This window comes from Pygocentrus nattereri, chromosome 6 (genome assembly GCF_015220715.1).
Source record: "Pygocentrus nattereri isolate fPygNat1 chromosome 6, fPygNat1.pri, whole genome shotgun sequence".
NCBI lineage: Eukaryota > Metazoa > Chordata > Actinopteri > Characiformes > Serrasalmidae > Pygocentrus > Pygocentrus nattereri.
The window spans coordinates 43870978-43943066 of record NC_051216.1 but is presented as its reverse complement, the minus strand read 5'-3'; the positions used below and the strand labels follow the sequence as shown (position 1 = coordinate 43943066).

The window sequence follows — 72089 nt, the reverse complement described above, 5'->3', positions numbered from 1 at the left end:
GGGACTGTAGTGCATCTCAGGGTGAAATGGGTTGAATAAGACAGTAGTCGTGCCTAATAATCCATCAATAATCCGACTTATAACTCAATCGGAATAGAATACGTCCATGTAAACACCTCAATCGGGATAGTCCAGTCCAACTGTGTCCATTCGGAAGAGTTTCTATCTGACTGAACGAGGTGGGTAGTCCTGTAAATAGTCCGTTAAATAGAAGAATAATAACTGTGTAACTCCGGTATCCGATTACATTCCCTATCGGAAAGTCCATTCTTGGGTAAGAGGGTCAGAATGTACACTATGCAGCAGTGCATGCTGGGGACTGTAGTGCATCTCAGGGTGAAATGGGCTAATAGGAACAGAAAATGCCAATTTCACAGGCTGAATAGGACAGTAGGCACGTTTTCATGCAGCCTAATAAACCACTAATAATCTGATTAATAGCTCAATCGGAATAGAATACGTCCACGTAAACACCTCAGTCGGAATAGTCTAGTCCGGTTGAGGCCATTCGGAATACAGTTTATCTGAACGAGGCGGGTACTCCTGTAAATAATCCTTTAAATGGAAGACGTAAGTAATGAAGAACTGCGGTGGAACTATCACGCATGAGCGAAATACAAGGCTCGTGGGTCCAGTCAGGCCCGTGACAGTCCTATTCGGCCCGCGGGCCGTGCGTTTGACTCACGGGTGATGGTTCCACCGCGGTTCCTCGGTACTTACGTGTTTTTTTTATTAAAGCTTCTGCTTTTGTACACCAACTCAAGCTGGTGCTGGGCCTGAACGAGGCTGCTCCTCCCGATTCACTGGTACCCAAGTAGTGGAATTTATGTCCCACTGACGCTCGTTTCATTTCTTCTTTTGTTTCGTTCTCTGCAGCTTATTTACTCTCCGGCTGTTATGTCAGGGTTGGGTTACAGCTCACTGATAGTTACAGAAAAAGAAACAGCATCTGTTTCAGTGGCGCAGCCTGCAGCTCCTGACCTTTCCTGACTTCACCTCAGGGTGACTACGAGGGTCTGTAACCAGAAACCCTCACAGAAGTACAAGTACACTGCGACTCTTAAAGCCCTCACACGTTTAAAGACGTACAAACAGCATCGCTCACTTAACGTCGTTTTTAACAGACTTTCCTGTTATTTTGTCGTGAGGAGCTGCAAATTAGACGGGAATAGAGGACAACACACAAGCTAACACAAGGCACTGTTGGTTCCACAGCACTGGATGATCTCCGAAATCGCCCTGAAAGAGCCGAGAGCGCAGCGACACCCGACACGCTCAATCCAGTCTGGGATGAGTTTGACTGTGGGGTTGATGTCTTTACAGCTGGAGGAGGTTCAGACTGAGACCTTGTAAAACTACATAATAAACTTTATGCTCACTTAAACCGTTTACAGTTCACTGCATTGATCTGTGACGACTCACCAGTGAAATAAATCATTTTTAAACTGGATGAATCTTCAACTACACATGTTTTAGGAAACCAAATGCTGCTGGTTTGCAGTAACAAGGGTCTAATGTTAACAGCGGTGCAGCCCTCCTTACTGAACAGCATTCACCACGTCTTCATTCTCCGCTCTGGTTGGCCCCAAGAGCGGCCACTACGGAGGTGCTGACAGAGCTATCTGTACACATAACACCCATGACAACACTACTAATCATCCGTTCTGTAACACCTCTGGAGGTTTTCCGTAGTGAGGTGGGGCAGAGAGAAGCTGCCACAATGGCTTTTCAAGCATTTCCCGTGGTGGGCAAGTCTCCTCTTGATCCGGCCTGCAGCTCAGACTTTATGAGCTGCAGTCCTGATCGTGTCAGGGTCATCACTCAGGAGGACACGGCGTGTTGGTGAGGGAGGGGAGACGTGCTGGCGAGCTGCGCAGCTGGACAGGAAGCCCACTAGATACCTCACTAAGGCCGTTTAGCAAATCTCTAGCTAGTCCAGACGTGACCTCGGACTTGTTGAAATGGTGCTAAATGGTGCAACTGTTCTTTTCCTCCGAAGACGGAAGGACACAAAGACCACTGCAGCCGGCTGAAGGCTATCGCAGCTCTGTGGCCCGGCGACAGAGGGGCTCTGGGGCTGGGCGACAGAAAGTGAAGCTATAGCACATAGAAAAGCACCAATGACCATCAAGGTCATTCGTACTAGACCTATATCGATTTCCATAGACCTAATGGTATAAAATTCTCAACATAATTTAATGAATGTATCAGGTTTGGTACTAAATTCTAAAATTTATTCCGGTTAAAACCTGATGGTAATTCTATATGGCACCAAAAGTGTTGAAGCTTGATATCATAACAGCAGAACCTTTTTGGGTGCTATATTTAAGCAACAGAACCTGAGAGGGAACGCGTCATCGCGAAATAGCGTCACGGCTGCGATTTGGTCGCCGTAGATCATCACAGCCGTGACGTCATTCACAATAACGCATGACCTCACGTGTTCTATTGCTCTTATTCAACGGTTTAATAAATAAAGGAAGAAATTAATAAACTGGCGGTTAATATGTTTTAATGTTCGCAGTTCCTTCCACCAAATTATAGTTACTTAACAAGCAGCTCGTGGCTACGTCAGAGTAACGAACTCCACCCACTCGTTGTGTTGTGGGTGTGAGTCACGCCTTCTGAAGCACAGACCGAGCCTTAAAACTGCCGCAATATCAGGTTCAGCTCAGTTTGGTCAGTTTTTCCAGATCAGTATTAATGTTGTTTTGTTCCAGCTGGTCTGTAAAGCTTCTCACAGCCCGTTTAGTTTGGCGAATGGAGGTTCATTTCTGGCTGATTCCAGGTTCTTCCGTCACAGCTGCCGACTGAAAAGCTGCTCAGTGGTGTCGACAGTTTGGGAATTTAGTGTGGTCTCGTCTTCAGAGTCGGACCAAATCAGCTGTCGATCGAATGTCGTCTTAAAAGTGTCCGTTTTCAGCCGTGCTAGCTTGCGTGGCGCCGACGAGAGGCCGGATGTTGGTGTTGACGGGCGTACAAACCTCCCTCCCTTTCCCGAATGGGAAATCATACCTCATTCTCCGTCCATAACAAACGAGACATTTTGAATTCAGGCTCACTTCAGGCCAAATTCCCCCACCGGTTATCACTAGATGTGCATTCCTGTTACTAAATGACATCTGGCCCCATCAGACTGACCTGCAGCTCTTCTGGATTTGCAGAACAAGCACATTTAAAGTCATGACTTACGCAATATATTGACTTGGCAAACAAAAAAGCCTGCAAGGTCGATCTTATGAACAAAACTCAATCGATTCATAATAAACAGCTGCTGCGTCATCGCAAGACTCATTTCCTTAAGTGTTCTCGCATATATTAAAACTAGTATATTAAAATTAGTTTCTAGAAGCAACGCAAAAGAGAAAAACACAATCTACTTCAGACTGAAAAACTAGTCGATATCCATCCACGAGAACAAACAAATAAAAGTTTAGCCAAGCTCATTTCCGCCCATCACTGTGAGCCAAACTGTGGGAAAGCACAGAAGGAGAAATACTCTGTCCAGCTCTCCTCCTCAGGACTAGTACAGTCTATTAGCACAGGACCTGTTTCTGAAGGTTGATGTCGTCCGTGCGGCTGGAGGAGGTTCATATTGAGCGCTAACTTAAGCTTTATGTTCACGGGTGTATCTTTGCTTTAACATCTAAATTCACGTGACCAAATCCTAAGGCAAACTGTTCAGTAACTACATAAAAATAATGTGCATTTTTATTTATTTATTCATTTTATTTTTTAAGCTCCCCTCAAGGGGGCAGTCATGGGCTGGAGGTCAGGGATCCAGCCTCGTGACCAGAAGGTCGCCGGTTCGATCCCCAGAGCCGACAGCACATCACTGAGGTGTCCTTGAGCAAGACACCTGACCCCCAACTGCTCCCCGGGCGCTGTGGATTGGGCTGCCCACCGCTCCGGGTAAGTGTGCTCACTGCCCCCTAGTGTGTGTGTGTGTGCTCACTAGAGTGTATGTGGTGTTTCACTGCACTGATGGGTTAAATGCGGAGGTGAAATTTCCCCGTTGTGGGACTAATAAGGGTCTCGTAATCTTAATCTCAAATTAACAGAACGCGTTTTATAAGTTTATGATCACACGTATCACTACATGCTTACAATTTACCGCTGAAAGACAAAAATCTTAGTATTATTTTATAAAAGTGAGAGAGTAACAGAGCAGATCACTGAAGAGACGCCGTCTGTTTATAGTTTACAGCCCAGATTTGGGGAAAAACGGGTCGACTTTCAGTAGAAAAACAAAGTTCAGCTTCTTTTATTATAAGGGTTTAAAATGACATCACCTTCTATTAGACTGGAGAGAAGAGCTACAGCCTCACACGACGCCCAGCTTCTGAATGGAGCTTATGGAATATGAACGTTATGAAGAACATGACGATGAACGTTTTGGAACCACCGCTGGTTAAAATGAGTTTAAAAGGTTAAACCATAAGTTTTAAGTGCCACTTAAATTCCACCTCCGCATCCGTGAAGTGAAACACCACATACACACTAGTGAGCACACTTGTCCAGAGCGGTGGGCAGCCCAATCCACAGCGCCCGGGGAGCAGTTGGGGGTTATTAGTTATTAGTCATGGACTGTCGGCTCTGCGGTTCAAACTGGCAACCTTCCGGTCACAGGGCCAGTTCCCTAACATCCAGTCCACGACTGCCCCACCATTACAATGTACTGTATTGCTCTGGGAATGGCACGGTGGCATGGTGGGTAGCACCGTCGGCACACCGCAAGAAGGGCCTGGGTTTGATTCCCTGGCCGGCCGACCAGGGTCCTCTCTGTGTGGAGTCTGCATGTTCTCCCCGTGTCTGCGTGGGTTTCCTCCCACATTCCCAAAACATGCAATCCGGCCAATTGGACATGCTGAATTGCCCCTATGTGTGAGTGAATGTGTGTGTCTGTCTGCCTGCCCTGCAACGGACTGGTGACCTGTCCAGGGTGCATCCCGCCTTCCGTCCAATGACAGCTGGGATAGGTTCCAGCACCCCCGTGACCCTGAGGGAGCAGCTTAGAAAACTGTGTGTGTGTGTGTGTGTGTGTGTGTGTGTATTGTTCTGTAACGATTTACAAGTTTTGAAACTGGATGAATCTCTGAGTCACCCTGTATTGTCATACTGACCAACTCTACCCCGAACAGTCAACAGTTAGCGGTGCAGACCCCTCAGACATGCTGAGACATTTAGGCTTCCAGTCTTAAAGTGGGCAGGTGTTACTCTCCCAACTGTCCAGACACCTGCCTTCATTTACCCTCTCCGCCCCCCCCCTCCAGCCGGCTCTACATGCCTCCGGCTCAGGTGCATGTCAGTGTGCGCCCGGACCCTCACCGCAGGCTATCGTCTTCCAACAGCTGACCCCCCGAAACCGCCGGCAAATGGTCCCGCATAAAATTAACCCCTTCAAAATGGGCTGGGAATGCGCTGTCAGCTCAAACGCAGGAGCATCCTGAATTTCAAAAGCAGCCAAGCTTACCGCTTTCAGTTTTAAAGGGCAGTTCCACCTATTTTTCACAATTTCTGAGCGATCTGATGTGAAGTGCTCTGATCTAAAGAAAAGCCAGGATAGCTCACAGTGGTGGTGATGGGAACCAGACGTCTGAGGAGCTCCCTCACAGAACATCACTACAATAAATCAGAGGCTGGAAATAAGGGAGAAATTTATTTTTAGGACATTCATAATCTGATATATAATAAGCTGAAACAGACAAAGCAGTGCCTCCCTTTAAAAACACGATCAGAAATTAGAGCTGCGATAATTAATCGATTAGATGACACCTATTAAATGAATTGCCAACTATTTCGGTAATCGACTAATCGGTTTGAGTGATTAAGACAGAATAAAGTGCAATTTCTCTGATTCCTGCTTCTTAAATTTTAATATTTTGTGGTTTCTTAACTCCTCTGGGACACCAATCTGAGCATCTTTGGGGTGGGGACCCGAGGACACCATTTAACAGACCAAAACAACGAATCGATTAATCGAGAAAATAATCAACTGACTAACCGACAGGGAAAATAACCATGAGCAGAAGCCCTAACAGAAACTATGACTCCAGTTATTTTGATTTAACATTTCACACTCTGTGCTGCACTGAACCCAGTTAAACAGGTCTAATTATGATCTTTTTAATAAAACATGCAGTCGGGAAGTGTGTTTTTTTTTTTTACTGATGAGGTCGACGACATGCTCAGAAAGGCTTGACGTATCGTGATGTGATTTGCCACAATAATAAAACACTGTCATACAGCTCAGCCGTTCATGAAACGCTATAAATGAGCTGCCTGAGGGTTTTATGACAGTTTAGAGATAAAGTTTCAGCCTAAATGTGTTTTCCTTCAATCCATTCACGGCAGAGGGGCACACGGCAGAGGGGCACACGGCAGAGGGGCACACGTGGGGCACGTTGGGAGGCAAAATAGCCCCCAGAGAACACTTATTTATAATTTACCATCATCAACATCACATAAAAGCTCAGAAGGCACATGTAGGTCCACTGGTGGGTTTGGATGGTAAATAAAAAGACTATATTTGTGTTTGAAAGCATCATGACCCCTGGTTCCCATCACCACCACTGTAAAGAAATCTCACGCCCTATTCGGGCGAGATTAGTTTTACTTGGGGAGGAGGGGTGCCGTAAATTTTACCAGTGATTTTAATCCTGTTTAAATCGCGCTTCAGTAGCAAAGAGCCGTAGAAACAACCTCAGCTGATATTAATCCAGTCTGAATCGACACGCCATTAAAAATGGTGCGATATTCAGTAGAAAAGGCTCTGAGAAGCGTCACGCAGGTTCTCCGCTGCTAAAATCAAGCTGAAGTGTAACGTTAAAATTTACTTTTCGGATCATTTGGATCATTTGGAGCGGAGAAAAATGAGTCAGCCGTTCAATCAGGCAGAACGCAGGAAACACCCTGAACAGGTCGCCAGTCCATCACAGGGCCCGGCACTAACGTTACTGTCGCATCTCATGTCTACAACTACAACATGTAGAGCTCACTTACATCAGCTTTAAAGACATATTACGAATAGATTTTCATGTTTCGTTTAATATAGTCCAAGTGATGAGGTGAGGCTGGGAAAATGGCCTGAATTCTGGCACATAAACCCGGACAAATGTTCTAAGCGGGACAAGAACAGTGAAGGATATGGACCCTTTAAACAGACACATTAGTCAGGCCCTAAATACATCCCAATACAATCCAACCACCAGCAGGTCCAGGCCTCCATTCCTCACTACAGTAACAGCCTGTCAGCACTGCTTTCCATGTAATTGCTCAATAATAAGCTTTGAGATGCATCAAGTCTGGGAAATCAATGGTGTCCAACACCAGCTCTGGAGACCCACCACGCTGCAGGGTTCAGTACCAGCGCTTGGATCAGGGAAACCAGCCGAAGTCTAATATGAAAGTCCACCTGACATAAAAGTTAAGGATGATGTCACCTAAACACAGCCAGGAACTGACTCAATCGATCAATCAATCAAAATCATTGAACCAGCTCTTCCCTATAAATACACCGTCAGCATTTCCCAGGGTCACCGACTGCCGCTGCTCGGGGCGAGCTCTCAACATGGGTTTAAAAAAAGGACATTTTTAGGCCTGTGGCACGTTAAAATAGCCCACTTCCCCAACAAACAAGAAACACAAGGCATAGAAATCCATCACAGTGACTGAGTGCGCGGACAAGCTCAGCATATGTAAGTTTAAAGGATCCATATCTTCAAAAAATGTGTTTTTGATGATTAGATGTGGTATGTAAACACTGGTAAGCGTTTAAAACCCACCGTGCTGCTCAGTCCCCAGTCCATCTATGGAAACTAAGCTGCAAAAACAGCCTTGTTGTTTTTGTGATGTCACAAAAACAAATTTGCTGTTGTTGGATCAAAACCTTGTACCTCCAAAATGGGAACTTTACAGGAGAAGGAAAAAACCTACTTTGCTTTTAATGTAAGACAATGGAACCAGACGTCTTTCCAAGCCAATTTGGGCCGTTTCTTTTGGTCCATTCATCATGAAATTTACTCACAATGTAAAGATCATCAGGCCTTTTCAAAATATGCCCAAAACTGAAAAACGAGGTTTTGTTCCGACAGCAGCGAAATTTATTCACTGCATTTATTCTGTCTATTCAGCCAAAAGCAGTTTAGCCCCACCCACTCATAATGAAGTTACAAGGAGTGTTTCAGCCCGAGCTGCTTCCTGTACGAAGCCCAGTCGTCTCCCACTGACGCATGAGCACGTTCCATCAGATATTCCACTCTGTTAAACTTTTTCAGCTGACAGTCCTTTGCATGCATTATGCTGGGACCTGTCGCCGGTCAAAGCTACATTTTCACTGAAATCAATTACAAGATGTGTTTTGACAGATACAGAAAGCCTAAATCAAGCAGAACAGGGGTCATTTACATATCGCTGCTGTCAGATCAAAACCTCGTATCTCCAAAACGGTAACTTTACAGGAGAAGGGAAAAACCTACTTTACTTCTAATGTAAGTCAATGGAACCAGAATTTTTTCCAAGCCATTTAGGGTCACTTCTTTTGGTCCGCTCATCATGAAATTTACACACAATGTATAGGTCAACGGGTACTTCCAAACGATGTCAAAAACAGAAAAACAGCAAAAATTTTAGATACGAGGTTTTGCTCCGACAACAGCGATATATCAGTCTTAAAGGCACAATAACAAAAACAGATTATTTCACGCCAACAAAGTTAGAAAACGGTCACAGCTCTTTTTCTGGTACACGAACTCGTAAACATCAGAACTCGACTTCTGGAGAGCAAAAATAAATACAAGAAAAATGCCATATGGGCCCTTTAATGAGACCAGCCGCACCGTCTGCCTCTGCCACTAACATACAACTGTTTAAAGGGGAACTCCACTGATATTACAAAAATTCAGTCTAACTTAATGGCAGAGATGTAAACAAAGGCTTTGGATGCAAAGTTGTTTGGATTGAAATGCTCGGTTATAGAGAACCTACAGAGTCAGAACCGTTCACAGTGGTGGTGACAGGAACCAGACGTCCACCTCTAAAGGCTGCCTCACAGAAAGTCACTACATTAAATGGTTATGAACTCACTGCTTGACATCCAGCACATTGTTTTAAAAGCTTGGCTTGAAATGTATTTTAATCCATTCATGCCAGAGGGCGTAAGGGTGTAAGCCAAAGAAAACTAACTTTTTCAGGTTTTCCACTATTTCACCATCATTAGCACTACGTGTAAAGGCTTAGAAGACACGTGTAGGTTGACTGGTGGTTTTGGAGAATAACCTACACAACCTGCTGTAGTGGCTGTGACCCCTGGTTCCCATCCACACCACTGTAAAGAGAGCCGTTTCACACCAAACCACGACTGTTTACACCTAAACACGAAGAGTTGTGCAAGAATTCTGAATTTTTTGGGTGGGGTTCCCCTTTCAAAGCGTGGCTAGTGGCTAACCTGCCCTATATACGTTATAACGCAGCCCCCCAGCCCACCCTGTTGTTATGAGGCAGCTGTCTGTTTTTGTTAAAGGCATAAATGTTGGATTATCGCCCAGACTAACGTTACCGGAGAGCCTTCTCGTTCGAACTGTCCCGGTCCACCTTAAACAGCGGCAGGCGCCAGAATGTAACTGCTGCACCATTTAAGGTGGAACGGGGCAATTCCAACAAGACACTGACTTCAGCTTGGTGTTTCGCCGTGACCCAAAAACTTTATTAACCTACGCATCTTACGAGGTTATGGTTGGCCAGGTTAGGTTAGGTTAGGTTAGCTTAGCTCGGCAGCCGCTTCACCCCCGATACTGACACCGTGAGAAAGGCGAAAAGCCCGAGTTCAGCTTCCCCCCCGAGTTCACTTCATATAAAGGCTTACCGTCATAAACTGCTCCGGAGGTGTCCAGGGTTGGGGAAACTGGTGTTTTATTTCTTTCCGAGGCGAAAAAAATCAATAAATACAAATTCTGGGGGGGGTTCCCGGCTCAAACCGCCCACAGCGAGCACAGCGATCCCCAACGAGACTTCATCCCCGATACGGTCGCCCCGAGGCGGCTACGCGTCGCTTTAATCCGCGGGGCCTCTCGATGGAGAATATGGGAGGAAAATAACACGTAAAAACACACAAAAATAATATCCGGCATCGGCTGAATCACTCAAGCAGCCAGGCAGCGCGAATTTACAATCCACGGCGAGGAGAAAAGCGACGAAAAGAAGCTGGAGGAGGAGGAGGAGAGAGACGCGTCTCAGACCGCTGGCTGTTGTTTCGTGTGTCCGCTCGCCCAGCGCTCTGAGGCGGATAAACGGGGAGCAAATCTCCGCAGCGCCGCCAGCGCACGGGGGTGCAGTCACAGCCCCGGGATGAGTCCCAGTCAGAGGAGGAGGAGGAGGGGGGGGGCGGATTTACGGTTTTAATGGGGAAATCCACCGAATTTTCAAAATTTCGGAATAATTCAGCCGCTGAGACGCGTACGAGGTCTTTCAGAGTGTTTTGGTGTGAAATGCTTCGTTCTAGAGAAATTTAGAGTCATAACTGTTCACAGTGGCGATGATAGGAACCAGACGTCCACCTCTAAAAGCTCCCTCACAGAAATGGCATTTATTCCATGAAATTGTCACATATATGCTGCCCAATGCCTGAGACATAGTTTTATAATGTTTTTGTGATAAATGTTTGACTTAAAATGTATTGCAATCCATTTTTAAAAAATCTATTTATGGTGGAGGGATACATCAAGGGCGTTGTGAGGCAAAATAGTCCCCAAAGAAAACCGAATTGTGTCGGATTTATGACTATTTTACCCTCAACGTTACATATAAAATCTCAGAAGGCACGGGTAGCTTCACTTGTGGTTTTGGACAGTATATTCTCGTGTTGTAGACATTGTGCCGCCTGGTTCCTATCAGCACCACTGTGAAGCATTTCTCACCAAACCGCTTTGCTCACGCCTCAAACGTTCAGTCATGCCGAAAATTCGAAAGATCGGTGGAATTCCCTTTTAATGAAACGCCAGCGTCTTAGCACAGTTTTCCGTTCCACCTTAAATAGTGAAGCAGGTCCATTCAGGAGCACAGGCGCCAGAATGTAACTGCTGCACCATTTAAGGTGGAACGGAAAATTCGACAAGCTCCGTGAAAAGTGAAGACAACACGTCGAGCATTTGTCGAAACCTTCTTGAAAAGAGGAAACCGCTCCAAGCAGTGATGCGAAAACTATAATAACGCACAATAAAAGCATAAAAATACATAAATGAATAAAAATATCTGCTCTAAAACTGAAGGAAGGTGTCCCGAGTGGTCTCTGCGGATAACAGTGCCACCCAGCGGACGGAACTGATTATTACAAGCAGCAACAGCTAGACAAGAGGGGATTTCAGCCTAGTAGGATTTTCCAGCGAGCTGCTGCTTTAAAGGGGAATTCCACTGATTTTTCAAAATTTCTGTATGAGTCTGTCAGATCTAAACAATGCAAATGAGTGGTTTGGTGTGAAATGGCTCATTGCAGAGAAACCTGCAGGCTCTTTTTCCAGTGACGTTGATAGGAACCAGGGGTCACGTCTACAACACAAATGTAGCCGTTCTATATATTATCCAGCAGTGAACCTACACGTGTCTTCCGACCCAAATAACACCTGCTCTGTGGTGGTCCTGCGGGGGCCCTGACTGTTGAAGAACAGAGTGAAAGGGGGCTATGACTGTATACAGTACCGGGCGAAGGTTTTAGGCATCTAAGCAAATTTTGAAAGAATTGACCTCAGCAGTGAGTTTATCACCATATACATTAGAATAAAGTCGTAATCATAATTCAAATAAACAGAAAAACTATAAAAGCAACAAGAAATTCCTGGGTCCATATTTTTCCTGGACACCTTCACAGCCGCCACAGAGACTCGTTAATATCATCAATGACATCATGAGCTCAATTTACTGAAGCACTGATTGGACAAACCAGGAGCTGCTTTTTAACTACATATAATACTGGGCTTCCTCGAGGAGAGGCTTGGAAATGGTTAAACAAACAAACAAACAACATACTATTTAATTTATATATCGCTGTTGTCGGAAGAAAACCTCGTATCTCCAAAATGGTAACTTTACTGGAAAAGGAAAACACCAACATCACTTCTAATGTAAGTCAATGGAACCAGAATTATACATATATATATATATATATATATATAATTATTAATTAATGTTCTATAAAAGTTGTTTATTCAAATATTAACATTTCTCAGCAAATAAACACAAACTACACAAATACACACACACACACACACACACGTATATATATATATATATATATATATATATATATATATCTGTATGTGGAGCGCATGCTAGATTTTGTAGTGCAAGAACATAAATGAACAAAAAAAACATGAAAATGATGTAAAATCATGAACTATTTGCACTGCATTCTATCTTACATAGCAAAACATGTTAAGAGTTATTTAGCCAAAGTGCCTCTTTGGGTCAAAAGAGTGCCCTTGTATCCTGTTGGACAAGCGAAACGTTTGGACTAACCGAGACATTTTTGCTGGACCCTACAGCAGATTTCCCAATCATGGCCTTGCAATCCATCTGCATCAGGCACTTGACTGTTTTCTTGCTGAAATACAACTACAGAAGCATTTCACGGCGTGCTGTGCGCAGAGAAATGACCGAGAGACGGTCCAGGCCTGCCGTGTTCGGGCTGCTCAGGTCTACCCAGCTGCTTTTGTTCTTGTGCGATGAGTTGGTGACCTGGTTGTCTTGGTGCTAAATAAAGTAGCTGTGCTGCAATTTTAAAGTTGTAGTTGTTTATTCATGGGCTGCTGCTACTTTCTGCCATCGACGGCTACGTCTAGACTGCTAGCTGTGACCGCAAGGCCAGACAGTACTGAGCTTCTTGAAGGGGAAAAACGGCGTAGTGCTGGAAACTGTTTACACAAAGGGAAAATTCTGAAATATGTGATAAACTACAACGTGTACACCACTCATTTCCCCGTTTTGTGCTTGAAGACTCTCCCCATTCTACACGGCATGTTCAGAAGTATCCAGACACTGCTTCTAATTGGGTCATTCTACAGAAACGTCCATTTCTGTGTCCACAGCGTTTACAGATGCTTTACACTTTAAAAGCATGTTTGGGTTACAACGATAAGTTATTTTAACAGTTACGCCGTCTTGAGGGTCTGTGGGGCTGCAAAATTTGCCGCTAACGAGGCCACGTCGCCTCTGAAACCCTCCACCAAACCCCACTAGTCTGTGCACGTTTAACGTCAGGAATAATCCGTAAGCAAAACCAGAGAGGTTAAAAAGGAGGAGATATGCCACTGTTTGAAATATGAATGGGAGCTCATAACACTCAACACGGCGTACGTTAGCGGAGAAAGCCCTGCCCTTCAAGACTCCTGGCCAACAACCCAAAACAAACCCAAAATGCACATTTTTTGTGCGTTATTGAGCCAAATACTACAAACTACTCATGAGGCTTTTGTCCAATTTCACTGGTGAGTTCAAACCTTCAGTTTTGAGGATTTTGGTGTCAGAACATCCAAGGAGAGGGGAGTCTGGTGTTGTATGGTGGGAAATAACTGCCCAGCGGCGTTAGATGGCCACCATGTGAACAGACTTTCATTTAAGGACACTCGGGGCAGTCGTGGGCTGGAAGTTAGGGAACTGGCCCTGTGACCGGAAGGTTGCCGGTTCGAGTGCCGATAGTCCATGACTGAGGTGACCTTGAGCAAGACACATAACCCCCAATTGCTCCCCGGGCACCATGGATATGGCTGCCCACCGCTCCGGGCAAGTGTGCTCACTGCCCCCTAGTGTGTGTGTGTGTGCTCACTAGTGTGTATGTGGTGTTTCACTTCATGGATGGGTTAAATGCAGAGGTGGAATTTCCCCATTTGTGGGATTAAAAAAGTTTCACTTAAGGAAACTGCCTAGCTATCAAAATGCTATTCTTTAGGTAACACAATTGGGCGGGGGGATGGGGATGGGGGGATGGGGATGGGGATGGGGGGGGGACTTTTCAGCCTTACCAAATTACGCTACATCCATGGGCGAATGAAAAGCTATGTGTCCATCAGACCATGTTGACAAGCACACCAGCGCCCCCTACTGAGCTCTCCCTTCTTGAGGCGCTGGATTGGTGTCGAAATTTCACACTCAGATCTTTCCCAGCCTAATAAGTCTACATTCACACATATATTTAGCCATAAAACTTCGCGTGGCTGTCCCTGAGATCTCATCAGGCCTGTAGATCAACTCAAAATGTCACAAAGCCACTAATCTCACTCTTAAAACGTCAGCAGGGTGGCGGAGAGATTACATTTTCAACAACAGGCTTTCTCGTGGCCTTCTTTGAGGGCCAATAATGCAAAAAACCAAATGAATAATCTCATATATGCCACCAAGACATTGTAAAGAGAGCGTGAATGTACTCACTCGCGCGCTCTTCTGCTCCCTCTGGCAGCAGAACCTCATTAGTAACCCTGACATTGGCGCTTTTAGTGGCGACTCCGCTGAGCGCCTGACAGTTACTAGGCACCAACTCAGCTAAAACAGAGTTACAGTCTTAATTACTCGGCCCTGTTTCTGGACCACATTCAGGGCAAGGCAGAGGAGAAGAAAGGCGATTAAAGCTACAGGCCTATAAATTAGTCCATTTCAAAACAAGAGAAAATGAACTGGCCCTAAATGAAGTCGTGGTTTGCACTGTAGGCTATGAAAGTGATAATGTATCAATAAGGAAATACAGCAGGGACACAGTTTCTAATGTCCTGAACAAAGTGATTCTTTCGTTTCGCTGTTACACAGGAAATGCAGCCCCGGGTAGAGGTGGGCGATATGACCAAAATTATTTTATCGCGATACTTTTTTCACGAGACACTTTCATGATACGCGATATGCATTAAAATATATATATATATATTTTTATTGAATAAGTTGGAGACAAAATAGAATGTCTAGTGCAACATAATAGTAATAATAATAATAATAATAATCTACAACTACAATGATTTTTATTCAGTGTCTTTTGACAATTTGTACTGTGCTGATTCCATTTGAAACAGGTCTGATTATGCTCACTGTAATGAAGCATGAGGTCAGTCAGTGCTTTTTAAGCACTGAGAAAAGCAGATTGTGAGATAATTCATCACAAAAATGATATTGCCCAGCCCTGGCACTGGGTAGTGACCAATCCACCTGAAGTCCTGGGTTATCAAGGTGAAACGTACGCTACTCCGCTGTGCCTACAAATCAGATAAATGTTAGACAATGTAAAGTTGGGGGGAAAGACTTCTAAAGAAATCTATGGAGAGAATTTTTAGTTCAAAAATTTATTCACAACATTCGACTTGTGTCCAGGATATTCTGACCTTTTGGAACATTCTGGATCTTGCGTCTAAAATGGGAATTTCACTGATTTTTCTAAATATCTGCATAATTCAGTGGCTGAGCTGTGAAGGAAGTCCTTTAGAGTGATTCGACATGAAATTGTTCATTGTAGAAAAGATTAGATGTCTTTACAGTGGTGGTGATGGGAACCAGGCGTTGCCATGTCTACAACACAAATATAGCTTATATCTTATTTACCATCCAAAACCACCAGTGAACCTCTATGTGTCTTCTGAGGTTTTACGTAATGTTGACGATGGTAAAATAGTAATACATTTGAAACATTAGGTTCTCTTTGGGGACTACTTTGCCTTACATGAATGGATCTTTAATAAAATGTTTCACGCCAAAAGCCAAAACTAAAAATACCATAACCACCATGTAAGAACTTTCGGTGAGGGAGCTTCTAGAGCCAAATGACTTAGACGTCTGCTTCCTATCCCACCACTGCGAACGATTCTGAGTGTGTGAGTTTCTCTAGAACGGAGCATTGAACATCCAACCACTCTGAACGTACTTCTTAACGACGTATTATGCATTAAGTCTGAAAAATCGGTGAAATTCCTCTTTAATCTGCATGTATTACTGTTGCGGCATCCTCACGAACATTAACGTCAGGAATAATCCATAAGCGAGACCAGAGACATTACAAAGGAAATATGAATGGGAGCTCATAACACTCAACACGGCGTCTGTTAGTGGAGAAATCTCTGCCCTTCAAGAGTCCTGACCAACGACCCAAAACAAACCCAAAATGCACAATTTCTGCGCAGTAATGAGCCGAATACTACAAACTACTTATGAGGTTTTTGTCTGAATTTATCAGTGATTTCAAGCATGTTTTCTAAACGGTAATTTACCCTTTAGTTTCGAAGATTTTGGTCCCTGCCTATCTGAGGAGAGAGGAGTCTGGTGTCGAACGGCTGGAAATAACTGCCCAGCGGTGTTATTCATGGATTTCAGTAACTGCCCAGTGGTCTCTGCTTCAGTGGTCTCATGACGTCATTCTGTAGTCAGCGCCATGCTCTCATATCCACATAAGGAGCTCCAGGTCTTAAAGGAATTTCTCCATAAGATTAATGAACTGTGTTTTCAAAAATGACCTCCTGTGATCACCAATAAATGCTCCAAAGCTGATACGGAACATTTTTCTCTGGAATATCACTGGATCCTTTGGACTACGAGGCAGTTAAGAAGTCAAAATATGATTATTGCTAATGCTACTGCACAGTGAATTGACATCATTAGACTGGCTGCCTCCTTAAAACCACCTAAACCAGCACACTTTGTTGGTGTGGGAGGCCGACAGGCAGACCTGTGCTCAGGCTACGCTCAGCAAGTCCAGACTCAAAATAGATTTCACCTTCGTTCTTCTGGTCATCCTTGAAAACGGCTGATAACCCACAAATTGAGCAGCTGCATGTCTTCAGTATAGCGCAATGTTTAAACCTTTGATTGTGTTTTAATGTTAAATCAGCAAAGACTCAGCTTAACATTATTACCTAACCCTAAGAAGTTGATTTAAATATTCTGATTATTAGTTTAATGCTGGTAACATTTTCTAATAAGGACACTCACAACAAATGTTCCCGTTCCACCTTAAATGGTGCTGCAGTTACTGCCGCATTATAATAACCACTGAACTATTTAAGGTGGAACGGGAAAATTTTAAGGTGGCTTTGTAGTTTTAATGCTGGTAGTATTTTTTGATAAGGTCATTTAAGCCATCAAAATATCTTACCTAGAGTTTTTAAGTACAGAGCTACCTAGAAATATGTGCTACTTCCACGTTGCTTCGGGAAGTCAAATTGATGTCTGGCAGCTTTAGCTTGCATGTAGCAATATTAGTATTATGACTCTTTAATGACCTTGTAATTCAGGGGGGGTGGCACGGTGGTAAGTAGCGCTGTTGCCTCACAGCGAGGAGGGCCTGGATTCGATTCCCCGGCCGGGTGACCGGAGTCCTCTCTCTGTGGAGGTTGCATGTTCTCCGGGTTCTCCGGGTTTCCTCCCAGTCCAAAGACATGCAGTCAGGCCAATTGGACACGCTAAATTGCCCCTGGGTGTGAGTGACTGTCTGTCTGTCTGCCCTGTGATGGACTGGCAACCTGTCCAGGGTGTATCCTGGCTTCCGCCCGACGACTGCTGGGATAGGCTCCAGCACCCCCCCCCCCCCCCGCGACCCTGACGGAGAAGCGGCTTAGAAAATTGATGGATTGATTCAGGGGACCTATTGATATTTGGGAGAAAAATATACCCAGGACTAAAAGTATCAGGGGGTGAACATTTTTATTTACAGGGCATAAAATGTCAAAAATCCCATTCATTCTATTTGCCATAGAAAATTCAAGCTTAGGCCTGGAGTTCCAAATATGGGCATAACACAGACCGCTGGATGGCGCACGACTACAGTGGTCTATAAGAGTGCTGGGTGTCAATTGGTTTGGATTGTCCACGGTAACTGACAAATGGAAGTGCTTAAATGCTGCAAACACTCAAAATGAACCTAAATCACAGTCCTTTAGGTAAGTCATTTAAGGCCGCCTCCAAACACGTCCTTCATGCCTTCTCCTCCTTCAGCAAATTCAGAATTCCGTCTCGTCTTGACGTGTACGGTGCATGTTTGAGACTGAGCAGATTGGCTGGGAACAGATTTCCGCTGGGCGCGTACATCTCCTCCCCTTTAGGACCCATCAGAACTCGCAGGATTTTGTTCCTAGACAGGATTTTCTCATAGAACTCCACTCCACCTTTAGCGTAATCGCGGGACAGGCTGGCAGCCCGCTTGTCCGAGCGATACTCCAGCCACTGGCTGACGGCATCCGAGGATAAAAAGTATGACACGGCTCCCAGACTCACAGCAACCACATTAACTCCAGCTCTGAAGATGAGGGAACCAGCGAGGAGACCAAAGATCTGTTTGAGGGCCACACTGTAGATCCAGGTCCCGGCCAGACAGGCTGGAGCGACAGCAGCCTGCAGCAGTGGCCCTCCACAGTCCAGGCGAGTCACCTGTTGGATCATAAAGTGGAGAACAAGATCAGAATGAGGTGATCTGGTCACTGGTCAGAACATCTATTTTCTTTATTGTGTCAAAATGAACAGAATACCACTAAAACCACTAAAACCAATTGACATGAACATCAGCTTGAGCTCATACACTAATCAGGCCTAACATCATGACCACCTCCTTGTTTCTACGCTCACTGTCCACTTTATCAGCTCCACTTACTATATAGCTGCACTCTGTAGTTCTACAGTTACAGACTGTAGTCCATCTGTTTCTCTGATACTCTGTTACCCTGTTCTTCAGTGGTCAGGACCCCCATGGGCCCTCACAGAGCAGGTACTATTTGGGTGGTGGATCACTCTCAGCACTGCAGTAACACTGACATGGTGGTGGTGTTTTAGTGTGTGTTGTGCTGGTATGAGTGGATCAGACACAGCAGTGCTGCTGGAGTTTTTAAACACTGTGTCCACTCACTGTCCACTCTATTAGACACTCCTATCTTGTCCGTCCACCTTGTAGATGTAAAGTCAGAGACGACAGCTCATCTGCTGCTGCACAGTTTGTGTTGGTCATCCTCTAGTCCTTCATCAGTGGTCACAGGACGCTGTTGGCTGGTTATTTTTGGTTGGTGGACTGTTCTCAGTCCAGTCCAACACACACAAACACACCACCACCACGTCAGTGTTACTGCAGTCCTGTAAATGATCCACCGCCCAAATAGTACCTGCTCTGTGAGGGTCCATGAGGGTCCTGACCACTGAAGAACAGGGTAACAGAGTATCAGAGAAACAGATGGACTACAGTCTGTAACTGTAGAACAACAAAGTGCAGCTATACAGTAAGTGGAGCTGATAAGATGGACAATGAGCGTAGAAACAAGGAGGCGGTCATGATGTTACGCCTGATTGGTGCCGGCGAATGAGAAGCGACTTCAGCTTTGTGACTTTTTAGTGTTTGACTGTTTCTCGTTGCAGACTAAACATATCAGTAAATCATCTAAGAGCTTATAAATGCAAATAAGTCCATTCGTCTCCAAATGATCATCGTCTTAAATCTCTCTCTTTGCTGTTTCGCTACTAGCTAAGCGACGTTGTCAGCGTTGCCATGGTGACCAGCCGTCTGCGCTGATCTTCAGGGTTAAAGGGTGAATCAGCAGTTCTACATTAACTCCAGCGTTGGAGTCCATTTACTGTTAAACTGTGTTGAACGATCAGCAGAGCTTTACTTTACTGTAAAGGTGGATTATTTCATGATTACCTACGAACCTGATTCTGCTGCGGAGCCGCAACAGGGCAGTGATGTTGTCGACCCCTGACCTAGAATGTTCATCCTCTGTTTGAGATATGAGAACAACTCAGCCCAGTTTAGACTTGTGGTTTCAGTGCAAACCTTATGAAGCACAGTTCAAACACCAAACATGTCTCGGCTGATCGTCTATGTATGGAGGGACGGGAAAACCGCGTGCGAATTATCGCCACTATCCATATTCCCGGCAGAACTGCAGTCAGACCCCCAGCACCCTGCTGACCCTACTTTCTGAAATTTGAATGGGCGTAACCGTAAAGAAAACACGTCTAGGGTGAGAAGACTGAACCCATCAGACCTCGCGCGCCACGGCGAACTTCTGAGCATCCCGGGACAACAGCAGGGCGTCTTTCAGAGCCGTGCCCACCTCGCTGTCCCACTCCACCTCCTTGCCGTTGATGAGGATGGTTCGGTTAGTGATTCCCGACGGGTCGTCCGCCGTGCCGTTGAAGTTGGCGGGGATGCCGATCTGTGCGCCCGAGGGGAGCCACGGGACCCCTGCCCCGACAGGATGGAAACCGTAGGCGGCGAAAGCGCTGTATTTGCCGGGGGCGCCCACAGACGAGTCCTTCAGCACCTGCTGAAACACATCCTCCAGCGCGTCTGACAGCACGGCCGGCTCTCCCTTGCTCCAGGCCTGGTACAGTTTCCTGTAAGTGTTTTCAGGAAAGACGTGGTAGAAAATGTTGGCAGCAAAGACGCCACCGCAGCCAGTGAGGAGGAGAGGGGTCCGGTACTTCTGCACCAGCACCGAGAATTTCAGGAAACCGGACGCCATCGCCTTCTCTAGCTGGTGGACTCTCTGTGAAGTTATTAGGTTAGTAAAAACAATCAAAATGAAACGGGAAATTCAGAAGAACGCGAGACATCGTTATTAACGACATTGTATAATTCCATCACGGAGCTGTAAATGAGGTCATCCAAAGCGGTTTGATGTGAAATTCTTCACGGAAACACTTACAACCTCAGGTTTCTTCACAGTGGTGGTGGTGGGAACCAGGGGCAGTGATATCTACAACACAGATATAGCCACTTTATTTACTATCCCAAATGACCAGTGAACCGACACACGTCTTCTGAGCGTTTATTTGTAACGTTGAAGATGATAAAATAGTCATAAATCTGAAAAAATACGTTTTCTTATTTGTGGGGAATATTTTGACTCACAGCACTGTGCCTGTACCTCTGTGACTAGAGGAGGATTTTATATGATGTTGTCATATAACGATCATAAAACAGCGCATCGGGCGACAGGCTGCAGGTTTGTTATCATTTCTGCGTCATAGCTTCCTGTGAGGCAGCATTCAGACGCTCTTCAGACGTCTGGTTCCTATCACCACCACTGTGAACAATTCTGACTCTGCATGTTTGTCTAAAACCGTGCCCCTCACACCGAACCGCTCTGACCCACTTTGTTTACACCTTAATCGTTGCGTTATGCCTACGTTTTCAAATATCGGCGGGATTCTCCTTTAAGTCCGTGTGACGGTGTATTACACTGATTAATCAGCCGGAACAAGAAGATCGAGCTTCCCCGGCGCTGCGAGGCTGCGCGTCCACAGCCCACAGAGCGGACACGCGGTTAAAGACGAGCTACAGAGTCTTAACAGACACGGACAGTCGGAGAGTCGGAGAGTCGGACAGCCGCGTCTCCACAAGGACGGCATCAAGTCCTCCGCCAAAGCGCGCTCGTCGCGGAGGTTTTACGTCGACACCGCACAGCAGCGACTGTCCGTTCTATTCCGTTTACAAGTGAATATGCCTGTGCCCTACACCCTACACCCTACACCCTATATCATACACCCTACACCCTACATCACACACCCTACATCACACACCCTACATCATACACCCTACACCCTACATCATACACCCTACACCCTACATCATACACCTTACATCATACACCCTACACCCTACATCATACACTATATTCCCTACACCCTACACTATATTCCCTATACACTACACCATAGTCCCTACACACTACACCATACACTATATTCCCTACACCCTACACCATACACTATATTCCCTACACACTACACCCTACACTATATTCCCTACACACTACACCATACACTATATTCCCTACACCCTACACTATATTCACTACACACTACACCCCACACCATAGACTATATTCCCTACACCCTACCGTATATTCCCTACACACTACACCATACTCTCTACACACTACACCATATACTATATTCCCTACACACTACACCCTACACTATATTCCCTACACACTACACCCTACACCATACTCCCTACACACTACACCATACAGTATATTCCCTACACCCTACACCATGCACTATATTCCCTACACACTACACCCTACACTATATTCCCTACACACTACACCCTATACCATACTCCCTACACACTACACCATACAGTATATTCCCTACACCCTACACCATGCACTTTATTCCCTACACACTACACCCTACACTATATTCCCTACACACTACACCCTACACCATACACTATATTCCCAACACCCTACCGTATATTCCCTACACACTACACCATACTCCCTACACCCTACACCATACACTATATTCCCTACACACTACACCCTACACTATATTCCCTACACACTACACCCTATACCATACTCCCTACACACTACACCATACAGTATATTCCCTACACCCTACACCATGCACTATATTCCCTACACTATATTCCCTACACACTACACCCTACACTATATTCACAACACCCTACCGTATATTCCCTACACACTACACCATACTCCCTACACACTACACCATACACTATATTCCCTACACACTACACCCTACACTATATTCCCTACACACTACACTATATTCCCTACACACTACACCCCACACCATAGACTATATTCCCTACACCCTACACTATATTCCCTACACACTACACCATACTCCCTACACACTACACCATATACTATATTCCTTACACACTACACCCTACACTATATTCCCTACACACTACACCCTACACCATACACTATATTCCCTCCAGACTACACCCTACTGTAAATTCCCTACACACTACACCCTACACCATACTCCCTACACGCTACACCCTACTCTCTACACTATATTCACTACACACTACACCATACTCCCTACACACTACACCCTACACTATATTCCGTACACACTACACCCTACACCATATTCCCTACACCCTACACCCGACTCCCCACACACTACTCCCTACACCCTACTCACTATACTCTGCTCCCTACCCCTACAACCTGTTCCCTACTCCTTACTCCCCACTCACTACTCCCTACTCCCTACTGTTCACTCAGTTCTCCCTACACCCTACTCAGTTCTCCCTACACCCAACTCCCTACACCTTACTACCTATTCCCTTCTCACTACTACCTACACTCTACTCCCTACACCATACACTCTACTCCCCACTCACTACTCCCTACAGTCTACACCAGGCATGTCAAGCTGGGGACTCTCTGAGGCAAAGCCCTGCGGATATTAACGTTTACCCTCATCTAACGCTTTGAATTCAGTTCATGAAGGCCTTGCTGATCAGCTGATGAGCTGAATCAGGTATGTATAATAAGGCAGCATGCTAAAGTCTGCAGTGTTTCGGTCCACAAGGACTGGACCCTGACACACTTGACTTAAACAGTGGAGAGAATGGAAAATGCATTCAAATGAAGGGTCTGTCTAACATTTAGTGCACTATTTGGGTGTAGAAGCCACACGTTCAGGCCCTATGCAGTGCGCTATGTAAGGAGTGGCAAGATGTTTGAGACTGAGCCAGAGCTGAGAACACCATTCTGACTTTTAGAGTAGAGAATTCCCAGTTGAGAGAGTGGTTTCTTTTATTTTTTGCCTAGCCCGAAATTCCTAGTCAGAAATTCCAAGTTCCCAAGTGGAAGGCAGCCTATGTATACAAGAAGCAGAGAACAGGAAAAGGAGGAAGAAAAAGTAGTTCCTACCCTGCACAGGACCCATTTACTACTTATTTTTTTCACCTTTTCAGCATTAAAAAGGCACGTTTGGTTTAATAAAATTATAAATATTAGGATTTTGCCTTAATCAAAGCGGCTAGAATCGATATTTTCATGAGAAGATAGAGCCTAGCCGAGGTATCGAAGTATCGTTATCGTTGGTATCAATCCGCCTACCCTCAGTGTTCCGTTATAGCATATAACGTTAACACAGACGACGGTATAGCACTATAACCTCGTAATAGACTGAAATTATGTATTATTTGTATAAAATAAATGGCTTGCAAACAACCACATGTATATGTATACATTAACAATTTATCTTTATTGCCTCCACTGAAGTAAATGATTTGTATTAGCCTTTGTTTTCTCTGAGGCATCTCCAGTGCAAGCAGGAGCCACGTTAAAGGGGAATTCCACCGGCTTTTCAAAATTTCTGCAAACTTAAACGGTTAAGATGTAAACAAAGCCATTCAGAGTGGTTTGATATGAAATGATTCATTGCAGAGAAACGTACAGGCTTAGATTTCTTTACAGCTGTGTTGATAAGAGGGGTCCCAGTGCCAACAACGCAATCATGGCCATTCTATTTTCTCTTCCCAACCCCCAGTGGACCTACACGTGTCTTCTGAGTTTTTATCTGTAATGCTGATGATGGTAAAAGAGTCCTAAATATGAAAACTAACTTTTCTTTCGGGTCTATTTTGCCTTACAACGCCCAACAAGCACCCGTCACACCGAATGGGTTCAAATAAATGGATTAAAATACAATTTAAGCCAAAATCTTATCACAAATATGTCTTAGACATCAGGCGGCGTATTTGTAACCATTTCATGTAATAACTTTATACGAGGGAGCTTTTAGAGGTGGACGTCTGGTTCCTATCACTACCACTGTGAGAAATTCTTACCCAGCAAGTTTATCTAGAACAAAGCATTTCACACCAAACCACTCTTACTGACTTTGTTTACATCTTAACAACGTCCTTATGTGGAATTTTAAAAAATCGGTGGAGTTCTCCCTTGAACTTGAACGCTTTGGTGTGGCGGAACAGTCCACTTTCACAAGCGGGGGAAACGATGGTGCACTTTTTTTTTCTTTTTTTTAAAGGCTGCCCAGGCTATGATTTCCAATAACAGAAACGAGCTGAAACAGCTCTTACTTAACTCTATAGCTTACAGTACAGTCTGTAAATTAAATCAACCTCGGGTAAAAAAGACTCTCATGATTCAGGCGAAAGACACCCCTCCACCAGGCTCGTCTATTCTATTTATAGCTGCAGCAACAGCAGCAGCAGCGGCGATGTAAAGATTGTCCGTTATAGTGTTTTATGGCGGGGGTACTAGAGGAGAAAGAGAGCACAACGATGTTTTGACTCACTTCATGAGGAAAACCTGTTGACTACCTTCTCCCTGCTGCTGTTAAAGGGATGTGGGGAAGGTTTTGGGAGATATTCTCTCCAAGCAAGGCTCCAAACCCTTCAGCGGTAAGCTGCTGCTTCTTCCTTCGTCCTAATCTGATGACAAATGTCGTTGCTACGCGAGCCGTTTAGGAGATAAACTCCACGACTAAAGGGTTTTTTTCTGTTTGCAGAGACAGAAAATGCGACCGTCTGTGCTTTTTTTTTGTTTAAAAGGCTTTGAATAAACGAAGCAGAAGTCCGCTTCTTTTTCGCCAGCTTCTTATTCGCAGTTTCCCGTTCCACCTTAAATGGAGCAGCTGTTACGTCCTGGCGCCTCGGGCGTTATAACGGTGTCTACGGCAATATTTAAGGTGGAACGGGGAAATTCGAACAAGGAGCTGAATAGGAAGGCAACTTCAGCCCCGCTCTGAATAATCAGTCAGGTATGCTGGACACCAGGGACCAGTCCATATGGCTAAAAACAGCTTTAAACGGAGCTTTTTATGCGTGTCACTTGTCACTGGAGCGTGGATGAGCGTCTCAGTGCTGGCTGGTTGTTTGGCATTAAAGGGGAATGTCACCAATTTTTCAAAATTTCTGCAGGAAGCAGGTCTTTGTCTCAAATATCTCAGTGCAAAATCACTATCAAAAACATCTCAATATTGCACTGATGAAGGATCACTGATTACTGAATTCTTTCCCATAACCCCCTCTTTATGAGAAAAGATTAGATTAACATAAGCATTTCATTGAAAGACGTTCTGGTGATTGAGGAAAGACTGAGTTCTCACTCTGAGTTCTGGGAATAGGGCTATATAAGAAAACGATGATGATCTTATGCTTTTCCTATGGAAATATTGTTCAGCTAAGACTGGTGTGAATGGTGCGATGAGTCAGACACTAAACATTTATTCCATATGTGTAACAATAATTTAATCAAAGTGAGGAAATATGAGGACTATTTCTCTGAAGCCAAAATGCAGAAACAGGAGAAGACACTCTGATTTTAAAACAGGACTTAACCACATGTTGGAGAAGGGCCTGAGATTAAGGCTCAAACCCCCTTTCTTATTTTTACCCCTACCCCTCGTGACACCTTGCAGCTTAGAACCGAGATACAGGGCAGTGGTTGAAATCTTCTCCTCTGAAATGGGGCCCTCAGATAAAAAGAGCATCACTTCATTAACAGCTACTGCCGCCGCTCTGTAGGCGACCCTGCCCGTCTGCAGTGCCAGCAGAGGAGGGGGAAGTTCAGCTCCTCACTGCTGGGCTTTAGTTACATTTAGGGATCATACGCCTTCAAAGAGGGGGGCAATTATTTATTACCACCCACCACTAATTCTTCAGTGATATGAAGCTGAAGTCAGATATTCACCAGCTTCTTGTTGGTATTTTCCCGTTCCACCTTAAATGATGCAGCGTTTCTGGTGCCTGTGACGCCAGAATGTAACTGCTGCACCATTTAAGGTGGAACTGGGAAATTTAGCCAGATTGCTGCCGAGACGTCAGCACTAATACCACTTTTTTATGCTTGTTGTTAAAAAAAGGACCATAATGCTTTGAAATGACATTGAAACTAAGATAACACAATGGCTATCTTCATTTTTTACAGAGAAAATTCTCACATTTGTGTGGTTTTTTGCTCTCTTGTGCTCCGTCTTGCTGTTTTTTTTCTCATAGCACGCTGTTTGGAGACTCTGAAGAACCTCCGTTTGGAGGGCCATGTAGGCCTAACACTTCACCCCACCCCTCTATCTCAACAAGAATAGGGACACCCTACCCCTAGACGTGAACATGCAAAAAGGAGGGGTAAGGGCTGAGCGGTAGGGGCGAGGGGTGAAATGGGACTGGGCCTAAGATCTCATTTAGAATATTTCTTTTCTCTGGGCTGTTCAGTCGTTCACGGTTCTTCACAGAGAAACCAGGGGTCTCAGTGTCTGCGCAAATATAGCTGTCAGAAAAACAGTGGGTGTGTTTACATGCACTAAATAATCCGACAACTGCAGAAAACCTGATTTTGTCAGTGATTGGTGAAACACGATTAAATGCACTTGGGTAATCAGATAATGGGAAAACTCTGGTTCCGCATTAGTCGGGCAGGAAACATATTTTTCCTTCCATAACCAGTCAGCAAGGTTCAGGCGCGTGCGGATAAAACCTAGAAGAGTGGCTTTATTAACACGAGGCAGAGTCGTAGTCCAAGTGTGTGATGACAGATGATCACAAATGTGATCATGACGCTATAAACACACAGGTGAAACCGTTCAATATTCTGGTGACCGAGAGCGCCGATAGGTACGAGGCTGATCGTCACTGATCACATGATCACCGCTTGCCTCCTGGGTAATGGAGTCCTTGAGGGACCCGGAAGGGACTTCTACAGGGAAGTCCGCCGTCACGTGATTTCCCAAGGTGTCTTGGGAAATGTAGTCCGTAACACTGGGAGAGTCCATACAAGGCGTGACACCTTTGCAAACAGCCAGTAGACGCACAGAATAACGTGTGACGTAAACGTAACCCACTGCTTTATTTTAAACACCGAGCCACTTTCGCTGAAAATATGAACGTACATAAAGCTCCCTCAGAAAAAACGGCTGTAAATACGCTGCCTGATGTCTGAAACGCTCTTTCTCGATAGATTTACGACAACAGGGGGATATATTTATGTAGACGATGAATATATTTAAATTCTTCCTTTCATCAAGCATCTGATTGGCTTCAGCGTCGCTCCAAAAGCATTTGAACGTCATCTTATAGGTGCTTATATGTGTTCAACGTTGCTTGCTGTTTCTGGGACAGCGCTCTGTTTTTTACACATGCACAGACTGAGACGAATGAAAGAAATCAGCGTAAGGGTCGACGTGCACTGAGGAATCTGATTACTAAGCAAAAGGTTTGTTTCTGAAGCGGATTTCTAGGTCTTAATCTGACCGCTTCAGTCATCAGATAACCGCCTGAATCTGATAACGATGGTATTATTAAGTGCACGTAAACACACTCAGGCGTCAGGCAGCGTATCCGTGACTATTTCATGTGATAACTTTGAGTAAAGTAGGTCGGACGCCTGGTTCCCATCACCACCACTGGGAACAGTTTTGGCTCTGGAGTTTCTCTGGAGCAGAGCACTTAATATGAACATGAAGAGAATGACTTTGCCTACATCTCAACCATTTGATTAAGCAGAAATTGTGGAAAATCAATTACCTTTTAGTTTTAGTTTTACTTGGATTCATGATTTATGATGGAAGCTATCACGTGGTTCACTTCTTGATTTGCCTGATTTATACATTTGAATAATAAAAAGTAAAAGTATAATTTGTTGTTCTTATTTTTTGTTTTGGTTTCAGGGGCTTCAAGGGGGATTTCCACCAATTTTTCAGAATTTCTGTGTAAGTAAAGTTAAGATGTAAGCAGAGTCATTGATTGATGTGATGTGATTTAAAGAGAAATGATTTATTCACAGTGGTGGTGATGGGAACCAGACGTCTGAAGAGTTTAATGCCTCTAAAATCTCCCTCACAGAAAGTTATTACAGGAAATGGTTACGAATGAGCTGCCTGTTGTCTGAGCTGTTGTTTTGTGATAGTTTTGAGACCAAAATTTGGTGGAAAATGTGTTTTTTTTTTTTTTTTTTAATGGTGCATGCTGAGCATTGCAAGGCAAAAAGTTTCAGATCTGTCACTGTTTTACCATCATCAACATTACGTATAAAAACTCAGAAGACGTGTAGGTTCAGTGGTGGTTTTGGAAGGTAAATAAAATGGCTCTGTTTGTGTTGTAGACATTGTGCCATATTACAGAAAATTCTTAAGCCTGAGATCATATCTTATCTGCTTTGATGTCACGGCAGCTTCAGTTAAGACAGAAGCCTTTACAGAACGACGGTTCTTCAGTCTATAGTCTTCTCTTATTTCCCGATAAGAAAACAGGATTACAGAAACAAAATATCCAAAATATTTCCTTGACTTTAACATAAACTCAGAGCGTCTTAACTTCTGTTTGAATCTCCTGCGTCTCATGTTTTATGCAGTGAGAGGCAGCTCAGTTCACTATAACCAGCATAATGACGCTACATTTATCTACACTGAAAACGGTGCTTTGAGTCAAGAGTCTAGAAAAATGTAGCGTCATTAAAAACAGCAGTTTTCTCCACCGTCCCTCTTATTACCTTCAGGTGTTAATGTTTGATAAAAAAAACTCGTCAGATATAAAATTACAGTGATGGTGGTGAATAATGAGGAGACGGAGCTGAACGTGTATGTTTATTAGGAGGGATATCGTTGGTGCGCTCGGCTAAAGCATTTAGGAAACTGAAACTGAAACTGCTGATCAGCGACGCTCTAATAAAAGCGCTGACACGATATTCTTAGCTTTCAGTTTATCACGCTTTAGTTCTGTTTTACAGTTTTTTACATCAGTAACGGTAGCTGACCTTAGCTGTCTGGCTAGCTTGATTACATGTTTACATTTCCGCTGTGCGCATATGGTCGGTTGCTAGGTAACAGACATAACAGCTGATTGTCGACTTCAATCGAGAAAGTTAAGATTTCCTAACTTTAGATAGGAAAAGATGCTGTAAGATAAGATAAGATATGATTCCTTCAATTAAGATCAGATTTGCTTCTGTAAAATCGTATCTTGACCTCAGATCATAAGGAAAACAGGGAGTTTCTGTAATCCGGCCCCTGGTTTCTCTCACCACCGCTGTAAAGAAATCAGAGACGGTAAGTTTCTCTACAAGGAACAGTTTCAACTCCAGACCACTCGGAACGACTTACGGCTGAATTATTAAAAAATCAGTGGAATTCTCGTTTAAATATTGACACTGTGAATATCGCGATGTTGGATTTCATCAGCATCGCTGAGCCCTGCTAATGTGAAGCATGTTTGAGTTATTTCTGTGTCAGTGGTCACTGAAATGTGGAACAGCTGCTCTCCAAGGCCAGAGTGAAGCCCCCCTCGCTCGCACTTCTGAAAGGCAGCGGCCTGTTTCGAATGCCACCCAATGGAGCCAATAAAACAGCCTGTCAGCGATGGTATCTTCACGCACGATGACGACGGAGCTGGATTCAAACGAAAAGCACAATACAGCATTCAGGTCCAGCAGCTCCCAGTTCAGCTGCTCCAAACAGAGAACGCGCACTGGGACGCAGTTGTGCTGTACAATGGCCACGTTGTTCGGTGGAAGTGTAGTGACTCACTGTGACACATTCGGGCTGTTAATGAAGTCACTGTACGGCTCTATAACATACACCATATAGAGAGAAAGGCCCTCGGAAAACAGTGCTTTGAATGTTCTTGGTCTGCATGACGAGACCTTTTGCCATTGTCTTATTTATTTATTTATTTGTTTGCTTATTTGACATCTAATACCCCTTTCCGATGCTGTTCTTGAGTGTTAAATTTGAAGCTTATTATAATTTTTTTTTTCCATTTATTAATCTTTACATCTGACTATTATATGTAACTACTATGAATTATTTGGTAGCTACTCGGAAACCAATATATATATATATATATATATATAGTACTGTGCAAAAGTCAGAGACCACCCTTCGTTCATTTAATTTCCAGTCCTGTTCGGGAGGCTTGTTTTTTTCTACACTCATTGTCCAGTTTATCAGCTCCACTTACTGTATAGCTGCACTCTGTAGTTCTACAGTTACAGACTGTAGTCCATCTGTTTCTCTGATACTCTGTTACCCTGTCCTTCAGTGGTCAGGACCCCCATGGACCCCCACAGAGCAGGTACTATTTGGGTGGTGGATCATTCTCAGCACTGCAGTAACACTGACGTGGTGGTGGTGTGTTAGTGTGTGTTGTGCTGGTGCGAGTGGATCAGACACAGCAGTGCTGCTGGAGTTTTTAAACACTGCGTCCACTCACTGTCCACTCTATTAGACACTCCTACCTTGTCAGTCCACCTTGTAGATGTAAAGGCAGAGACGACAGCTCATCTGCTGCTGCACAGTTTGTGTTGGTCGTCCTCTAGTCCTTCATCAGTGGTCACAGGACCCTGTTGGCTGGTTATTTTTGGTTGGTGGACTGTTCTCAGTCCAGCAGCGACACTGAGGCATTTAAAACCTCCAGTAGCACTGCTCTCTGATCCACTCAGACCAGCGCAACACACACTTACTCACCACCACCACGTCAGTGTTACTGCAGTGCTGAGAATGATCCACCAACCAAATAGTACCTGCTCTGTGAGGGTCCATGGGGGTCCTGACCACTGAAGAACAGGGAAAAAAAGGGGCTAATAAAGTATCAGAGAAACAGATGGACCACAGTCTGGACTTTATTTCTATGTTTTATTTGACACAGATTACAGTTTTTAGCAAAATATTTAAGTCGAACTGCAAATATCAGGATTTATAGTCTAGTAAAGTTAGAGCTCGTATCAGTCAGTACGTAAGGGTTATGGTATCAGCATCAGTATCAGATGGGAAAAAGTGGTATTGGTGCAGCCCTAGTTTAAGATATGAACTGCGGTTATAAATTTACAAAATGCTCGTAGAAATAAAAAATTAGACCGTAGAGACTGGGGACCTCAGACTCCCCGAGTCTACGATTGGTCCAAGGAATTTTAGCCAGTCATTTAGCTTATTGCTTGACTGTCTCTTATCTCGTTTGCTTAAAGTTGAGAAAATCTTAACTTGATTTGGCGCCTCAAGCCCTGCCAGCGTTGCTAAGCACTTGTCACGTTCGGATGTGTTCGAATCCCGGACGGGCCGTGACCCGTGATGAGTCTGGGCCTAAGTGGACAGGTTGACGTTGCTGTGCTGGATGTGTAAGAGTGAGGCGTGATCGGGTTCCCTCGTGAACGGGGGTGCTCTGATACGACGTGGATGGAATTAGGAAGGAAACTCGCTCCTTCCTCGTATTGTGGACCGCAGGAAGGGGACGGCCGTCTCCCTGCTGACGGTCGTTTCCTCCCAGAGCGGCACAGGCAGGGCCTCCATTCACAGCCTGCCACGGCCGCTGTGCTGCTGGCCTCACTGGTGTCAAGACAGTGTCAGTGGGTCATCTCCAGCACTTAGAAGAAAGAAAGAAAGAAAGAAAGGTAGGAGTGAATTTTGTTGAAGCCTTTTCACGAAAAAGAGAATAGAAGTGGACCAATAGAAGTGGCCTGAAATGGTACTATTTCGGCGATATGAGGTTTTGTTATGATGGCGAGATACGGTTATGATTTCTTCTCACTACATTGCAAGAAATGATGTCTTAACAGGCTAAATTGTTTTAAAGGTAGTCTACATTTCTAATATTCCTCATTCTGAGATTAGTGTAAGCTTATAAGTATTTCACTTATGTTTAGATGTCTTACTTGCTTTAAGTAATTTTATTAAGTAGAAAATCATCTCCCTATATTGACAGATAACTTTGCAGGTTTCAAGCGAATTTCTTGAAATAAGCAAACTTATTTACTTATTATCTTGTACTTATTTCAAGTACAAGATGTCAAGAAATAAGTGAAATAATCTGATAATAAGTGTAAAGTGTCAGTATAGGGTGGACAGTAAGTGGGCACAACACACACTAACACACCACCACCACATGCTGCAGTGCTGAGAATGATCCACCACCCAAATAGTACCTGCTCTGTGAGGGTCCATGGGGGTCCTGACCACTGAAGAACAGGGTAACAGAGTATCAGAGAAACAGATGGACTACAGTCTGTAACTGTAGAACTACAGAGTGCAGCTATACAGTAAGTGGAGCTGATAAAGTGGACAATGAGTGTAGAAACAAGGAGGTGGTCAGAATGTTATGCCGGTGTACAGATCACTGCAGCTGGGCTTCAGTACTACGGATGGTTTGAAGGGTTAAACTCGAAAACTTTGTTGTGTTAATATTATTCACCGCATTAACACGTCATTAACTGCTTAAAAACCTCTAATGTTTAATGATTTAAACTGTCTTTTAATTCTGGCTCTGACTTGTTGGCACATAACAGCAGAAAATGCTAGACGGGAAATGGGATGGAAAAAAGGATTTAATGCTGTTACAAATCTCCCCTGTAGTAGCATTCACTCACTCTCTCACTCACTCTTTCACTCACTCACTCTCTCACTCACTCTTTCACTCACTCACTCTCTCACTCACTCTTTCACTCACTCACTCTCTCACTCACTCTCTCACTCACTCTCTCACTCACTCTTTCACTCACTCTCTCACTCAGTCTTTCACTCACTCTCTCACTCACTCTTTCACTCACTCACTCACTCTTTCACTCACTCTCTCACTCAGTCTTTCACTCACTCTCTCACTCACTCTTTCACTCACTCACTCACTCTTTCACTCACTCTCTCACTCAGTCTTTCACTCACTCTCTCACTCACTCTTTCACTCACTCACTCACTTTCATACTCTCACTTACTCACTCTCACACTCACTCTAATACGCACTCTCATACTCTCTCTTGCTCACTCACTCTCATACTCTCACTCACTCTCACACTCACTCTCTCATTCACTCACTTTCATACTCACTCACTCATACTCACTCACTGTCATACTCTCTCACTCACTCAGTCTCTCACTCACTCACTCTCATTCTCTCTCACTCACTCACTCATACTCAGTCACTCACTGTCATACTCACTCTCACTCACTTGGTCTCTCACTCACTCACTCACTCTCATACTCACTCTCATACTCACTGTCATACTCTCTCACTCACTGACTCTCTCACTCACTCACTCTCTTACTCTCACCCACTCTCACTCACCCACCTATCAACTCTCTCTCTGTCACTCTGTGGTGTTGTCAGCTGTGGGGTTGATGGTGTTGAGTAGTTTCAGTGTGATGGGTCTACTTTTAGATGCTTATCTTAATTAAAGATCTTCAGTTGAAAAAAAGCTGATTTTAAAGCTTACTAGTTTCTGAAAGAATAAAATACTGGATGGGATCGGTATCGGCCGATACTCAGGATTCTGGTATCGGTATTAGTATCGGAACAGAAAGAGTGGTATTGTACCATCCCTATGCCCTCTGGTCTAATGAAGTTACAGTGATGATTTCACTACTACCTCAGCAACATAGGTCATTTAGGGAAGTTTTGATCCAAAACCTACACGTTTTCCATCTCTATTACTAGAGAAAGATGCAGGAAGCTCCACAGTGACAATCGTTTGAGCTTCTGCAGTTTTTCCCAGTATAGAAACCTGTTTTTTTTGCTCTATCTGGCATAAGAGGGTTGTGAAAACCCCAACAATGAAGAGAGAGTTTTGTAAGTATTATTGCGTCCCACTGTGGGAAAACCCCTTTAGAGCTTGTCTTATACGCTGTGCAATAAAAGGCTTCAGACTTGTGGCTTGGTTAGAAATGTGAAATACTTGTGAAGTGAACCACACCACTGCTAGAACTCCCACCCTGACATCCGCAGTTCATTAACCCCTTACACTCTAGGCCTGTTACTCAGTTTTTAGTCTTAAGATGTATTATGTAGTAACTACTGTGGAGCTGATACTGAATTTATGTAATTATGACAGTGAGGAATTGAACTGTGTGCAACACATTTTGTCTTTTAATGTAGGTTTTTGTAACAAGTGATTTTGGATCATTTCTTTTGGGTTGTTTATTATGAAATTGCAACACAAGGCAAAGTGTAACTGGGATGGACTGGAGCCCCTCTTTTGTTAGTTTGCTGCTTGTTGATTTGTCTGTAGTTCTCCCACGAACACGGTCCAGCGTAGTGCTGAGAGCGCTGAGGGTATCGCTTTAAAAGACAATTAAAAGCTGTTTAGGAGAGCCGAGAGGGACACAATCGTGGAATCTGTATGGCATCGATCCAGTTTAAAATTCGCAAGCGAGGAAAACGACTCTTGCACGTGAGGAAGATTAGCCTGACTCTCGACTGTTGTCTCAGCTCGATATTAAGCTTCTGCTCATGCAAGAGTTCATTTCATTGTTGACAGCTGTGGGCGGGTCCTGACGTATGATTGGTTACTATTGGCTGGCTGCCAGTGGTCGTCAGAAGAAAAACAGGAATTTCACTCTAGAAGACGACTTTGAGTCCGCCAGTACAGCGGCGTTAGCCGAAACGTTGCCTGTCATTACTGACTTCTGTCTTTGTGAATCCACAATAGGGTCAGACAAGAGGTTTTATACAAAATATCATGGCCATTTTAAAGGTAGAGATCATGTTGTATTTTTTAGAAAGTCCTATTCTACTCTAGCAGAAGCTTAATAGTGAACAGAAAGAGTCAAGTGCTGGGCAAATTTTTCTCGAGAGCGGTCTCTCTGTCTCTGTCGCTCTCTCTGTCCATATCTCTCTGTCGCTCTCTCTGTCTGTATCTCTATTTCTCAATCTTTCTCTCCATCTCTCTCTCTGACTCTCTCTCTCTCTGCCTGTATGTCTGTATCTCTCTCTATCTCTATCTCTGTCTCTATCTCTGTATCTCTCTCTATCTGTTTCTCTGTCTCTCTCTCTCTGTCTCTCTGTCTCTATCTCTCTCTCTCTGTATCTCTCTATCTCTCTCTCTGTCTCTCTCTCTCTCTCTGTCTGTATCTCTCTCTCTCTCTCTCTCTCTCTCTGTCCGTATCTCTCTCTCTTTCTCTCTCTCTCTCTCTCTCTCTCTCTGTGTCTCTCTCTATCTCTCTCTCTGTCTCTCTATCTCTGTCTGTATCTCTCTCTCTGTCTCTCTCTGTCTCTTTGTCTCTCTCTGTCTCTCTCTCTCTCTCTGTCTCTCTCTCTGTCTGTATCTCTCTCTGTCTCTCTCTGTCTCCCTCTCTCCGTCTGTATCTCTCTCTGTCTCTATCTCTCTCTGTCTCTCTCTATCTCTATCTCTCTGTCTGTATCTCTCTCTCTCTATCTCTCTGTCTCTCTCTGTCTCTCTCTCTCTATCTATCTCTCTGTCTCTCTGTCTCTCTCTATCTGTATCTCTGTATCTCTAAATAAATGCTGAAGAAAATCTACGAAGGTTGAAAAACCAGCATCTGTTCCACGTCTGGTGCCTTGCAGGAAACCGACATAATTAAAGCGAACCTCAGTGTGAGAGTCTAGAGAAGACCACACTTCCTCTGTGGTTCTTTGGCTCATTTTAGCTTTTGCTCAAGTAGATGTCGCTCTCAAACCTCAGCGTCTCCGCAGAAAGCGCGTAGCATCCCCTCATTTAAACCTTAGACGCTTCAGTCTTCATGCTGAGCCTGGTTCTCATATGACCTCCTGCTTTTTAGATGCTAGAGGAAGCAGTCAGCTGCAGCAGCAGGTTACCAACAAGCTCTCCTTCCCTGTCTTGCAGGTATAGCTGTTGTCATGGCGACCAGCGCAGTGCCTAGCGACAATCTCCCCACGTATAAGCTGGTGGTGGTGGGGGACGGTGGCGTGGGCAAGAGCGCTCTCACCATCCAGTTTTTCCAGAAGATTTTCGTGCCCGATTATGATCCGACCATTGAGGACTCCTACCTGAAGCACACGGAGATCGACGGACAGTGGGCTATTTTGGATGGTAGTGTCTCCGGCATCACGCTAATGATCTTTTTCTCTATATTTATCCCTCATTTTTAGAGCAGATATCTGCTTAATGGCAGGTATTAATAGTATATTAATCCTTTAATGCTGTGGCAACAGTCATAACTTGATTTCTCTAAATCTTTACTTTGTGTAAAGGAAACTACCGTTTTGAGCAACTAAACATAAATGTGAATATATTTTAATATATTTGCCCCGATGAGACAAATCAAATAGCAATGTGAATTCCAGTCTAAATGTGTGCAGATTCTGAAGTTATCAGTTCTTTTTAGTGATGGACACAACATACAGTGTGTCCCATGTATAGTGTATCCCAGTGTATAGCGATGCATATTGAGGAATGACAATAAAGACCACTTGACCACTATTTGAATTGATGTGGCTTTTTAGCCTTACACACTCCACAAGCACTACAGCAGCATACAATAAGTTTATTTTCACTTCAATTTAGTGGAGCAGGATGATTGTTTGGTGGTGTATTGACCCCCATAAATGACCCCTTGATGCTGTGCTCACTAGAATGGCAATTTGTGTTTGATAAAATGCTGGGTCACTGATAATGTGCAGTTGGTGAGGCACCCATGCGAATAAATAGTAGTGGAAGTTTAATGTTTGGTTATATAATCTTATGTTATTGTCTCTAAACCCCAAACCAAATGTTGTTCCAGTGCTGGACACAGCAGGACAGGAGGAGTTCAGTGCCATGCGAGAGCAGTACATGAGGACAGGCGACGGCTTCCTCATCGTGTTCTCCGTCACAGACAAGGCCAGCTTTGAGCACGTGGACCGCTTTCACCAGCTCATCCTCAGGGTGAAAGACCGGTGAGAGCCTCACTGCTGTGATGTGTCTGCACCAGATAGTTTTTTACTGATATTATTATCGTTCCTGTGCTTATTATTAATATTCCATTCTGTCTTGTTTGCTTTCCAACAGAGAATCCTTCCCCATGATCCTGGTGGCTAACAAAGTGGACTTGGTGCATTTGAGGAAGGTGACGAGTGACCAGGGTTGCGAGATGGCGGCCAAACACAATGTGAGTCTTCCAGTCAGATAGACATGCATGCAATTCCCATTGGTCTTGTTTGGCTCTGAAAATAAAGGCAACTTATAAAATGGAAAACATTTGAAGGAAATTTTTCAAAATTTCTACATAATTCAGTCTTTGGGATGTAAACAAAGTACACAAAAAACTGCTCCATTCCAACTTACCGGCTGAACTACTTCCAACGTAGCAACTTTTTTTTAGCAAATTTATTTACATTAGTGGTGATAGGAACCATGGGTCACATGCTATGTGTGTATATATATCATACCATGATAAAAAGCCTTTCTGTAAGCTGTCATCTCTTCAGACGTCTGGTTCTTACCCTTCTGTCCCTCTTTAGTGGGTCTGATGTGTGAGCTTAGAATATTTCATCACTGTTGTTGTATTTTTTGTTGCTGAGATGGATTTAATAGCCAATATAAAGCCTTAGGTGAAAATATAGCACCGCTCTCTCATTAGTATGCAGAGACATTAACGTCAAGACTCTACAGGTTTCATGAGGGTTTTTTTTTTTTTTTAACACTTTGGCTTCGCCTAAAACAGCAGACCCGCCCACAACTCAGATGCTGAAGCTTTTGTCGACTCTCTGCACCGTCTTTAATTAGAAAGTGATGAACAAGCCCAAAATTAAGGCTCCCTTCTTTGGCAAATGTGAAACCAGCACAGGAAGACGTCTGTCTGGAGAGACTGAAAAGCTTTCACTCTGAGGCCGGACACCAGTGGGATTGGCAGCCATTGAGACCATGTGTTATTTTGGTGTGTGTGTTTGTCTTTGCACATTTTCAGGACAGAAATATCCTGACTAGGACAAAAACAGGGCTAATATAAAAGCCCAATAAACTCCAGAGTTTGTAGCTTCATGTTGCATTTATTTAACACTGTAAATGCAGAACCATTTTTGGTTTGTAGGGTACATACATCACTGTGCAAAGGTTAAGATTTAAAAAGATAATTCTAATGTAACGATAGATATAATGTTGATAAAACAAGTGATTTTAGGTATCAATGGTATTTTTAAAAGCAAAAACTCACCTATTGCCAAGATAAATGTCTTTAAGTAATGTGTTTAAGTGCCTAAGACATTTACACAGCACTATACATGTAATAATATGGGGAATATTATTATTATATCATAGATAATTACTTACAGGAATATGCAAAAGTCAGAGACCACCCTTATTTTTTTTAAATAAGTCAAAGTAGCCATTAAGTACAAGTTGGTCATTTTCCAGGAGATATTTCTAAGGATATTAGATTTAAAATTTGACAGAGAGTTTCCAAAACTGGAGCTGAAACTGTGATTAAAAGCTATAGAGAAAATGAGTTTCCTAACAGCCACCTGGAAGACCTTTCAGACACTAAAACTACCACCATCAGATAAACTTTCGTCTTTGAGAGAGAGGAGAAAATCAAGCTCATTGAATGTGTTTGGGATTATTTGGATCTTGAGAAGCAGAAAATGCAACCAAACTTCTAAAAGCCTTATTCGGATTGGATTAGTTTCTCAGTGGGGCGTCTGTAAAAACGGGCTACACATTACCAGGTTAAAGTGGCACAAATCTGATTTTTTTGCCCTGATGTGACTCAGATCTGGTGTTTTCAGGGCCGTGTGGACACAAATCTGATCTTTTCAAATCCGACCTGAGCCACTTTCATATGTGGTCCTAGATCGGATGCGTGTCCGGTTTGTGGCCATACGACCTGGACGTGACGCTCAGATCGGAATTCATGTGTTTATTTTCCACAGTGTGTGCACCGTCATTCATCGTTACCATGGCAACAGCGCCAAACAGTAGTTAAACCCTGTAAACGCTGGAAAAGCAGCTCATCTCACCTTTTCCTCCTTCGTCTGGCTCTAATAATGAAGCTGAGAGCTGATCAGTTAACTGATGAGTAACTGATGAGTTAATGATCTTCTCAGCGAAGCTCGTTCTGCTCGTTAGTTTGTGCTGATGATGTCACGTGACGTTACTGAGTAGGAGGAGCTCATGAGGGTCAGTTCAGGACGCCGGTTCATCACATTAATGACGGATTTGATTAACTTACCTAAACGAGTGTGAATCATCGAGTCACAGTGATCGGATTTGAGCAGTAAGGCTTGTAATGCGAACGTAGCCTCAGTGATAATTCATGCATCCAAACGGCAATAAAATAATTACAGGATGCTTGAAAAAGCGTCACACATAACCACATTTCTATTTGCATGAAAAGTTGATGATATTGTGCATATAAAGGAATGCTTTAATGAGAGGTATGAGAATATAAAGTACTGTATGTAAACATGCCGCTGTCATTATAATTGCTCCTATAATCAGCCTGAGGAATCTCGTTTCTGTGATAGACTTTTTTGTGTTTCCTCTCTTGCTGATTCTGCCCAAGTTCTATTCCCCAGATCAAGTAAATGGCTGAAAGACTTGCAAAACATTCACTGTTTTGTGATTTGGAAACTGTTTAACATGGATACGTGCGCTAGAAGAGTAAATACGATGAGTAACAGTGGTCAAACATTCATTTTTCCAGCGCAATACAACATCTGTCTGGAAAACACACCACAATCACACAGATTTGTATCCAGACAGGACTAAATTTATCAGACAACCGCTGAGTTTGGTGAAAAAGCAGCAGCCAACACCGCCTGTAATTTTCTTAGGAGAGGAGGGAGAAAAACACCGACATGGACGATCTGGACAGAAATAAAATCAAAGGGGAGCGTCTCTTAACGAGGAAATGACCACAGGACATGCGAATTGAATCCAGTTTACTTGAAAAAACTGAAAGCAGGTCTCCTGAATAAAGTAAAAGCTGTAATAACGATAAAAAGTTAAATTTTTTGTTAAATGCTTTTTTTTTCCTGATGCCAAAAAATGACTTGACTGGAAATGAATTAAATGAAGGGTGGCCTCTAGTGACCCTCAGTTCTGTAGACGTTCACATGCATATAGTACATATGGGACGTATGTCCTGACATTGTATGAAAACCTGTGTGTCTGTGTTTGTGTTTGTGTGGTGGGTTGCGGGCTCTAGTGTTGACTCACCCCTAGAAACAGGCTGTGATTAAAGCCCGCTTTAGCCACGTGATGAGCCAATCAAAGATGGCTGTGGTATTTTGGGGTGTCCTATTTAAAGATGCTGTGAGTCACAAAGTTTGAGGCCTGCATACATGATTTATTTTTTTTTTCCTCATCCACAAAACAGATTACTTACATTGAGACAAGTGCCAAGGACCCTCCGATGAATGTGGACAAAGCCTTTCATGAGCTGGTCAGGGTGATTAGGTAAGTAAAATGATTAAACCACACAAATCCATAACCGATGCTGTTATTACTGTATTCCTACTACGTATCACGTGAAATACAGGGCAGTCACACTGTGTCACTGTTGTAATAAAACCTTGCATAGAGGCCTGTCACAATTATTACATAATCATGCAACTTTTCCTAGGTCTGCAAGTTTGCGGTTCAAAGTAAACCAAGCAGAACCCCTGATCTACAGGGAACGCAGTTCATTTCCTAATTTTAGTGCACAGTTTCTGTTTATTTGCTGAGTTTAACATACACAAAGTAATAATAAATATAAAACAAACAAAGTAAACAGTAACATGCATATGCATTCTGAGTAGAAGAGGTCGTGCCCAAACTCTTACATACGACTATTTGTGCAACAGTTAGTTCCGGCCTATTGGTTGAGAAGCGCTGTTATTTCACAGGTTTTCCCACAAACACTGTATCACTCCACTGAGACGCTGTTGCTAAGCAACGACTTTGACAGCTGTAGGAGACGCTCAAGCCATTTGAACGTTTTTACTTCTTACTCTGCCGCAAACACAAAACGGGACACTTTTAAGATCGCATTTGATCGACAGCCGATTTGGTCCGACTCTGAAGACGAGACGACACTAAATTCCCAAACTGTCGTCACCACTGAGCAGCTTTTCAGTCGGCAGCTGTGACAAAAGAACAGCTGAACAACCTGGAATCAGCCAGAAATGAACCCAACACCATTCGCCAGACGTGTCTGATCTTCAGAGTCGGACCAAATCGGACTGAGCCGTAAAACTGACCCAATAAAAAACAAAACTGCTGCTCAGTGGTGACGACAGTTTGGGAATTTAGAGTAAGGAGCAGGAGAACGAACTGCTGGCTGTGCAGCGAGTGGGCGGAGCTCGTTGTTCACGGCCCGGTTTATTCGTTTCTTACTTTATTAATTTAGCTGTTGTATGAAAGCAGTAGAACACTGGAGGTCGTGAGTTATAACAGCGCGGCTGTGATGATCTACTATTTCGCGATTGCGCACTCCCTCTCGTGTTCTATCGCATACGTGTAACCTTACTTATGTAAACGTTTAAAGATTTTACTCTGAGTGATTTTGGACTATTTCTATTTGTCCTTTTATCTGAATGTTTTACAGAATGTAAGGAGCAGCTGCTGCTTTTGAATTAAGAACGACAACGTTGCATTAGAGGGTTTTGATGTGACAGTGAAGGTTTGAAATGCTGGGTAGTCTGACGGGAAGTTATTTCCTGAGTGAACCCACACCGTCAGTGGTGTGGAATGCAGAGTGCGGTAGGAAGTGAAGTCACATCCCGTTTAGAGGAGTGTTTAGCCGCAGTAGGAGCTCTTTAAGGACTGAAAGGGAAAGCTGCTTATCTCACTGTCACCATTTCCTCTCTCAGCCTCTCTCACTCACTTATCTCTGTCCCCCTCTTCCTATTCCTTATCCCACATCTCCTCTTCTCCTCCTGTACTTTCTCTCAGTTTCTCCTCTTCTTCTCCTGTACTTTCTCTCAGTTTCTCCTCTTCTCCTGTACTTTCTCTGTTTCTCCTCTTCTCCTGTACTTTCTCTCAGTTTCTCCTCTTCTCCTGTACTTTCTCTGTTTCTCCTCTTCTCCTGTACTTTCTCTGTTTCTCCTCTTCTCCTGTACTTTCTCTCAGTTTCTCCTCTCCTCCTGTACTTTCTCTCAGTTTCTCCTCTTCTCCTCCTGTACTTTCTCTCAGTTTCTCCTCTTCTTCTCCTGTACTTTCTCTCAGTTTCTCCTCTTCTTCTCCTGTACTTTCTCTCAGTTTCTCCTCTTCTCCTGTACTTTCTCTGTTTCTCCTCTTCTCCTGTACTTTCTCTCAGTTTCTCCTCTCCTCCTGTACTTTCTCTGTTTCTCCTCTTCTCCTGTACTTTCTCTCAGTTTCTCCTCTCCTCCTGTACTTTCTCTCAGTTTCTCCTCTTCTTCTCCTGTACTTTCTCTCAGTTTCTCCTCTTCTCCTGTACTTTCTCTGTTTCTCCTCTTCTCCTGTACTTTCTCTCAGTTTCTCCTCTTCTCCTGTACTTTCTCTGTTTCTCCTCTTCTCCTGTACTTTCTCTCAGTTTCTCCTCTCCTCCTGTACTTTCTCTCAGTTTCTCCTCTTCTTCTCCTGTACTTTCTCTCAGTTTCTCCTCTTCTCCTGTACTTTCTCTGTTTCTCCTCTTCTCCTGTACTTTCTCTCAGTTTCTCCTCTTCTCCTGTACTTTCTCTGTTTCTCCTCTTCTCCTGTACTTTCTCTCAGTTTCTCCTCTCCTCCTGTACTTTCTCTCAGTTTCTCCTCTTCTTCTCCTGTACTTTCTCTCAGTTTCTCCTCTTCTCTGCCTGTACTTTCTCTCAGTTTCTCCTCTTCTTCTCCTGTACTTTCTCTCAGTTTCTCCTCTTCTCCTGTACTTTCTCTGTTTCTCCTCTTCTCCTGTACTTTCTCTCAGTTTCTCCTCTCCTCCTGTACTTTCTCTCAGTTTCTCCTCTTCTTCTCCTGTACTTTCTCTCAGTTTCTCCTCTTCTCCTGTACTTTCTCTGTTTCTCCTCTTCTCCTGTACTTTCTCTCAGGTTCTCCTCTTCTCCTGTACTTTCTCTCAGTTTCTCCTCTTCTCCTGTACTTTCTCTCAGTTTCTCCTCTTCTCCTCCTGTATTTTCTCTCAGTTTCTCCTCTTCTCCTGTACTTTCTCTCAGTTGCTCCTCTCCTCCTGTACTTTCTCTCAGTTTCTCCTCTCCTCCTGTACTTTCTCTCAGTTTCTCCTCTTCTCCTCCTGTACTTTCTCTCAGTTGCTCCTCTCCTCCTGTACTTTCTCTCAGTTTCTCCTCTTCTCTGCCTGTACTTTCTCTCAGTTTCTCCTCTTCTTCTCCTGTACTTTCTCTCAGTTTCTCCTCTTCTCCTGTACTTTCTCTGTTTCTCCTCTTCTCCTGTACTTTCTCTGTTTCTCCTCTTCTCCTGTACTTTCTCTGTTTCTCCTCTTCTCCTGTACTTTCTCTGTTTCTCCTCTTCTCCTGTACTTTCTCTCAGTTTCTCCTCTTCTCCTCCTGTACTTTCTCTCAGTTTCTCCTCTTCTTCTCCTGTACTTTCTCTCAGTTTCTCCTCTTCTCCTGTACTTTCTCTCAGTTGCTCCTCTCCTCCTGTACTTTCTCTCAGTTTCTCCTCTCCTCCTGTACTTTCTCTCAGTTTCTCCTCTTCTCCTCCTGTACTTTCTCTCAGTTGCTCCTCTCCTCCTGTACTTTCTCTCAGTTTCTCCTCTTCTCTGCCTGTACTTTCTCTCAGTTTCTCCTCTTCTCCTGTACTTTCTCTGTTTCTCCTCTTCTCCTGTACTTTCTCTGTTTCTCCTCTTCTCCTGTACTTTCTCTCAGTTTCTCCTCTTCTCCTGTACTTTCTCTCAGTTTCTCCTCTTCTCCTCCAGTACTTTCTGTTTCTCCTTTTTTCCTCCTGTACTTTGTCGCAGTTTCTCCTTTTCTTTTACTGTATTTCAGTACTCAGTTACTAATTTCTTCTCCTGTTCTCTGTCTAAATTTCTCATTTTCTTCTCATATATTTTTTCTCCATCTCGTTTTCTTCTCCTATTTTCTCTCAATTTCTCATTTTCTTTTTCTGCACCTTCCTTTCTTTTCTCTTCCTTTGTTTTTCCCTGATTCTTCTTTTCCTCCTGCATTTTTCTCCCCATTACTCTTTTTCCCCTGGTTTCCTTTCCTTCTTTTTCTTTTCTCCTTTGTAACCCTCTCTTTTTCAACTCCTGATTTTGTCGTCCTTTATATTTCCTTCTCCCTCCTCCATTTTTCTTGCTGTACTTCTTATTGTTTCTTTTCTTTCTCCTCTTGTTTTTTCTATATTTCTGTACTTTTTCTTTCTTTTCCTCCTTCTGATTTTTCTCTTCTTGTCTTCTCACACAGGCAGCAGGTTCCAGAGAGGAGTTTAAAGAAGAAGAAGAAGATGAAGTGGCGTGGAGATCGAGCCGCTGCCTCTCCTAAACCCCACTGCAGTATTTTGTGATGATTTCCTCTGTTGGAGTCCGGTGAAGTCCAGGACAGGACAGTTCCTTCAGTCTGACCCAAAAGCTCTCCCTCTGTCCCAGAACGCTGCAGTCGACAGGGGAACGAATCAGAACCAGCCGGGCCCGACAGGAGCTGCAGCAAGAGCTAAAGAAACTAACAGAGATGCTACAGTTTTGCACACACGCAAAGACGACCAGTCGGCATCATCCAGAGATCCAGAAGCTTTTCTGGCTGTGTGGCTCTGCTGGTTGTCACAAGCGTAATTGATGTAGGTTAACTTCCAAGGGCTGAGTGGTAGTGGACAATATTGCCTTATCGGTTCGTGTCTTTGGGCACAATTTGAAGTATTGTAGCTCGGCCAAAGTAGAGCCAGTCGTTAGCACCGTCGTATTCAAGCTTTTTTTGGTGCGTTGGGAATTTTAATACCTCTCGAAATGGCCTTTACTGTTAAGCACAAAAGCACAGGCGTTACAGAAACAGAAGTTGTCCGTTTGCACTAGGAAACAAATCCTGAAGACTTTTTTTGCACTTTTACGTTGCGTCAAATATGAAAAAATAGGGTCTGAGTGTTAAAATGATATATCTGCCTTACCGGAAGGCTTCGGTTGTAAAAGGGTTAAAAGTATTTTTTTTATTATTATTACTTGTTGCACTTGTAAGTTGCACTCATATAGGCTGCTCCATTTTTATTCACTTCTGTCTTTTCTCCTTTCTCTCATTCTCTATAGACCAACTTTCATTTGCTACACCAGCAGCTTTCAAGGTCCTTCTCTTAAGTGTGCAGTGCTTTCAGTTGTGCTGACCTAAATATCTGCATTGCTGTTCAGCATATTCACTTTCCAGCCTATATCAGTCAAACTTGAAACTTTGTGGGCCGAAAATAAACTATAAAATGTCCTTTTCTTGGAACTTTCAGTACAGATAGACGTCGTTCACGCGCCAACACACCTTCATGGCCTAACACAGTGCAGTACTATGCAAAAGTCAGAGACCACCCTTCATTTATTTATCTTCTTGCACATTTTCCAAAGCTAGGGTTGAAAAAATGATTAAAAGCTACAGAGTAAAGTGGACTCCTAACAATCACCTGCAAGACCTGGTAGCCCACCAGGACTTTCACCATCAGAGCAGACAAAGAAGCTGCTGGTGTTCCCAGAACAATGGGCTGACCGCCCCAGAGCCCAGACCTCAACATCACAGAATGTGTTTGGGTTTACTTGTATAGCGAGAAGAAGAAAGCACAGCCAACCTCTAAAGCCAGGCATTTTCAAGTCTTGTTCTTTGGTGACTCACACTGTATGTAGCCTGCGATTCATGAGCTCACACTATACGAAAACACTCGGCCTGACTGACATGACGCGACATGGGTGCTCACACTGCATGTGAATCGAGGCCCCTACAGACGATCTATAGTAAAGCTGTTTCATTCAAAACAACAAGCGGCGCCACCGATGTCCTAATTAAAACACTGTCTGAATCTCGAAAGGCTCCCTGCTCTCTACATAGTGCCCAACTTATTAAAATAGTCCCTCCTTCATCCATAAAGTGCATCACATGTCTAATAAACAGCCTTCCGAGATTCAGACGTGTGTGCACAGTTCCATACTGGACAAGCAGTGCACTGTATTGATATAGAAGCCAAATTCAGCCATTGACAAAGTGCTAAACCAGCTTGGGTAACTTGTGCCACACTGTGCACTGAAGCTGAAGAGCAGGCGGCTCTACAAAGACAAAAAAACCCACTGAATTTATTTATACCTCGCAATTCAGCTCAGTCAGACGGAGGAAACTCGTCATATACAGACGCCGATGCCACAATCATTGCCTCCACGCAGGAGCTGTGGCTGTGATTGTGTGTGGTGTTGGGTGCGAGAAATGGGTTCGTGAGGCTGATCACACTGTGAGACAAGCGACCAAAATTCCTGACATGTCAGAAATCCATCCGATCATCCGACTCAAAACTCATTTGGACAGTTAATCAGGCACCGTTTCCCCCTCCTGCTGCACAGCAATGACGGCCGATGAAGCTGAAATTCGGCTCTGACCAAATCGGGCTTAAAAAGGGGCTAAAAAATCGGGCTGAACTTTGGAGGCGTGAAAAAATAGCCTTTGAAAAGTTTGAAATTAGTGGAAGCTGTAATGGATAAAGAGCGGATGCCCCAAATACTGAAAACTTTGTGTATTTATATTTAGCCGTTGAGACTTCTGCGTGATTTAAATATTCACATTTTTCTTGGTTATATTTTTTGCTAGAAATTCGATAAATGAAGGGTGGCCTCTGACTTGTACAGAGTACGGTAAATTTAGTATCTCATTGCTTTTGTCTGTAACCGCTGGTGTCTGTATAACTCTGATAAGAGTTCCCCTTCTCCACCCTGTAGGCAGTCAATTTGAAGGGAAAACCGCCCTCCGTTTTAATGTTAACAAGCCTTCACCCACCACATGCGACTTTGTGGTCACATGGAAGGTGATGAGACAATTTTAAGTACTTTTTTAGTTTTTTCACCGCCCCTTCCTTCCTTTTTTGTAGTTTCTTGCTGGGAGGTGCTCAGCTTGCTAACTAGCAACCTGACAGACAGGAGACCTGAGTTTAAGTTAAGTGATACTTTTTAATCCCACAAACGGAAAAATTCCACCTCCGCATTTAACCCGTCCGTGAAGTGAAACACCACATACACTCTAGTGAATACACACACTCTAGGGGGCAGTGAGCACACTTGCCTGGAGCGGTGGGCAGCCCTATCCACGGCGCCCAGGAGCAGTTGGGGGTTAGGTGTCTTGCTTAAGGACACCTCAGTCATGTACTGTCAACGCTGGGGATCGAACCGGCAACCTTCCGGTTCCTCCAGCCCATGACTGCCCCCCAAGTTTTTAATCTGTACAGCCTAGTTTGAACATCCATCCATCCATCCATTACAGCCGCTTTTCCCTCAGGGTCACGGGGGGGTGCTGGAGCCTATCCCAGTGGTCATCGGGCGGAAGGCAAGATACACTCTGGACAGGTTGCCAGTCCATCGCATTGCAGACAGACAGACACACACATTTAGCAATTTAGCATGTCCAGTTGGCCCGACTGCATGTCTTTGGACAGTGGGAGGAAACCCACGCAGACACGGGGAGAGCATGCCAACTCCGGGCCGGGGAATCAAACCCAGACCCTCGCTGTGAGGCGACAGCGCTACCCACCGCGCCATCGTGCCGCCCCTAGTTTGAACACTCTCCCTCTATCAAACAGTGCTACCGATGCTAGGAAGGTGAAGGCATCTGAGACACGGGAATCTTTTCAAACTGCCCTAATGTAGTGTCACTGGACAGTTAACCATGTTTAGAGGAGAATGCTAACGGCTAATTCTGTTACATCAGCTACTAGATGCCTGCGTTGGCTAGCGCTGCGCAATGCTAAATATTTTGAAGTATTTATTGCTCTGGCTTTGCCTTTTTTGCCATTTTTCAGGCTAGTAAAGGGAATTTGTGTCAGATCAAATGTCAGATCGCCTCTTTTCCACTGTATAGCTGAATGGTTCGGAACATGGACAGTAACTGTACCAATAGCATTTCCACACAGATACAGTTCCTCTTGGAAGGCTTACAAACCATCCTCAACACGGTGAGCTAACCATGCTTAAGACCGCAGAACCCCTTGTTGCTGTGACTTGATGACACGGCTATCGGTTCTACGCTCGCTTCAGTATTGTGCCATCACATCCTGCAAAACCAAAAACAAGCAAATAAGATCAGTTTACGTACACGATCGGGAAACAGTACAATTTTAATCCAGTTAGCTAGAGAGCTCCAGATCTAGATCCAAACCGTTCCGTAACTCACAGTACATGATTGACTGCAGAAGTACGTCCGGTGAAGAAGAAATCCAATTTTTCTGTGGCAAGTGTAGCTGTTAACCTGCTAGCTGTTGCCGAGCCACTGTCTTGCATAGTTTTTCTTCTGTCACAAGTTCTCAGTCATAATTTGGACAGCGGATTGAATAACAGCCTTGGGAACCATTTGGCTCTACAGTGGAAAAGATCTGTGCCTGTTTTGATACTGAAGTCCACATTTCTGTTGACTAGATCCCTCAACCCTCCATCCAACAAATTTCACTTGAGTTAATACAGTAACGGCAAGGCGGTGAAGACACCATGGGGCATTCTCACAAGAGGAAAGGGCAAGGGCTGGTCTCAGCTCAACACATAAGGGTTATATCCAGTGGCTGCCCCAAAAATATAAAAAAGAAAGGTTATATTTTGTCAGTGTATTCCAAAATAGAGTATATGGTAATATATTTTCTGTATTTTACCTTTTTGTATACAGGCTGGGGTCCTATAACTTCGCTCAGGCCACAAAAAGGCCATAATACTGCCATAGGCTCCTCTGATATGGGAATACAACAGGTGCAAACGGTCCATAACCTGAAGGATCAGTTTCAATGCGTATGTAATAACCTCCAATACATGTGGATGTTCATATCAACCATCAGGTCTAAATATGGAAAAGTGAAATGTATGGAAATGTATGCCTGGCAGATACATTTGTTTGCTCAATCAGTTTACTTTTGCACATTTTATGAAAGCCAGGCCGTTTAAAAAGCAGCTCGACAAGTGTAGCGGCTTTAAGTTATGAGTCAAACGTGGACCTGCGCGACCCTAAGCTCCCCTTATCAGCGGACAGATCAGTAGAATTGTGTAGGAAGCCTTTACCACCTGCTGCAAGTCCCTGATCTCAGCTACGTTACTGGCGCAGACCCAAAGACAATGCCTTACACAGAAGCAAACATATTAACGTCCAGTGTTTACATCTCGCATTCGTACACGGAACAGTGAAGTGCATTATTACATAAATACTACATGCCAGTCTATGATGTAATCACGTACGTTTCAGCTCATTGGTTAACTCAAACGTCTTTCTTTGTTGTGAATGTTTGCTCAAGACTGAATTATGATGTTCGCTTTATTTGCAGGGGTTCACATCAGTTTCTTTTTGGATTGAGACGTGTTATTTGTTTTGATACAGTCATGTTTATTTAATAAATCCTCATGTATTAAACATCTGAATCATTGTTTCCCAATCAATCAATAGCAGCATGTACATTTACATTTATGGCATTTGGCTGACGCTCTTATCCAGAGCGACTTACAAGTTGATCATTTTACACAAGTAGGCGAAGGTGGTGTTAGGAGTCTTGCCCAAGGACTCTTATTGGTATAGTATAGGGTATTTGCCCAGGTGGGGATTGAACCCCAGTCTACAGCGTAGAAGGCAGAGGTGTTGACCACTACAGTGTCAGTCAGAGCACAGGTACGATGTACGTCTACTCTAAAAGATGAGAAGGATCTAGCTAATAGCTCTTGCTATTGTTTTTATCGTTACTTGTAGGAAATTATCATAATTTGGATCCTCTACATCTTTCAGAATATGAAGCTTTAAATTTTAAAATATTGCTATAGTTTTTAAATACTAACCCAGTTCCAAAAAAGTTGGGACAGTGTGAAGTGCTAATGAAAACGGAAGCAGCGATTAGTCTGTTTTGGCCTGTATTCAATAGAAATTGGAATAAAAACGGTGATGTTTTACCTCAAGAACGTCGTTGTTTTTGTAACTATGTCGTTGTCGGACAAAAACCTGCTTTACTTTTAGTGTAAGTCAATGGAACCAGATGTTTATCCAGGCATTTTGGGTCATTTATTTTGGTCCATTCATCATGAAATTTACACACAATCTAAAGGGCAACAGGCTTTTTCAAATGATGCCAAAAACTGAAAAACGACAAAAATAGAGTTACAAGATTTTTTTTCCGACACCAGCGATATGCTCGTTCCAAATTTGATGCCTGGGTCCATGTTCCAAAGATGTTGTGACAGGAGCTTGTTTACCGCTGTGTTACATCCCCTCTCCCAATAATCCTTTAGGGACTGAAAACACAAACGAATCCAATTTCTAAAGCGTAATTTTTTTGCCAATCTTATTTTTTATTTATTTATTTTTCTGCATGTCTTCTGCTGTGTAACTGTACAGGTTCGCACAGGTTAAACTCATACGCTGGTAACAATCTGGATGTTTTTCTTTTTTGGCGTGGAGAACACGCTGTCCATTACTTACACAAAAAATCTGACCAGTTGACTCATCAGACCACAAAACACGTTTCCACTGAGCATAAGTCAATTTTATGTGAGCCCAGAGAAGTCGGCAGTGTTTCTGGACATTGCTCACACGTGACCTCCACTGCACATGACACAGTTTGTATTTTTGGATTTGGATTTGTGCAGCGATGGCCGAGTTTATTGACGATGGTTTGTAAAATCATGCCCGAGCCCATGAGGTGATCGAAGGTCACAGTCATTTAGTAGTGGTTTTCTACTATTGGCAGAACTTTCTGTAGATTTCCTGGATCTGCTGATCATATTAACTGCAGAGGGTAAAATACCTAAAATCCTTGCAATTCCTCACAACTTTATTTTTAACCTGGATATTTTGCTCCTGTCCCAACTCTATTGGAACATGTTTTTGGGATGAGCGTTTATTTACAAAGAACAATGAAGTTGAAGTGAGAAGGCATGCGTCTCGTCTTTGTACTGTTTTTCAAATACAGGTCAAAGTCGGTTTATAAGTCACTGTTTTCTGTTGCATTCCAACTTTTTTGGAGTTGGCTTTGTATTCAGTACTTTATTTGCCGTTGTTCTCCATTTACCTCACGTTAGAAAAGGGAATTAGGTCAGATTGCAATGATTTCTGGGTAAGTTCTTCTACTGAGGTCTACAGTCCCTCATTGCTCCCTAGTGCCATCTGACCAACTTCACTTGCGCTCATCTAGTAAAGGTGTCAGTTATTCCCACAAGGGGGAAATGCCAACAAGGGAGGGCATGTTATTGAAATGCTGGCCTCAACTCTGATTGGCTAGCTTATTCCTGTGCTCTGATTGGCTGTCTGAATTCTGAGCTCCCCACTGCCTGATGAATCTTGCAGTCTAATTGGCTGGCTGAATGCTATTCTCTGATTGGCTTTCTGAATCTTGCACTCTAATTGGCTATTTTAATCCTGATTGGCCATCTTAATCATGTCATTTAATTGGCCATCTTAATCCTGATTGGCCATCGCAATCCTGCAGTTTAACTGGTTATCCTAACCCTGCATTATGATTGGCTGCCTTAATCCTTCACTCCAAATGACAAGTTGAATCCTGCAGTCTGATTGGCCATCTTAATGCTGCAGTTTAATTAGTTATCTTAATCCTGCACTCTGATTGGCTGCCTAAATCCTTCACTCCAATTGACAAGTTGAATCCTGCAGTCTGATTGGCTATCTGAAAGTTCTCTGGTTGGTTATCTGAACCCTGCACTCTAACTGGCCAACTTAATCCTGCACTCTGATTAGCCAGTGCTATGATTGGCTGCATGAATACTGCGTTCAAATTGGCTAGTTGAATCCTGCAATCTGATTGGCTGCGGGGTCACATCTCCTGTGGACGTTTTCTCCAAATGCACTCACAATCCTAAGTAAGGTAACCAGATGAATTTGCTTTTGGGAGTCACCTGTAAATTGGACACCCCATTCATGTGTCATAATCTTATGTTTTAGGAGGATCTTTTCACTGTTTATGGCATTTAACAACATCAATAACAACAATAATAATAATAATAATAATAATAATAATGACACTGTGTAACCAAAGAATGCTTAAAATGGTTTTAAAAAGTCAGTATTACTGTTATGGCAACAAGCTCAGCTGCATGACTGGTTGTGACCACTAGAGGGCAGCAGTGTATTAGCGTTCCTGTTCAGCCTGGTGCAAGTCACTAGAATATTTCCAGGATGGAAGTGCTGGACGTGTTCCACAAGGCTGGATTCCTCAGTTAGCCAGATAACTGAGCCCAAAAAAGCCCAAAGATGAGGACAGTCAAGCATGACTTTGGGCTTAAATTATTGTCCTAAAACTGAGAAATCCCACTTTGTGAAAAAAAAGAAAACTCTTTATAAGTTTTGAACACCTGAGCGCATAAAGTACTCTAGAAACGCAACAAGAATTGCTTTTTTTGATCCACTCGTACCAGCACAACACACACTAACATACCACCACCACCATAGTACCTGCTCTGTGAGGGTCCATGGGGGTCCTGACCACTGAAGAACAGGGTAACAGAGTATCAGAGAAACAGATGGACTACAGTCTGTAACTGTAGAACTACAAAGTGCAGCTATACAGTAAGTGGAGCTGATAAGATGGACAGTGAGTGTAGAAACAAGGAGGTGGTCAGAATGTTATGCCTGACCATTGTAAGCATGAGCTGTCCTGTTGGGGCTGGTTAGCATTTGGAACATTTTTCGGGCACAAAGTGTCTGTTTGTCTTGTCTTTGTTTTTTTTGTTTTTTTAGCTAATATGTTTGGCTTTTATTTTCTATTACTTGTGTTATTCTAAGGTTTTGCCATTAATAAGGTCCTGTATCGCCATTCTTCCGTCTTTTATGCTGTGTATTTATATACATCTATACGTTGTTAATGCCAATGGCAAAATGCCAGAAAATGAGCAGCACATTAAAAAACACATTACCTTTACAACTGATGTCACTTCCAGGACTCTTAACATACGTTTTAATGGTAAATTGGCTTGTTGATATGATTCTGCTATGAAACTGTCACAATAATAGTCATCAGATTCTTTGGCGTTCAACAGTCTTCATCACTGTAATCAATGTAACAGCATTAAATGTATTCATGTTGAATTCAATTTTGCAGAATCCAGTTTACACCATGCAGCGTTAAGCTGGACTGCAGTTCATTCATTCATTTTATCTTGAAGACATCCTTTATTTATAATGGAAGTCAATGGAACCAGACATTTTTCCAAGCAATTTAGGGACATTTCTTTTGGTCCCTTCATCATGAAATTTGCAGACAATGTAAAGGACAACAGGCTTTTTCAAATTATGTCAAAAACTGCAAAACAACAAAAATAAAACATCTCCTTTTCTACTTTCAAGCACAAATGTGGCCTAGATTTAAAGTTTGGAATCTGCATTTTCCGTAAAAATTTGACGGAATGTTTCACTGAGAAATAATTCGTATAAAACTACGACACGGTTTTGTCATCGTGGGCAACAACTGCACATTTTCAAGCTTAAAGCTTCTCTCTACAATGGTAATTGGCGTTGTAGCGTCATTAGAACATTTTTATTTTTACGGCATTTGGCTGAGGCTCTTATCCAGAGCGACTTACAATTTGATCATTTTACACAGGGAGGCCAAGGTGGTGTTAGGAGTCTTGCCCAAGGACCCTTATTGGTATAGTGTAGGGTGCCTGCCCTGGGATTGAACCCCAGTCTACAGCGTAGAAGGCAAAGGTGTTAACCTCTACACTAACCAACCACCACAACATAACCAAAACATCACTGTTCATAAATTCATATGCTAATTCTGAGACGTGTTTCATTAGAAGCACGAGCGAATGCAAATGAATCATCTTCTCATCGGTGTTGGGTGTCTTAAATTCTGACCAGCTGCAGCAAACAACTGGGCCTAAACTTTAGGACTGATTCTCTAAAAATGATCTCTATAAAACTCATATAAGTTGGTTTATTGCATCTTATGGCATTCAGATCAGATCAGCCCACCAGGACCTCCTGGCCTATTCTCGTGAATTTTGCGGACTGAAGTGATTGATTTCTGAGGGACTTTGCTCATTGTTTGCTGCAATATTTGCGCAGTGGGGATTTCCATGTACTGCAGCCTTACAGCTTATTAATGTCATGGAATAATCCCTTGTTTTCCCACATCTCTGGTCCCACCATTGTACTTCACAGTGGGTGTTTTTTGGGATCATATGCACTATTCTTCTATCTCCGAACATGATGAGCTGAATTGTTGCCAAAGACAGGGCCACTGGAACCACAGGGGGTAAGGGGGCTTTCAACCCACCACATTTTTCAAAGTACTGGAGCGACACCCCACCACTATTAGATTTGAGTTCAAATAGTGAATTTTAGTTTTGTATGTGTGAAATCTATAAAACTACACCTCTGCATATTAAAAGTGGAGGACAGTAACTGAGTAACTGAGTAAATGTAATTAGTTTCTGTACTTTAGTATTTTTTGGTGTATCTGTACTGAAGTTTTTTCATTCTGGGCGACTTTTTCCTTTCACTCCACTACATTTCAGAGTCTAATGTCCGACTTTTTCCTCCTACATTTTGAGAAATCTGTCGTTCCTTTTGGTTTCTGTGTGTATAAAAACGTAACATGTCAAAAACTAAAGAAGCGCAAAGCCAGAGCACCAATCAGGGCCCAGCGGTCACTTTGTTTAGAGCTGGTTTTGACCTGTTGGTCATACCGACCCAGTGCAGCACGCGGTTCAACGTCAGCGCAGCAGCGTAAAACTTTGGGAGAGTCTGTTCAACATAAATGATGAACTAACCTAACTTTGTGTAAATAGAGCTCAATATAGAAATATGTCCACATATGCAGTCGAGACTGACGCGGCTTTTTTCTGAATTTCTACAAACACCATTTCATTTTATAGTAAATGAGTTTGGGCTGGTTTATGTTTATGAACAGACGCCTACAGATCAACATAGTAAAGGAGCTCATCTGTGATCCTGAGTTTAAAGCCAGTTTTTATTCAACTTAAACTTGGAACTAAGTTGTAAATAAATCTGAAACTGAAACTTTGCTTGTGTGTAAAAAGTGATTTCAGAGCCACTCGGTTCTCCCTGATGGAAACTGTTTACCTTCAGTGTTTTGTGCTTCTGATCATTTTAATAGACGTCAGCGTCACTAATTAATGACGTTCTATTAAAAGACTGGTTTACCAAGAGAGACGCTGGAGGACTTTCACCTGAAATGAGTTCATGAAGCCAGTCTGGTTATAAAAATGATAACAGGACCAGATCAGAGCCAGAATTCCTCTTTTAGTACTTTTACTTTATACTTAAGTACATTTGAAGGTAAATACTTTAGTACTTTTACTCAAGTGGAGGTCTAAAGGGAGGAACTTTTACTTTTACTGCAGTACTTTTTACTTTTACATTGGGTGTCTCTACTTTAACTCATGGTTTGTGTACTTCGTCCACCACTGCATATCAATGTTTTAAAGCACATGTGTACTGTATGCACAACCTGTTAGTAACAACTTTGTGGACGTCTGCAATCTGATTGGTTGCTTTAATCTGGCTGTGGTGTCACATATCCTGCTGATTAGACTCAGTCTCTGTTCCTGTTCTTCCAGATGTAACCAGGTAACCAGATGTTGTTGCCTTTGGGAGTCAGCTGTAAATCAGATGTAGATTTCTATGTTTTAGGAGGATAGTTTGACTGATTATGGCACTGAATCTTAGCTTTGTATGTGTGAAATCTAGAAAACTACACCTCTAGATATCATTGTTTCAAAGCACATATATACTGTATACACAACCAGCCTTGCAGCAGCACTCGAGACGGTTAATATGCACGTCTCGTCTAGTACCTGGACCCCTGTCCGCTCCCATTCAGCTGCAGGTAGACATGAGGGGAATGAGATGACGAGGGTCTACAGGTGAAAAGGAAGCGCTGAAGGACCTGTATTTGTCTCACTACAGAGTAATTGCACTTGGAAGAGTGTGGGCATGAAACGCTGCAGCTTCACGAGGACCTGAAGCCGTTTCCATAAGCGCACATGCCAGCATCCCACTTAGGTTTACACTCGGCTTCCTGCTCGAATAAAATGCAAGCAAGCAAGCCATGCTGAACTACTACTTCTATTAAAACGGTGAATTTAATGAGTTAGAGGTTATATGTTGTCCCTAGCTCTGCTTATGCTCTTCCAAATGATTGCTCTGTCTTTATATCGCTGTTGTCGGAAGAAAACCTTGTATCTCCATTTTTGACATTTTTCCGTTTTTGACATAGTTTGAAAATACCTGTCACCCTTTACATTGTGTGGAAATTTCGTTCAGAATGGACCAAAAGAAAGCATCCAAAAGGACTTGGAAAAAAGTCTGGTTCCATTGACTTACATTAAAAGTAACGTAGGTTTTTTCCTTCTCCTGTAAAGTTAGCGTTTTGGAGATACCAGGTTTTCTTCCAACGACGACGATATGCAGGGGTGGGGGAGTAGCGAAGTAGCATGCTACTTTTTGTAGTTAGCTACAAATTGTAGTATCTAGTACCTGTAGCGTCTACAAATTTTTATGTAGCTATAGTATGAGCTATAGTATCTTGATGTACAGTATGAGCTAATCGTCCTCTAGTCCTTCATCAGTGGTCACAGGACGCTGTTTGCTGGATGTTTTTGGTTAGCTAGTAGCTAAAGTAGCTAAAAAGTAGCCACTACTTTTCAAAAAGTAGCTAAAAAGTAGCCGTTACTCTTTCTGGAAAAGTAACTAAATTGTTGCAGCTACAAATTTAGAGAAAGTAGCTACAAAGTAGCTAACTACTGATTTTTTAGTAGCTATCCCAACCCTATATATAAGCAGGGAAGACTGGACAAAGAGGGAGGAATTCATTTTAACTATAGGGCCACGGAGCCATATTCATAAAACGCAGTGCCAGATTTACTGTCATTAAGAGCAAAAAAAGATGAGCAAAAGAAGAACTTTACTCATCCATAACTGAGAATAACAGGCAAGTTTTACAGCTAGCGTGAAGTGAGGCGTGGCAGCGTCTTTCCTTCATTTAAAAGTCACAGCTGTGATGCATAACGTGAAAAAATTAACGCCTGAACTGCTTTGACGGTATATTTCCCTTTAAAAGACGGATGTGGGTTAAATGATATTTTCTAGACCTGTTTGGCCACACATACAAGTTCAGCAAGTTACACACCTTCACCTGCTCAGCTGATTAACCAACCACAGTTTGAATTGTTTGAGATTTCAGACTGGCAGATTTAACTGGCACTGAACTTAAAACAGCCTCTTCTTCCTGCATCAAATTCCATGTTTGCCCAATCCCCCTGTTTTGTGTGGAAAGGTTTCATTTGTAATCCAAATAAATGAAAAGTACTTTGACAAGCTGAGATTCTAATTTCACGTTGCAGTTGATTTTATTGCAAGCAGTTTTACTTTTAATACTGTTTTCCTATTTGCAATGAAATTTATGAAGAATTCAATTTACACATGTGAAAATGACATTTTATTAATAAAAGTCATTACTTGAAAATAAAAACTGGATTTGTACTAGTTGAAATGTAATATTTGCTAAAGAAATTTTACATGTTCTAAATAAATTCTTGAAATCAAGAATGAAGTATTAACTAGTTCAAATTGAATTTTCACATGCAAATTGAATTCCTGAAATCAAGAAAAAAAGGAACTGACATGCTGAAATTCGAATTTTATGGAAAGCTGGTTTAGCTTCGATATTTTCTTGATTTCAGGAATTCAATTTACAATCATTTGGAAATTATACTGTACTAGTAAAAAGTCATTATTTAAAAGTAAAAAAAAATGGATTTCTGCTAGTTGAAATGAAACATTTACTAAGGAAATTGTTCATTTTAAATGTGCTGGATACATTTTTGAATTCAAGAATTAAGGTTTTACTAGATCAAATAAAATATTTATGTGTAAGTTTTACACTTTACTTCATGTTAGTAAAAATTCACCAGGATTTTAATGAACTGCATTCTTACTAATGAAAAATGAAATCTTACATGCTAAAATATAAATCCTAAAATTAAAGGTAGAATTTTAAAATGTCTTTATATATATATATATATATATATATATATATATAATTTTTTTTTTCTACAGTAAATAACATTTGCTGATAAATATTTGTTTTTTTAATTAAAAATTGTAAATTTTTATTTATAAAAAAAACTTATCAAAACTTCTTCCCTTGAATTTCATAGCTCTGTTTCTGAAAACTTGGGTTTTTTTTTGTTTCTTTGTTTTCATTTTTTTAGGCAGAGAACTGGAGCTTCACTTGACAAGTCTTAAATATGTATGACTTCATTTACATGCGAGTTTTGATTGGCTAGCCTGTTTTCACTGAGCATTGAGAATCTGGCCAGCATGTTGGTGGTATGTGCTTGCGTAAAAGTCGGAGGAGTTCATCCATTTTGCTTCCTCTCCACAGAGCTGCTTTAAAGGGGAATTTTCAGAAAATTCTGCGAAAAAGAATCTCAGGTAGTAATAAAAACGTACAAACTGAGCAGTGTGATTAGAATGCATTAGCTGAGGCTCAGATGATGAATAGATGGCCAATTCCTTTGGGCTGTGTTCATGTGCTGTGGCTGTTCCGCTATCCATACATATAATAATATTGTTATTCCTCTTGCAGCTGTGAGCAAACACTGCCAAGCCATTACGGTGCCAAAGAGCATGATTAATGCAGTCAACAAATGCTGTACGGCAACAGGCCAAACAGACATTTACGCTCTCCCGGGGGTGAAAGTGCAGATGTAGAGCAATACTTCTTCATTTCCATGGGCATGTGTGTTGTGGTTCTAGATGTGCTACTTGCAAACTTGAATTTTCCTCTTCCAACAGGCCACACTGTATATTTTTTGGAATAAATTGCTCTAATTTACATGCTCAACCCATTCATTTGAAGCTGAAAGACATCCACAGGGCTGTATGTAAGCTTTTTGAGGAAGATGTAATAATACTTGTCATTTTAACTATTTTATATCTGCTAAATAGGGAAAATTTGGGTATCTAAAAAAACAGTCAAAAGGTTTTGATTTATGAAAATGAATCCTCATCATCACTGCATGGCCACATCTATTGTATTTGACCAACCCAACCTAAGAAACAGCCTCAAAACTCCCAATAAAGTTCCACTCACAGTCCCGAATGGCTGTGTTTTGGAGTGGTGGGCCACCTACTACTTCCTTTCCTTCCTTCATTTTCCGAAGTAATCAAACACATTCAGTGGTGTTGAGGTCTGGACTCTGGGGTGGTCTGGACTCTGGGGTGGTCAGTCCATTGTTCAGCTTCTTTGTTTGATGTATCCTTTTCTCAGTGAGGTTCTTCTTGAACAGCTACACGTCCTTTCAGCCCCACAGCGCTGAGTGGTCTTCTCACAGTGGAAGGATGGACAGAAACACCTGTGGGTGTTTTCAGATCTGAAGTAGCTTGATCTTCTCCTCTCTCTCAGAGAGCTTTCAGTGCTGTTGATCTGATGGGGGCAGTTTAAGTCTACCAGGTCTTCCAGGTGGTTGTTAGGAGTCCCATTTTCTCTGTAGCTTTCAATCATTTTCTGAATCTTTTTTTTTCACTTATTTACCTTTGACTTCCATTTCCGTGCAAGTCTATATGTAACCCCTCTGCACCAGTCTGTGACCACTTTGTGCGAGTAACGATTCTTCACCAAAGCTTTGGGTTCAGGCGTAGTACTGAGTTTATTAGCTGACATTAGCTGGGTCATTAAAAGGCACAGACTACAGCTCTCAGCTCCGTCTCACCACACATAACACAGTGACCATCAAAAGTGTGATCGTATAGGTTAGTTTAGAATAGATCAGTTTGTTTTGATTTGATATGATCTACTGTGCAGCCCATTTTTGGTTATGTTACTATGGCAACAATAATAGACAGATAATTTGACCCCAAGAATTCCATTCATAATGCAATCATGTACAACACCAATTACTTCAAATGAACATTTAATGTAATATTTTGATGAAATTGGTACAGATTAAAACTGCTTCTGCTACATATCTGTTCATGAGTAGATACATCATATTTAATATTATTTCTAAATATAGTGGTGGGTAGTGTTATAGCCTCTGAGGTGTCTTTACACTCATCTTGTATTTGTTATATTCATGTTTTTCTTTAGATTTTTATATCTGTTATCTTTACGTACTGTTAAGCTCTCTTTTCCTCTGTTAACGCGTGTGTGTTCTGTTGGGGGCCTCTCTCGCCCCCTCCTTCAAGAGAGGGAGCTAATGTATAGAATAGCATTCAGCATATAAGACCAGAGGCAGCTTGGACGAGAGAGATCCCACATTTGGCCTTTGGGACTCTCATAGGGCTTTAACACTATCTTATTAATTTGAAATAAAGTTGTTCAAGTTTAAATCCAGATAGTGTCTACAGAGCCTTCATCTCCCCACCTACACAACTGAGAATAAACAACGCCTCACAGCGAGGAGGGCCTGGGTTTGATTCCCCAGCCGGGTGGCCGGTGGTCCTCTCTGTGTGGAGTTTGTATGTTCTCCACGTGTCTGTGTGGGTTTCCTCCCACAGTGCAAAGACACGCAGTCAGGCCAATTGGACATGCTGAATTGCCCCTAGGTGTGAATGTGTGAGTCATTGTGTATGTCTGTCTGTCTGTCTTCCCTGCGATGGACTGGTGATGGACCGATGGACTCCAGGTATCTTGCCTTCCAATAACAGCTGGGATAGGCTCCAGCACCCCTGTTGACCCTGAGGTAGAAGCAGCTTATAAGATGTTTGTGTGTGTGTGTGTGTGTGTGTGTGTGTGTGGATGCATAGTTAACATAGCACTTTCAATTAAGCAGTAATGGGCAACTGTAAATGAATGCAGCAGTTTATTCCCAGACAAAGCCTTTCCTTTAAAAGGTCAGATAAATCATACGCATAATTACGGCTGTCTACGTATTGAGCACAATCATTGTAATGTGCCTTGTCACGCGGCTCATATTTATGGTTATGTGTCTTATGATTGCAGCACCTGAACAAGTTCAAATAAAATAAATCATGTGGTTTAGCAAAGGGTCATTATTAACACATGTACACTATGGAGCAGTGATATGAGCCTTAGATCACCATGCCATGCACCAATCATCAGCCAAAGAGGTATTAAGACACCACTGTAGTCCATCTGTTTCTCTGATACTTTGTTACCCCCTTTTACCCTGTTCTTCAGTGGTCAGGACCCCATGGACCCTCACAGAGCAGGTACTATTTGGGTGGTGGATCATTCTCAGCACTGCAGTAACACTGACATGGTGGTGGTGTGTTAGTGTGTGTTGCGCTGGTCTGAGTGGATCAGACAGCAGTGCAGCTGGAGTTTTTAAGCAGCTCAGTGTCACTGCTGGACTGAGAATAGCCCACCAACCAAAAATATCCAGCCGACAGCGTCCTGTGTCCACTGATGAAGGACTAGAGGACGACCAACACAAACTGTGCAGCAGCAGATGAGCTGTCGTCTCTGACTTTACATCTACAAGGTGGACTGACAAGGTAGGAGTGTCTAATAGAGTGGACAGAGAGTGGACACAGTGTTTAAAAACTCCAGCAGAACTGCTGTGTCTGATCCACTTGTACAAGCACAACACACCACCACCACCACGTCAGTGTTACTGCTGTGCTGAGAATGATCCACCACCCAAATAGTACCTGCTCTCTGAGGGTCCATGGGGGTCCTGACCACTGAAGAACAGGGTAACAGAGTATGAGAGAAACAGATGGACTACAGTCTGTAACTGTAGAACTACAGAGTGCAGCTATACAGTAAGTGGAGCTGATAAAGTGGACAATGAGTGTAGAAACAAGGAGGTTATAATGTTATGTCTGTTTGGTGTACACATAAGTCAGTTTAAAAAGATTTAATAAAATCATTACCGACGTTTTCCTCCGTCGACAGCGATGACGCATCATCCCTTAAGTGCTGTCTGTTCAGTTTGCTGAATTCTAAATTAAAGAAACAACTTAAATGATTTATTTTGCATACAAGTGCTGTTTTAACCCACAGCGCTGCGCCAGGCGTTCTCTCATTACTCATTCCTTTAGCATCTGCTCTGGCAAAGATTAACTCCACATTCCCATCTTTCATGTTCACTTCAGAAGATCTGAGCTACGTACACACCAGATAACGTGTAAACTGATATATGTGTACGTCTATCAGAAATATTAGATTAAACATGACTCGTTTGGTGAATTCCCCTTGGTGGATGGCTAGCAAGGTCATGCTAGCACATTCAGAAAACTACATAATTTGCAGAGTGCAGTGGTGAACCACGACTGCTAGAGCACAGCCATCAGTTTGGGCCATAAAAGCAAGAACTCTACCAAAAACAAGGAAAAAGCACCTCTACGATGTAGCTAGTTTCATGTCACACCCCTGTGGGATTCCAGTAGTATGTTAGCACTAAGCTAATCCAGAGCTAGGCCTCAAGTTTGTGCCATAAATGTCAGAAATCTACCAAAAACAAGGAAAAAGCACTTCCAGCAGTATATTAGCACTAAGCTAACTCAGAACTAGGCCTCCATAAACTTCCGAAATCTACCAAAAACAAGGAAAAAGCACCTCTACGATAAAGCTAGTTTCTGCTAACGCCCCTGTGGTAATTTCTTAGTATGGTAGCACTAAGCTAACTTTATTAGAGCTAGCCCTTCAGTTTGTACCGCGTCAAACGGATGATTTTGTACATATTCAGCTCATTGCCTTCTCAACTAATGCCTTAGGTTAAGGCAGATCATAACATGATCCTTGTGAATATCCAAAGTGTGAATACTTTGGGTGAAAGAACATAAATGAATTATTTGTTTAAATAGTGTCGGCCACAACTTTTAAACCTGCCTGACTTGGACGCATCATCTCGTTTACATTTACAGCATTTAGCAGACGTCCTTATCCAGAGCGACTTACAAGAAGAGCTTTGTTTGTCTAGAGAAAGTATCTTTGCTAGTTACCAGTAGGTTAGAGAGAAAGACGGCCCTGAGCTCAGATACTGCTAGAAACAGAGTCACTGTAGATACAGAGAGAAAGGAACAGAGTTGAACACAGAACAGTGCAATACAATTACAATAAAAGACAACTCAATAAACTACAATACTCAGTGCGATACAATAAAATATAAGTGCAGCTTATAATTCAATGCTCATTTAAGTGCTATGTAAAGAGATGTGTCTTCAGTCTGCGTTTGAAGACAGCAAGAGACTCTGCTGTACGGATGGCCAGTGGGAGTTCATTCCACCACCTGGGTGCCAGTACAGAGAACAGCTCAGACCGAAACGCCCACCATCATCCACAGAGATCGCAGTGTAGCCTCGGGTCAGCCTGTGCCTGGAGGTGAACTGTCTATAGAGGTGAAGGGAACATTAAAGTGAGCCCAAGGACTTTAACACGTGCCTCAATTACAATCTCCTCGTTTAAAATCAAACCAAGTGTTCTAGCTCCTGTGGCTGATTTGAGTATTTCAGCGTCTTTTCTCCACGCAGAAGGTTTGGCATACAATGAAGCACCAACCAGGCCACCTGTGGGGCCAATAATGTGGTGGTTATTACTTCGCCTAAAGAACCAGAGTGCGCAAAGATAGGCTGATCCACAGGAACACAATTACCCCTCTCAGATAAGAGCTGGCATACTTTAAAATGCCACACTGGTTAGTCATATATCTGGCTTGATTTAAATGAAGGCTTAGGATAGGACGGATAATCCATCTGTAAAGGGGAGCGAGGAGGCGGACGCATATGCGGAGATAAGCGAAATTTAGAAAGGGCAAATTCTGGGTCATAGAGCCAACATGGATTGACCGGGGGGGTCAGACATGACAAATCAGAATCAAACAAAAACAAAACAAACAGACCATCCAACACAGCAGATAACAAAGACCAGCAAACACAGGGCTTAAATACAACAGGCCTGATGAGGGACAGGTGGAAACAATCAGTGGTGGAGTCAGAAATCGAGGGGGCTGGACCAAAACAAATTCACATTGGCTAAACCAAAACACAAACACATGGACAGGACTGGGACGGGCCAATCGTGACACCATCCACCAGAGCTAGAACTTTGTTCTCTTTATAGTTGGATTCTGGTACTGCAAACATTTTTTAAAGTGGCTGATTAAAGAAAAGCAATTTCCACCTGTTTTGGAGGAGTGACCTCAGTTGAACTACACATATCTGTTCATCAGGAAAGTGGATGGAATACCTAATAATGGATGAAACTTGAAAACTGGAAGCAAAATTGATTTTCTTCTTCTCTTTGTAAGTAAGCGAGTCTAAAGGTAACACTTCACAAGAGGAGTTCGTAATTAATGGCACTTAAGAGGGTAAAAAAGCATTGATAAGTGGTTAAATAACGGCAATTAATCCTTAACTAATAGTGGAAACAAGAATTAACACCATTTTAGACTTTATTATGTGGTTCATAATCATTACTACTTATGACAGAAACAATAACTAGCATATTAGTTTTAGATATTATTAAATAAATTAAAAGTGATTTACATATATATATATATATATATATATATATATATATATGCACCCCCTTTGCAGCTATAACAGCTTCCACTCTTCTGGGAAGCTTTCTATAAGATTTTAGATTGTGTCTGAGGGAATTTTCATCTGGCATTCACAAAAACCCAGACCCAGTGATTCGTCACTCCACAGAATACAGTTCCACTGTTCCAGAGTCCAGTGGTGATGTGCTTTATACCACTCCAGCCTAATCTTAGGCTAGTGTGTAGCTGCTCAGCCATGGGAACTTATTTCATTAAGCTCCTACAGTGCAGTTCTTTTGCTGATGTTACTGCGCACCTAAATGCTTCTATTTCACAACAATAACACTTACAGTTGACCGGGGCAGATCTAACAGGACAGAGCAGGTACTATTTGGCTGGTGGATCATTCTCAGCACTGCAGTAACACTGGCGTGGTGGTGGTGTGTTAGTGTGTGTTGTGCTGGTACGAGTGGATCAGACACAGCAGTGCTGCTGGAGTTTATGGCTGGATATTTTTGATTGGTGGACTATTCTCAGTCCAGCAGTGACACTGTTGTGTTTAAAAACTCCAAGAACACTGCTGTCTGATATACTCAGACCAGCGCAACACACGTTAACACACCACCACCACATCAATGTTACTGCAGTGCTGAGAATGATCCACCACCCAAATAGTACCTGTACTGTCAATGAAACATATAAGAACACAATGCATCAATAACACAATAAATTGTGTTACAATAAAATATCAAAGTATCTAAGTAATTAATATTCATAGGTCCACTTGAAATGACCAAAACCTTTAATACCAATTGACTTGTTTGAATATCTTACCAGAATAGAAAAGATCAACACGTTTCGCTTTAACAATTGAATGAAAAAAAGATTTTCCGTACTTGTATTTGTAATTTTATTTGTATTTATCATTGTTAAGTTTATTATCATTAAAACAACAACAGTAATTACTTTTTTAACATTGCTGGTTTGCTGGAATCTTAAAATCATTTTATTTTTACCTGCCATTGTTTTTCTTTTGTGTTTTAATAAAACTGAAATATTACAAACTAATGTAAAAAATCAAGGATAAACAACTATAGTCGGAGCAATCCCAGTGAAACTGGAGGATAATCCCTTTAGGCCTTTTCCTAAACTAGTTCTTGCACCCTATTATGTTTTAAAGGGGAATTCCACTGATTTTTCAAATGTATTTCTGCACAATGGAGGTGATAGGAACCAGATATCCTGATGTCTACAATGCGAATTAGGCAGTTTATTTACTATCCAAAATCACCAGTGAATCTACACATGTCTTCTGAGGGACTACTTTGCCTAACAACACCATTCTTGTATCATTCCACCATGAAATGATTGCATAGAATAATTATATGATGTATACATTTTAGACAAAAACTTTATTGCAAAACTACGGTAAAGCATTGCCACAGTCATCAAGCGGTGTATTCGTAACAACTTCACGTAATGACTTTCCGTGAGGGAGCTTTATGGAGGCATTCAACTTTTCAGACGTCTGGTTCCTATGACAACCACTGTGATCAATTTCGACCCGGTGAGTTTCTCTGGACAGAAGAATTTACGCCAGACCTTTCTGAAGGACTTGGTTGACATATTAACAATTTAATTATGCGTAAGTTTTGAAAAATCGGCGAGGTTCCTCTTTAAGAGATTTCTGGCCAGAACTTCCAGCAAAGCCTCCACAGGCAATATGCTGAATTCTTATAACTTCCATAAAAGCAAGCAAAATGTGGGAATGAAAAAAACCATAAACGATCTTTCTTGTTAGGATATTTGAATACCTGTTCGCTGATGTTTGTAGCTTAATCATGAACAGAAACCTGAACCTGACAGAAACCCTTCAGCTCAAAAGATCCTCTTTATAACCTACACAAATTACACAAAATACAACTCCTTGAAAAAGCAGTTGTTAGCGCAGAAATCTCATAAAATGCAGCCAGATGACAAACTGTCAGTTGAACATCACTGTTTGCTGCTAACAGACTGTTATATTCTCCCTATAACTCTGTTCTTGAGCTGATCTGAAGGCCACATGAAGTTTAGAGGTCTGTAAACCTCTGCGCACTTTGCCCCTAAGCATCCGCTGACCCCGCTCTGTCATTTTACGTGACTGACCTGCTGTCGTTCTCAATCGCTTCCACTGCATGCTTAAATGTTTCGTGCATGGTGAAATGGTTCTTCAGATCAATGGAGAATGTTGTAATTGGTTCTATAGAACCAAAAATCATTCTGCTACTGTTAAGATGTCAAGCTGTAACAATAGAAGAATGATTTTGGTGCTGATTAACCCTGTGTCCACCCACTGTCCACTCTATTAGACATTCCTACCTTGCTGATCCTACCTTGTAGATGTAAAGTCAGAGACGGTAGCTCATCTGCTGCACAATTTGTTCAGTTCAATGAATCTTTGTTATTAAATATGGGGACCTGCAGGGTGTTACAAGGAAAAATAGTCCCAAAAGTAAACTTTTTTTTTTTTTACCATCATCAATATTACATATACAAACTCAGAAGTTTTAGACAGTAAATAAAATGGCTACATATACAATATATACACAATGATGTCTGGTTCCTATCACCACCACTGTAAAGAAATCTAACACTACAAGCTTCTCTAAAACGGAACACTTCACCCTAAACCACCATAAAAGACATTGTTCACATCTCACCCACTGAATTACTTAGCAACTTTGATAAACTGTTGGAATTACTCTTTAAACACTGCAGTAACAAGTAGTGTATCTTCAATAGTTATAGTTATATAGCACAGTGCATTATTCTTTACAGATTATTACTGGATTTGTTCAGAATTTGTTCCTGCGTGGTTTCTGGGTTACTAAGGAGCCGTAATGTGAACCCTCCCCCACGTTCCTCTTTGTCCTCAGCGGCTGGATTTGGTCAATCGTAAGCTTAGCTGAAAGTTCTTGGCACCTCTTCACTGTTTTCTGCTGTATCACACAGACAGTAGCCAGTAAACACAGCAGAGGCAGGAGTATGTTGTCTCCTAGCACTTCACACATCCAATTAATAGAGTGTTGCTACGGCAACAGGAACAAACACAGTGTTGCAATTATCCTGTAAAGTTAAAGGGACAAATATCAGCCATTAGAATGAAGCATTCAAGAGACTGGACCAGTGATTATGAACCGCACAGCAGAAACCTTTTGACGAGTCTGTTTTGAGGTTTTTCTTTTACCACACCAGGTCTTACTGGTAAACACTATTATTTATTTATTTATTTATTTATTTATTGGGGGGGTCTAAAATGCCTGTTTTAGCTGTTTTTGGACATTGAAATGGCCTGAACTTCCATTCTTGTTTTTCTTCATAATCTAATATTCTTAAAGGAACTCTAAATAGAATTCTTAGATCATTAAGGCTGCGTTCAGAAGGTGGAGGATTTTCCACCCAAAATGCCATTTTATCCGACGGCAGGACACGAATTCCACCTGCTCTGACTGTTCCACCTCGGAACTTCTGTGGAAAAGCTCTGCACACCATGTGCCACTGTCACGGTTGGCTCCTCCCACTACTCCATGTGCCCCTTTGTTTTGATCTTCCATGTGCGTTTGTTTTGGTTTTCTAGTCCTGCCCCCTCGTTTCATGACTCCAGCCCTAATTGTCTCCACCTGTGTTTGCACCTGGCCCTCGTTACCCTTATGTATTTAAGCCCCGTGTTTTCCCCTTGTGTTAACTGGTCTTTGTTTGAATCTGAATGTCTGTGTTGTTGGTGTTATCGGCTGTGTTGGTTGAACCAACCCGTATTGGCCATGTTTATGGCCCTGGATTTGCCCTTAATAAATCTCGCTGATCTCCACACATGCGTCTGCCTCCTCGCTCCCTGTTACAGCCACTTTTCACACGATAATCAATCAGAAGTAAAATTGAACTGGGCAGTGAAAATGAGGCTGAACATTACTTGCACTGGTGATTAAAAATTGCTCAAATATCCTGTAAATGGTCACCAAACGTTTATGGCTTGTTATCACCTACAAAAAAGATGGTTTTTCAATGGTTTGACAAACTTACGTAGCAATGGTTTCACCTAAAACTGTATAATAAGTGATTATACAGATGATGCAGTGCTTCCAATTTCAGTTTAAATGTTTAGGCCTATGTATATATATATATATATATATATATATATATATATAAAATGTTGTTTAAATGGCTTTTAGATTTTTGAAGCAAATATATTATATTATTATTATATTTATTAAACAATTGTGGGGCTGTCGTGGGCTGGAGGTTAGGGAACCAGCCTTTTGACCGAAAGGTCACCAGTTTAATATGTAACAAACCTAAGTTTACTAAGAATTGATTACATATTTAATGAGAATGAAATGGTTAAAAATGAAGGGAAGTGTGGACTTGGTCACACTGTCTCATGATGGCCATGTTAAAAGCTTTATTTTTTGGCATTGTGCAACTTGTGGATAAACAATTCTACAAACCTAATTATACATATCTTGTGTGTGTGTGTGTGTGTGTGTGTATATGTGTGTATATATATATAGCTACCCTATCTGGACTAAGCAGTTAATGATGATGAGAGAGAGAGAGAGAGAGAGAGAGAGAGAGAGATGAGAGAGAGAGAGAGAGACAGAGAGATGAGAGAGAGAGACAGAGAGATGAGAGAGAGAGACAGAGAGATGAGAGAGAGAGACAGAGACAGAGAGATGAGAGAGAGAGACAGAGAGATGAGAGAGAGAGAGACAGAGAGATGAGAGAGAGATGAGAGAGACTTTCAAGCACCTTTATTTAACATCAAACAACAGAAAACAAACAAAAAAAAACTTAATTATCCAATTTTCACCGTCCATAAACACACCACTCACTGCCTCCTTTACAAAGTCATTACAAACCCACCCTGATCGTCAGGCTCACAGATGAAACCCCCCACCCCCCAAACAGCAAAAAACGTGTCTACATTCTCAGTGAAGCTATAGTAGGCATATTCCAACAGGAGTCGCCTAGACACTACGCCCCTCACCATTAGAACAGGATCAGTTCCCCTGCACCCTCTGATCCTGTTCTTCCTGCTACACCAAATAGCCAGTTTCGCCGCTCCATATAAAAAGTTTAAAAGAATGACCTTGTCCCTCCTTTATACAGAGTACTTTGCTCCGAAAAGAAATAAGCTCTGGTCAAAGCTACCTAAAATCGTTAAGCCCCACTTTCTGACTAAATCTAAAATCTGGCGTAGGCGAGAACACTGCACAAAAACATGGAACACCGTTTCAGATGCCCCACAGAATGGACACCCATCCCCAGCTAATGGATCAAGTCGTGCCACGTGCCTGTTTGTGACTAGTATCCCATGTTCGATCCTCCACTGGAGGTCTCACACTCTCTTATCAATGGGCCTTTTGTACAGAGAAAAACTCCCAAAAAATCCACCATCGCCCTCTGAATGGCATTAATCAGGTCTCCAGGTGGGTTTAGTACAGTGAACTTATGCCACAACATTGATGCTATAAGGTTGTTGGCGACAAGAACTCGCCCCCCTATATGATAACCGGGGTAGTAACCATGACCATTTAAGCAACTTGGCGCGCACTTTCTCCACCAGCCCCTCCCAATTCTTAGCCTTAACTTCCTCAGATTCTAACCAGACCCCTAAAACCTTCAACCCCTTCCTACCCCACTGTACACCACCTGGAAGTAATGGAAGTGAGCTATTCCCTCTCGGACCACTCCATAAAGCTTCTGTCTTATCCCAGTTTAGTCTTGCTGAAGAGGCATGTTCATATGTTTTTAAGGACTCTGTCAAACACTTAACATCAGCATCATGACGTATCACCACTGTAATATCATCAGCATAAGCAGTTTAATGGAAGTAGTCCCACACTGCAAACCTGACAGCTTTTTCTTCAGTAAACAAAGAAAAGGTTAAACTGCAATAGAGTAGAGCTGTCCTGACAGTGGACAGCCCTGCCTAATCCCCCTACTAATGGGGACTAGCAAGAGGCGCCAGTGTACAGTAATCTTACCCAAGATACAAACCCCTCCCCAAAACCAAAAGCTCTCAAAGTATCAAACAAGTACTTATGAGCAACATGATCAAAAGCCTTTTCTTGATTGAGGGACAGAAGGCCAAACTCAGGACCAGACAGTCTAGCAAAATCCAACATATCCCTAATAAGAAATAAGTTATCCTAAATTGACCTCTGTGGTACACAGTACAATTGGTCTACATGCACAATTGAATCTAAAACTTTTTTAAGTCTATTAGCAATACAGTGTGACAGGATCTTATAATCAGTGCAAAGAAGCGGCACAGGCCGCCAGGTCTTAAGCAGGCAGAGATCACCCTTTTTCGGCAGAAGAGAGAGGACAGCACACTGGCAGCTCTGTGGAAGCAAATTGGCATCAAAGCTAGCTTGCAGAACACTGAGAAGATCTTTCCCAATGACCCCCCCAGAAGGCCATGTAAAAGTCCACAGGTAGACAATCAATTCCTGGTGCTCGTCCTGAGGTGAGCTGATGCACAGCTTCTGTCACCTCTTCAAAAGTCAGTGTGGTATCCAGCTCTTGACTTTGCTCTTGATCGACCTTAGAAAGTTCTGCAAGCAGCACTTCAGAGCAATACTGGTCCGTACCTCTAGCTGTGAACAAGTCAGGATAGAACCGTTCCGCTAGCCTCCGCATCTCCAAGGGATCTGAGGTAACGGAACCATCGTCCTTCTGCAAGTTAGGATGTTCCTGCTTTACAGACCGTTCTGATTTATCATAAGGTCATGAACTTTTACAATATCCTGCTCCAACACTGTGATAGCTGTCCTCAGCCTCGCTGTGGAATACGATGTAAAATTCTGACAGAAAATTTTAATCTGTACCTTCCCAATCTCCCACCAATGCATTAGACTATCAAAATCCCCCCCTTTTTTAATCCACTTCCCCCAAAACAAATTAAAATTTTCATAAAAGCCTTTGTCTAACAAAAGTTTCCTATTAAAATACCATAATCAACTTCCACTAGCATGAGAAACAATTGAAAAATCAACAGTACATAGATGATGATCAGAAAAAGAAGTTGGACAAATATTAGATTGACAGACCCTTTGTCTCACATTATGGGAGACGTAAAGTCT

General features: G+C 42.6%; 3 protein-coding genes across 5 annotated transcripts in view; 1 reads left to right on the top strand and 2 right to left on the bottom strand.

Moving 5' to 3' along the window:
• The window catches only part of ptpn4a (protein tyrosine phosphatase non-receptor type 4a), an 89556-nt gene extending 79288 nt beyond the window's left edge, over positions 1-10268 (bottom strand). Inside the window, exon 1 of the mRNA XM_017703016.2 lies at positions 9863-10268. The gene's annotated coding sequence lies outside the window, so the exon portion shown is untranslated. The remainder of the gene's footprint in view (positions 1-9862) is intronic.
• A 7371-nt stretch (positions 10269-17639) lies between these two features.
• tmem177 (transmembrane protein 177) lies at positions 17640-21391 on the bottom strand. Of its 2 annotated transcripts, XM_017702972.1 has the most exons (3): positions 21130-21391; positions 19983-20486; positions 17640-18381 (listed from the first exon to the last, which is right to left on the bottom strand). In XM_017702972.1, exons 2-3 carry the CDS (start codon positions 20460-20462, stop codon positions 17929-17931), a joined length of 933 nt encoding a protein of 310 aa, XP_017558461.1. In that variant the 5' UTR covers positions 20463-20486; positions 21130-21391; the 3' UTR covers positions 17640-17928. The 2 variants fall into 2 exon arrangements, with proteins under 2 accessions (XP_017558461.1, XP_017558463.1); XM_017702974.1 differs by having other exon boundaries at positions 19983-21391.
• A 3565-nt stretch (positions 21392-24956) lies between these two features.
• On the top strand, positions 24957-45754 carry si:ch73-116o1.2 (ras-related protein M-Ras). Of its 2 annotated transcripts, none has more exons than XM_017703011.2 (6): positions 24957-25153; positions 36309-36515; positions 37207-37360; positions 37473-37572; positions 40780-40859; positions 44756-45754. In XM_017703011.2, exons 2-6 carry the CDS (start codon positions 36323-36325, stop codon positions 44853-44855), a joined length of 627 nt encoding a protein of 208 aa, XP_017558500.1. In that variant the 5' UTR covers positions 24957-25153; positions 36309-36322; the 3' UTR covers positions 44856-45754. The 2 variants fall into 2 exon arrangements, with proteins under 2 accessions (XP_017558500.1, XP_017558501.1); XM_017703012.2 differs by lacking the exon at positions 24957-25153 and adding an exon at positions 32040-32129.
• Positions 45755-72089: the final 26335 nt, after the last annotated feature.

Bases quoted from the DNA above. Each gene is read 5' to 3' on its own strand.
- si:ch73-116o1.2 (XM_017703011.2), top strand. From the start codon at position 36,323: ATGGCGACCAGCGCAGTGCCTAGCGACAATCTCCCCACGTATAAGCTG. The intron at 36,516-37,206 runs GTAGTGTCTCCG...ATGTTGTTCCAG, and splicing joins ACAGTGGGCTATTTTGGATG to TGCTGGACACAGCAGGACAG. The intron at 37,361-37,472 runs GTGAGAGCCTCA...GCTTTCCAACAG, and splicing joins ATCCTCAGGGTGAAAGACCG to AGAATCCTTCCCCATGATCC.
- tmem177 (XM_017702974.1), bottom strand. From the start codon at position 20,462: ATGGCGTCCGGTTTCCTGAAATTCTCGGTGCTGGTGCAGAAGTACCGG. The intron at 18,382-19,982 runs GTCTGATGGGTT...ATGATCCAACAG, and splicing joins AGTTCGCCGTGGCGCGCGAG to GTGACTCGCCTGGACTGTGG.